Genomic DNA, 72,089 nt, shown 5'->3' with positions numbered 1-72,089 from the left:
GATATCTCCAATGTAAAGGAGAGGGTTCCAATCAACATCATTAGGAACAACATAGTTATGTACATAAAGTTCACATAGTAGATTTTTTATTGTTGTAGGAGATGTCTGATAAGCACTGTAGAATTCTTCTAGTGTTTGCAATGAGGGACTTAAATCTCTGACAATCCTCATCATTTGGAAAATGATGTGATGTTCTCTTAAATATAGAGAGTAAACCCTCAGTTGTGGTACCATGGCGGCTAGTGTTTCCACCATAGCTTTAAGCTGGGTTATTTCCTTGTCCTTTTTCTCAATTTCTTCTGCCAGTTAATTATTGTTTGCATTTTTACCTTTTCTAGTTCCCAATCCTCATAAAGAGCAAGTCCCACTGCATGACTAGTAAGGGAAGTAGGTGGCCTATGAATAGGTGCCCTAGGTTTCTTTTTTTCTACTTTGCTCCCTGCTTCAATAACCTACTCTACAACAGATGCTAAGTGGTCTAGTCTTTCAAAACCTACTTCTTTCTGAGGTTGCTCAATATCCTGGAGTTCCCCTTCTTCCTGAAGCTGTAATTCCTATTCTTCCTCAATATTTTGCAGTTCTTCCTCTTCTTCATGTTCTCTTTGAGGTTCATTTGGTGGAGAAGGAGGGATAACATTGTGAAGTGGACTGTGTTGTTCTTGTTCTAGGGAGTTAATCAGGATTGTAATATTTGGCTCTGTGGGTTGGTCTTGGCTTTTAAACTTTTTACGAAGCCTACCACTACTTCTTCAAGATTTTCCTTTTTCGGCTGTAGGACTACTTCCTATAGCCAAATCTTCAACCACTTCAACAGTTGCTGCAGGAACTGGTTTTACAATTTTTCTCTTCTTGGCTGCAGGAGGGGGTAAATTCTCATTTTTACTTTTCTCCTCCTTATGTCCTATGTCAACTTGTTTTTCTTTGCCCTTTTCCTTTCATGTGGCAGCCCTAGTTTTTATTAGACTTTGACAAGGAACCCCTATTGTAGCTTCTTCTAGTAAGGATTCCTCTGCTGTAGGAATATTTTGTTCTGATGATATCAAAGAGGATGAGGGTTCAAGAGGGGAACCAGCCTTTTCAAGGTTTTCTTGTTCCTAAGATAGAAGTGGCTCCTCTATAACCATGTTCTCTACCCTAAACATTCTAGTTTCAACAAATTCATTCCAAAGCATTGGAGAGACATCTCTCAAAGATTTTTCAACTAATAGCGTAATTAGGCAATGATGAGAAACAAAGTGAGGCCTACCTTTATGGGTGTCTATTGCACATATGAAAAGGAGGTTGTACAATAGGCTTGGAACATTCATCCTTCTTCTGTGGCGTAGATGACTTAGGAGATTGAAGTGATGGGAATGCAGACATGAAAACCTTCCTTCATAGGTTAAATACTTTAGAACATACAATGCTATTTCTTTCCATTCAGGTGGAAGGGATTCTTGCCTAGTTCCTTGTCTATCTACTACTAATGGGGGGTCTCCTGGATGTGTAAATTCTACTCTTGCATTGCGTGCATCCTTGGATTCTGAGTACTTATCCCCATCTGTTGGTAACCTAGTTACCTCTGCAATGCATTCCTATATAGCCACCACTCTCAAACCTTTTACCTAAGCTTCACCATTTGAAAGTGTGTGGGTAAATTCCCTCATAATTTCTTCATTAAACTCCGTCAGCTTTAAAAAATAATCCCAGCCATCCATTGTTAGGGAATATTGGTTCGCAATCTTGGTTCTGAAGAAGAACTTCATGGACTGTCGGCTCATGTCGAACAAGTGGACCACCCATTGTAGTGATAACACTTTCAAATCTATAATGGTGTAAATATGCTCAGTTTTTGCAATAACTCTAAGCAAATAGACAAGGAGAATACAAGATATCACCTCAAACTAGAAATAAAAAAAATAAAATGCAATCTGAGAGGACATCAAAATGATCTATTAAAGTAATTATCAGTGTACTTCCCCCACCAACCTAAGGGTTGATAGGTGTCCACACATGCAGAGGAGGACCGAGAAAGGATAGTATGCAAAATATCATAATTAGAGTTAATATGGTTTAATTATATTCTTGCAACAAAAATAAATACACACGAGCATACCTGACATCACGTGAGAATGATTGTAGCTTGAAGATATTAATCTGCCATGGATGGAAAATGATGCGGAAATGGATGGAGTGAAAGGAAAGAAATGACTGAATATGGAATGGAATATTTATTATGCAGAAAAGTACTCCTGCCAGATGTGGAAATATTTATTATGATCATGCAGCAAAGATATTAAGATGGAGTGGTGATGGAAAAGCTGTCAGTAGTGGTTGCATGAATCTTGACATGCTTGGCAATGGAAAATTGTCATAGAAATTCATCTTTGTTCAGAGGTTTATGGTATAGGCACAACCGATGACCATTGACTAACAATTTAAACTTAATAGGATCTATTGTTGATAATCTGACAGCAACATTAGAAATTGTTTCAATTATCTCATAAGGTCCTAACCACCATGTTTGTAATTTTCCCAAATTATCTTTATACCTGGAATCATAGAGAATATCCCAATCACCTGGCTTGAATGATTTATCTTTGATATAGTGATCATGTCACTTCATGCGCTGGTTTTGAACAGATTCAGTATGTTGCAGGGTGGACTTCCTTATCTCATCTAAAGCATTAAGTTGTAGGAGCCTTTCATCTTGTGTTGCAGAAAGAGTCATATCTAAGGAAACAACTGTTCTCAAAGTTTTATGTTCAAACTCTACAGACATCATTGCTTTTGTCTCATATATTATTTTAAATGGTGTAAACCCTGTTGTAGTTTTCTAGGTGGTTCTATAAACCCATACAACTTCAAATAATCTGCTAGACCAATCTTTTTTGTTGAGTGCTACTGTTTTTGTCAATATTGATTCAAGCTCCCTGTTAGTAATCTTTTCTTGGCCATTAGCCTCTGGATGATAAGGAGTGGATTTCCTATGCTATGATCAGAGTGGAAGTGAAATGTGCCCCTTGATCTGTCACTATTTCTCTAGGAACTCCATACCAAGTGAAGATTTTTTCATATAAAAATTCTACTACCTTATTATCTCTGGCATGCTTGAAGGCTTTGACCTCTACCCATTTAGTAAAATAGTCAGTACAAACAAGAATGTAGGAGCGACCATTTGATGGTGGATCGATTGGCCCAACAAAGTCTAGGCCCCATTTGTCAAATGGTGTAACAACCCCCTGAGGGTGTAGAGGCATTTCATCAAACTGAGTTGGTCTTCCCATTCTTTGACATCTGTCACATTTCTTGGTGTATCTAACTGCATCCTTGTGCAAGGTTGGCCAATAGTACCCTGTAGTTAATATCTTGAGAGTTGTTCTTTTCGTTGCAAAATGGCCTCCACAAGGTTCATCATGACAGGCATGAAGTATATCATATATCTCATCTTCCCTTACACAATGCCTCATAACTTGATCTGGCCCTATAATGGAGCTTTTGTTCATGAGGTACTTGATGGCTACATGATCATTATGTACAAAGATTTGATATCTAGTTATATAGTGTCTAAACTTATTGAGAGCATAGATGACAGCTAACATCTCCTTTTTAGTAACAGTATAATTTAGTTATGGTCCTTGCAAATTTTTACTGATGTAATAAATTGCATTTTCCAAAACTCCTTGCTTCTACCCCAGAACTGCTCCTATTGTAAAATTAGATTCATCTGTATGAATGTGAAAAGGAATTGACCAATCAGGTCCTTTAAGTATAGGGGCCTAGGTTAAGGCTTCTTTTAGTTGAGAAAATGATTTTTCACATGTAACTATCCATTCAAACTCAGCTCCCTTTGTCAATAAAGAATATAATGGCCTTGCTTTTTGACTAAAATCCTTAATAAATCTCCTATAGTACCCTGCATGGCCTAGAAAACTTCTTACATCCTTTTGCTTAACAAGGGCAGGAAGAGCAAGTATTACTTCAATTTTAGTTGGATCTACTTGAATACCTGATTGAGAAATTTTGTGCCCCAACACTATACCTTCTTGCATCATCATAAAACATTTTTCACTATTTAGGGATAAATTGTGGTCTTCACACCGTTGCAATACTTTGGTCAGATTTTGTAATGCCTCTTTAAATGTAGTTACATAAGTAGTAAAGTCATCCATATAAATTTCCATACAATCATGGGATATATCTGAAAATATACTGAGGACAACCCTTTGAAAGGTTGCAAGAGCATTACATAAACCAAAAGGAAGGACTGAATAGGCATATGTGCCCCAAGGGCAGGTAAAGGTGGTTTTTCCCTGGTCTTTGGGAGCTATTCTGATTTGATTATAATCACTAAACCCATCCAAAAATGAAAAGTATTGCTTACCTGCTAGAGAGTCTAACACTTGATCTATAAATGGAAGTGGGAAGTGATTCTTCTTAGTAGCAGTGTTGATCTCCCTATAGTCGACACAAACTCTCCATTTCCCTCCTTTCTTTGGAACTATAACCAGAGGAGAAACCCATTGACTATCTGAAATAGGGTAAATGAATCCTGCATGAAGCAACTTTTGTAATTCCTCTTTAACTATTTCCCTTAAAGAAGGATTAATCCTTCCCTGAGGCTGTCTAATTGGTTTACAATCTTCTTTGATATAAATTCTATGGGTACACAATGTAGGATTTAATCCTTTCATGTCCTAATAATCCCATGCAAAAGCTTGTTGTTGGGATTTGAGTAATTTTGTTAATGACAATCTTTGATCTGCTGCTAATTGACTATTGATGTTCAGATTTCTTCCTACAACAACTTCTATTTGAATTACTGACTCGGCATTAGATATTTCAGATGAACAAGAGGTTTGAATCTCCTGTGATAACAATGTGTGAAACATGTTTGTGGCTGGAGGAGAATTTAAAAAGCTTGCAGATGGAAGAAGGGTATGCAAAGGACTTACTGGTATACCCAATGACTGTTGAGCTACTCCATAATGATTTCTTATGATGTTAGAGAGTATTGTATCATCCTCTTGAAGTGTTATGAATGGTTCCCTTGATAACATCATTAGTTGAACAAAATTAATTTCCTCTGCTTCTTCTCCTATGTCTGGCCATACTACTCGTTCTTGATCAAGTTGTGGTTGTGTTGGAGAATAGAGTGCAAGTGTTTTGGTAGTAATACCATCTGAAATTGTCATATCTCATGATCTGCAACCTATATATGCATCAGTTGTTGTCAACCAAGGTCTTCCCAAAATAATTGGATATCCACCAAATGTTGCCTTAGGAGAGAGGGTTATGAAATCAGTAGGATATTCCCAAGAATCTAATGTGACAACAATATCTTCAACCATCCCTTCAGACCAAACAATAGAGCTATCAGCAAGATGCAGGACCATTAGAGTTGATCTAAGACTAGAAATGTTGAGTTGTTGTATGACATCCTTAATCATCACATTTATGGCTACTCCTAAGTCTATCAAGGCATTTTTTATTTGAGTTCCATTAATAACTACCTTGACAATAGGGCTACCTGGGTCAGAATATTTAGGAACAACAATTTTTCCTAACATAATATCATCCAATTGTCCTACTACATGCACTATTTTTGGATCTTTTTTCTTCCTCCTAGGTTTCTTCAGACATGCCTCTTTAATAGCTTTTCCATATATGGGAATGTCTTTGATAGCTTGAAATAGTGGGATTTTAACACATATATGTTTTAGTTGATCAATAAGGTCAAAAGCTATATCATCCCGCTGCCTAGACACTTCTACCTGCAATCTTTGTGGAAATGAGGGAGTTCTTATAGGTATATCTAAAGTTTCAGAATGTTGAACCTACTCAAGGTTCCCAAATTTATCAGGTATGGTTTCCTGAACAGACTCCTTTGTTAGTAACTCTATTATGACTGGAGGAGATGGAGTAGGCAATGTTGTCCCTGAACGCAAATGAATATCACTTATATTGAGAGAGTATGTAGGATAGTTATTAGGATCAGTTGAAAATACTTGTTGTTGCTATTGTGGTTTGTTATTTGGATTTGGAACATGTTGAGTTGGCAGTTGGGTTGGCTTGGATGGAGTGGTGTTAGGAGCTGGTGGCATTAAAGCTGGTTGTTGGGACTGTTGTTGTGGCTACAGGAAACCTGATGATTGGTTTGTCCATTGTTGTCCTCCCCTCCATTGTGGTGACTGTTGCCAGTTACCTTGAGGGGGAGACCAATTCCCTTGTGGCTATTGTCATTAAGATGAGGAATTCTGATAATTAGGCCAAGGGTTTTGAGAATTATTCCAATACTAAGGAGTATAATTTCCAAAATTTTGGGAATATAGAGGTTGCCACTGATTGTTTTGTGCATTGAAGTTCATATAAGGATTAGAAAATGACAATGGATCATGTGGCATACCTTGTCTTGGAGGCCAACGCCTTTGTTGTGCAACATAAAAGAGTTGTTCATCATCTCCATAGACAGCCTTGAAATCTGAGGAACTCTGCTGGCTATCAATTTTAGCTTACAGTTTGCATCGACAATCCTTCTTCTTTAGTCGACAGTGAGGACAAAATTCAACAAGCATAGCCTCTGCCTCCTCATGCTTCTTCTTTTCTTGTAGTGTATCCAATTGGGTAGCCATATTATTAATTATATCCTCTTTAAAATCCTTCAATAGATGAGTTATTTCCATTCTTGAGACTGTTGAAGATGACTTTGCAACTGAAGAACCAGGCCTATAGTGTCTTCCCCTTTTTGTTGCAGCTCTTAAGTACTTTTGACAAATTTGTCTGATATCATCCCATTGAACTTGAGTAATATCTGTTGGCATTATGTGAACTGGCATGAGCCTTATGTAAACTGGCATGAAGACATAATGATATTGTATGTTGTCATTGATGTCAATATGAGACATAGTGTGAACCAGCACATGAGATAAGTGAAGAAAGAGCTACCGGCATATGTGTGAACCGGTATATGCCAAAGTGAAGCGGCACATTTGTTCAAAGTGAACCGGCATGCAATTATGGGAACCGGCACATGGAAGCATTGTATGACTACTGGTTGGTAAGGCAGCTTCCACTTCGGGGTTTCCGGTTGGAGTATCTCAAGTTTGTGTGACTCAATCGATGATCTTTGTGTGATGAGTTAGCAGTATGATGGAGGACAGATCGTGTTGCCACGTAAACTTTGTGCGCGTGAAGGATCTTGCATGAAGAAGACTATTCCTATCTACCTTAGGAATGTGCGAAGTCTGTCAAATGGTGATAACACGTGATGGGTTATCAGCCGCCATGAAAATGGTGGATAATGGATGATGGAGAATGTCTTGAGATTGACTCAAGACTGGTGCATTTAATGCAGTATGTTTCAACAGTCAGGATCGAACCGTTTGAATTGCTCAAGCTAACAGGTTTGGGGTTTAAGGTTTTTGCTACCGACCTGTATGTTCCCTATAAGGTCGATGTTAGGTTTCTGTCTGAAGGTGTTGGCAAAAGTTGTGAGTGTGTATCCAACGAAAGTGATACAAGATTGTTGCCAGACCATAGGAGAGAAGAGATACCTACAAAGTGAATGTGCAGAAGGAAAAGAGGAGCCTAAACGGATTTGTATTAGTATTAAGTGCTATTAACAGATCATTGTAATACCTGTTGATCTCTAACCACTTCAACAGTTGTAAAATCCCCTAACAGGGTAGCCTTAACTGGCTTGATTCAAAATCCCTTAAATCGGGTGGTCTTAACCGACTTGCTGTAAATCCCTTAACCGAGTAACTCGAAGCTAATGAGTTCTGAGAAGCTAGAGAAGCTTAGGAGATCCTTTCAGCTATTGAGTTCTTAAAATCCTCTAACAAGGTGACCCTACCATGTTTAACCCTTAACCGAGTGATCCCTAACAGGATCGGTTCCTACCAGAACCTATTGTAATGTTCTTAACCAGACAAGGCTCCTAATAGAGCGGACTTCTAAAGAGTTCAAAAAGAAGCTTGTGGGTATTCATCCCCACCGTGGTTTTTCCCAGTTGGGTTTCCACATGAAAAATATGTGTGTCATGTGAAATGCTTTTGTCTTGTGATGCTTTGTTTTATCTGTTATGCACATGAAGGTTCTATGTTTTATGCCTGTCTATAAAACATATTGAACTCACTATTGTTAAGATTTGATGGTTAAGTCAACTAGTTCATGCATGTGAATATTATGATAATGTGGTATTGAGCTAAGAGAAAAGCTTAGTGAGTGACCGGTTCATGACTGACTGAGCTATACTGGATGTTACCGGTTTTTCTATTTTACCAGTATCTCTGTTTATCAGTCATTGTGAGTGTTTGATGTCAAACCAGTTTTGGATTGTATTTGTGTCTGCACTGATTCACCTCCCCCCCTCTCAGTACTGGTTTGGTACTAGTGGTTCATCATTGAGTTATCAATTAGTATCAGCGCACTCCAGGTCCTCTATGTTGTAAGCTTAACCGCTTGAGGAAAAGATCCTAGCCAAATGATGAAGAGGGAAGGTCCAAAGTTCAACAGGGAAAACTTTGGTATATGGAAAGACAGGATGAAGATATTCATCAAAAGCATGGGTGTTCAACACTGGAGTTATGTTGAAAATATATATGTTGTTCCTATCGGTACTCTCACCGATGACCAAAAGAGAGAGATACAAGAAAATGGGCAAGTCATGGAAGCCCTCATCAGTAGTCTATCTGACATTGAGTTTATTGATGTTCAGGACAAGGCAAATCCCAAAGAAGTATGGGATGCTCTTGAAAATATCTATGGTGGTGATGAGCATGTAAAATAGGCTAAGGAAGAGAGCTTGAGAGGAAAGTTTGAAGACATGAGAATGGTTGAAGGAGAGACCATTCAGAAGTATGGAATAAGAATCAAAACAGTTGTTGGAGAAATAAAGAGTGCAGGTGGCAAAATAGAAGATTCCACTGTGGTAAGTAAAGCCCTGAGATCCCTGTTGCCGATCTATGCAATAAGGGTTGCTGCTATTTAGGAGCTAAGATCAATAGACAAGTCTAAGGCATCCTTGGACTCAATCATAGCCAAGTTGACAGCCTATGAGCTAAATAGCTTTGATGGTAGTGTTCAAAAGTCAGAATCAGCTTTTAAAGCTTCTGTTGTACCATCCAGAAAAGGAAAAGAGGCTAGCACTAGTGGGGAACCTAGTCAAAATAGAGAAATGAAGGATGAAGAGTTTCTGATGGAATTTGAAGCTCTTCTAGCCAGGAGATTCCCAAAAGGAACTGGTAAATACAAAGGTAAGCTACCTTTGAAATGTTTCTCTTGCAACCAGATAGGACATATTGCTATGAACTGTCCTAATAGTAACAACAAGGACAAACTGGAAAGGTTCAAGAAATTCAAAGGAGGAAACCGGAGAAATTGTTTTGTGGCAGTTGATGAAGGTGTCACAAATGAGGAATTAGAAGATGAAGAGAATGAAGACATTGTGTTCATTGTTGTAAAGGAAGATGTGACAGACAAGAAGGCTCTTGTCTCCCGGTTTGATGATTCCAATGAGTGGATCATTGACAGTGGCTGCTCTCACCATATGACTAGTGACCGGAGCAAGTTTCTATTATTAGAAGAGTATGATGGTGGTGTGGTTCGCTTTGGCAATGATGCACCATGCATGGTCAAAGGTAGAGGGTCCATCTCCTTGAATGGAAAGAGTAGTGTTGACAATGTGTATTGGGTTGATGGTCTCAGACACAACCTTCTAAGTGTTGCCCAGTTAAATGACAGTGGACTCACTCTGCAATTCAAGAATGGAGTTTCCAGAATCAAAGGTAAAGATGGTAAATTGGTAGCCACCGGTATGCAGAATAAAGGTAACCTATTTCATCTAAATGCTAATATAAGTACATGTCTTATGGCTAAGCTTGATGATAGCTGGATATGGCATAGGAGATTCTGCCATGTGAACTTTGACAACATTGTGAAGGCTAGTAAGATCAAGGCAGATAGAGGGTTGTTGGTGCTGAGCAAACCAGATAATACCTTGTGTAGAGAATGTCAATTGGGGAAAATGTCTTCCTCAACTTTTAAAGGTAAATCTTTCACTGCTGACAACTTGCTTGACCTTGTGCATACTGATTTATGTGGTCCTATGAAAACTAGAAGTGTGCAGGGTGATAGGTAATTCATGATTCTCACTGATGACTGCTCAAGAATGATGTGGATCACATTCTTGAAAGACAAGTCTGAAGCTTTTGGGAAATTCAAAGCTTTCAGAGCATTAGTGGAAAAGGAAAGCGGTAAAAGGATCAAGTGTCTCAGAACTAATTAAAGAGGGGAATTCACTTCCAGTGAATTCAACAAGTACTGTGAAGAATTTGGCATCAAGAGACAACTGTCTGCTCCCCGGACTCCACAACAGAATGGCCTAGCAGAGAGGAATAACTGGACTGTGGTTGAAGAAGCTAGAACTATGTTGATCCAAGGAAAGGTTGCTCACACCTTTTGGAGAGAAGCGGTCAGCACTGCAGTTTACACTATGAACCGGGTACTCATCAAAAAGGGCAAGGACAAAACTCCTTATGAGTATTGGACCGGTAAGATCCCTATGGTAAACTATTTTAAGGTCTTTGGTAGCAAATGTTACATCAAGAGGAGTGAACATCAGGGCAAATTTGAAGCTAAATGTGATGAAGGAATATTTCTAGGATATTCTACCAAGAGTAAAGCTTTCAAGTGCTACAACAATAGGACTCAGAGAATTATGGAAAGCATCAATGTAAGAGTTGATGAATCCTCTGAGAAGACTGAGAAAACCGGCAGTGAGCAAGTTATAAATGAATCGGTTGCAACCTTCTGGGAACCGGTTATCAGTCAACCAAGCACCAGTAACAGTGTTCCTGAACCGATGAATGTTGATATTGATGAAGATAAGGATGAAGAAGAAAAGCAAGAAGAACCAATTAAGACCATTCCTCGGTATGTCAAGTTGAATCATGATCCCAAGCAAATCATAGGTGATAAGGATGCAGGAATCCTTACCAGAAGAAAGATCAGAGAAAACTTATGTATGATCTCTGAATTTGAGCCTAAATCATTCAAAGAGGCTCATAATGATGAAGACTAGATCAAGGCAATGGGAGAAGAACTTGACCAGATAGAGAAAAATGGTACATGGTCCTTGGTACCCAGACCAGAGCATAAAAATGTCATTGGCACCAAATAGGTGTTCAAAAATAAGTTGAATGAGGATGGCACAGTGATTAGGAATAAAGCCAGACTGGTATGCAAAGGATATGCTCAAGAAGAAGGTGAAGACTATGGGGAAACCTTTGCTCCTGTAGCCAGATTGGAAGGAGTTCATATGCTTCTTGCATATGCAGCTTTTAAGAGATTCAAGGTATATCAAATGGATGTAAAATCTGCATTCCTAAATGGTGTACTTGAAGAGGAGGTATATATTGAGCAACCAGATGGGTTTACCCTATCTGAAGACAGTGACATGGTATGTAGGCTACACAAAGCATTATATGGTCTAAAGAAAGCACCTAGGGCATGGTATGAGCGCCTACATTCCCATCTTGTGAAGATTGGATTTGAGAGAATAAGTGAAGATAGCAATATCTACTTGAAGTCTGAAGAAGATCAGATCCTGATCTGTGAAGTTTTTGTTGATGACATCATCTTTGGTGGAGATGACAAGATGAGTCATGAGTTTGCTGATGAGATGAAGAAAGAGTTTGAGATGTCACTCATAGGGGAGATTAAGTTCTTCATTGGACTACAGATCCAGCAGATGAAAGATGGAATCTTCATCACTCAGTCCAAATATGTCAAAGAGGTGTTGAAGACTTTTGGCATGGAAGATAGCAAACCGGTTGGTACACCGATGGTGACCGGTTGCAAATTGACAAAGGAGGATGATTCCGCACTAGTTGATGAGAAGGAATACCAATCAATGATTGGTAAGTTGCATTATGTAGTGCATAGCAGACCGGATATTGCACATGAAGTTGGCATCACTGCAAGGTTCCATAAGAGTCCAAGAGAATCTCACTGGAGTGCAATCAAGCGGATTCTTAGGTATCTGAAGGGAACAATGGACTATGGATTGTGGTACCCATACAACAATAATTTCAATCTGAAAGTATTCACAGATGTTGATTGGGCTCATAATGTGGATGACCGGAAGAGCACAACCAGTGGTGCATTCTTTCTCGGTGGTAGATTGGTCTCATGGATGAGTAAAAAGTAGAGTTGCATCTCTCAGTCTACAGTGGAAGTGGAGTATGTTGCAGCTTTCATGAACTGCACTCAGACAATCTGGATGAAGCATGTACTGGAAGGCTTCAAGATCCCTATATCTGAACCAGTAAGTATATTTTGTGATAACACAAGTGCTATCAATATATCAAAGAATCCAGTTTTACATTCTAGAACCAAGCATTTTGAGCTTAAGTATCATTTCTTGAGGGAAAAGGTTTAGAATAAAGAGATTGCACTGGAGCATGTGTCCAGTAAGGAGCAGTTAGTAGACATATTCACAAAGCCTCTCCCAAAGACAACATTTGTACATTTGAGAGGTGAATTAGGGGTATTGCCCCTTCAGGAGGTGAACTAAAAGTGGTTGTTCCACATCAGTCAGGTACTGGATAGACAAATCTTTGGTTGATTGGTGTGTTTAAGGATGCTACTCCTCAGGGGGAGCAGCATGAGGAAACAGTGATGATTGTACCTCCACTTTGGCATTGTTGTCAAAGGGGGAGAAGAAGTGAAGCAAAAAGATATCTGCAGTAAATGGGGAGAAGATGTGAAGCAGAGAAGATATCTTTTGTATATTGCCATCAATGCCAAAGGGGGAGATTGTTGGCATTATGTGAACTGGCATGAGCCTTATGTAAACTGGCATGAAGACATAATGATATTGTATGTTGTCATTGATGTCAATATGAGACATAGTGTGAACCGGCACATGAGATAAGTGAAGAAAGAGGTACCGGCATATGTGTGAACTGGTATATGCCAAAGTGAAGCAGCACATTTGTTCAAAGTGAACCGGCATGCAATTATGGGAACCGGCACATGGAAGCACTGTATGACTACTGGTTGGTAAGGCAGCTTCCACTTCGGGGTTTCCGGTTGGAGTATCTCAAGTCTGTGTGACTCAATCGGTGATCTTTGTGTGATGAGTTAGCAGTATGATGGAGGACAAATCGTGTTGCCACATAAGCTCTGTGCGTGTGAAGGATCTTGCATGAAGAAGACTATTCCTATCTACCTTGGGAATGTGTGAAGTCTATCAAATGCTGATAACACGTGATGGGTTATCAGCCGCCATGAAAATGGTGGATAATGGATGATGGAGAATGTCTTGAGATTGACTCAAGAATGGTGCATTTAATGCAGTATGTTTCAACGGTCAGGATCGAACCGTTTGAATTGCTCAAGCTAACAGGTTTGGGGTTTAAGGTTTTTGCTACCGACCTGTATGTTCCCTATAAGGTTGATGTTAGGTTTCTGTCTGAAGGTGTTGGCAAAAGTTGTGAGTGTGTATCCAATGAAAGTGATACAAGATTGTTGCCAGACCATAGGAGAGAAGAGATACCTGCAAAGTGAATGTGCAGAAGGAAAAGAGGAGCCTAAACGGATCTGTATTAGTATTAAGTGTTGTTAATAGATCATTGTAATACCTATTGATCTCTAACCACTTCAACAGTTGTAAAATCCCCTAACAGGGTAGCCTTAACTAGCTTGATTCAAAATCCCTTAAATCGGGTGGTCTTAACCAGCTTGTTGTAAATCCCTTAACCGGGTAACTCAAAGCTAATGAGTTCTGAGAAGCTAGAGAAGCTTAGGAGATCCTTTCAGCTATTGAGTTCTTAAAATCCTCTAACAAGGTGACCCTACTAGGTTTAACCCTTAACCGAGTATCCCTTAACTGGGTGATCCCTAACAGGATCGGTTCCTACCATAACCTATTGTAATGTTCTTAACCGGACAAGGCTCCTAACATAGCGGACTTCTAAAGAGTTCAAAAAGCAGCTTGTGGGTATTCATCCCCACCGTGGTTTTTCCCAGTTGGGTTTCCACATGAAAAATATGTGTGTCATGTGAAATGCTTTTGTCTTGTGATGCTTTGTTTTATCTGTTATGCACATGAAGGTTCTATGTTTTATGCCTGTCTATAAAACATATTGAACTCACTGTTGTGAAGATTTGATGGTTAAGTCAACTAGTTCATGCGAATATTATGATAATGTGGTATTGAGCTAAGAGAAAAGCTTAGTGAGTGACCGGTTCATGACTGACTGAGCTATACTAGATGTTACCAGTTGCACTCTGTTTTATCAGTATCTCTATTTATCAGTCATTGTGAGTGTTTGTTGTCAAACCGGTTTTGGACTGTATTTGTGTCTGTACTGATTCACCCCCCCCCCTCTCAGTACCGGTTTGGTACTATTGGTTCATCATTGAGTTATCAATATCTCCTCCTCCCATTAGATCTAAGGAGTCAACACAGTCATCATTGATGCCCCTTGGAAAAATCAACTTCATAGAGTCTTCACTTAGAGTACTATGATTGGATTTCATGACACTAAATAAGAACCTTTCCAAATAGTCTTCCGGGCTTTCATCTTCTTTTTGTGTCATCCTGAAGATATCATCACCACGTCGTTCCATTCCCCTGCAATAGTCTTTATATTTATCCAAGAAGTTTGTCTTCATCTCCTCCCAGGTAGTGATTACATCTCTTCCTAAACTCATAAACCATCTCAAGGTAGATTCTTTCAAAGTAGCAGGGAATAACTTAAGTTTATGAGCATCAGTGGTATAATCATAACTTTTGCAAAGGATATCAAATTCAAACAAAAAGGTGTTTGGATCTTCTGTTACCAATCCATGAAATTTTGGAAGTGAAGAGGCTGGTATGTTTTTCAAATTTGCATTATCATGCTGGTCAGGAATGGGAAACTCAAATGTTGGATTTACAAGTGGAGGTGGAGGATTTGCTACCATTGGTCCCTGATAAATGACTAGAGGTAAAAAAAATTGTTCAGGGGGTTCATTCAGGAAATCTAAGTCTCCTTCTGACAAATTAAAGACACCTTTATTTAGCACATAAGTTTCTGCAAACGGGTTTACTTTAGGTGCTTGATCTGATCTTATATCTTGAGTGGAATGCGAGGGAAGAAATCTTCCTAATGCATCTCTTCTCCTCCTATGCATGCAGATTAATGAAAAAAATTCAAAGAGATAATTAATAAAACTTAAAAACTAATGGTTTACAACAGGTCCTTAGTTTGGCACCATCCCTGGCAACGATGCCAAAAATGTTGGTCCTCACAACTGGAATGGCAACTAGGTAATAAAACACAATTCAGAGATTGAATATCCTTGAATAGCTAACTTTTCCCGTGGCAAAGGCTCATTTAGTTATCAACCAGGGACGTAAACTTGAAATGGGTCAGCACTGTATGTGCACCAAGTTCATATTGCAACCTTTCTATATTATTGCAGGAAAGGAAATTCTTCTTAAAGTAAACACACAAAATCTCAAATGAACTAATACTTAATCTTACAACTGGAAATTACTTTAAACAACTACTATTAAATGATAAAGTTCTAGCAGGCAGTAGGAACTACTCTGCTGATGTGACTGCAAGAACAGACACAAGAACTGTTTCCTATGGCTGCAGGAACAAACAACTACTACAAAAGTATAAAACTAACTGGAACATACAAAGGATTACTCACCAAGTGGGCCCCCTTGAGTGAGTATCTCCATAACTTCAGATTACATTTATCTAATCATTTTAAAATCACATTGATCTCTTTATTTCATCTTTACTGGAAAATACATAAACAATACCAGAAGACTGTGTATTATAAAATATTATAGTCATTATCTGCTATCCCCTAGAGGAGAGAGATCCCTTTATTTATAGAAAAACTTATAACAAACTTCTAACTAATCGACCACATTCCTATAGAATAGGCGAACAAGATTTATTAGCAAGAGAAGAAGAAGTCAATGCAGGACAACAGAACAACATTTGTCCTGCAGCTAAGAAAATATAGCATGACTAGCCTCCTAGATCTAAGCTCCACTAGGAACAGTTATAAATGTTTCATAAATCAATTTGCTGAAGAACCGGTCAAGTGGTTTCGATCATTACAGCATTTCTCTGACTGGGTCTGCATTGCGGTTATATGCTTGATGCTCTTTTGAATTGCCATTTGTCTTTACTTCACCTTTGTTGACCCTGCATCATGATATTAATGTGCACAATAAACATGTGTATATACTAATGCTAACATGATATAATGTAAACCATATTTATAATTTATTTTAGATATTTGCATAGATATATCATTTAAAATCATTATATGACAACCTTAGGTATATGTTAAACCAGTTTCAAAAACACTTAAAAGGTATCAACTTAGGAGAATATTATAATCCAAATGTCATCTAATCGTAAGACCTAGGAAAAAGTATTATATCAAAATAGAGCCATTATTTAGGCTCATCAGCCAGAACAACATCAGGGCCCACCACATCCTAGAAATCTTGGAAAATATCGGGGGGAAACCATCAAGACCCGGGGCTTTGAAGGAACCCATTGTTGGCAGTGGACCAGGGTCCCTCATGGGGATTCGTGACATGGTTTAACAACTTCCTGTGGATTCTATAAGTCTAGTGGTTGTATCGGGTATTGACAGGTCGATCTTTTGGTGCAATGGAAACCCTAGCTTGTAACAAGTGGTATCAGAGCTTGGTCACAGGTTCGAATCATGCAGGCCGTAGCAAGTGACGCTGGGAGGGGGATTGTTGGCAATGGACCGGCATCCCTCGCGAGGATTCATGACATGGTTTAATAGCCTCCTGTGGATTCTATAAGTCTAGTGGTTGTATCGGGTATTGACGGGTCAATCTTTTGGTGCAACGGAAACCCTAGCTTGTAACACCCATAGCAAAAACAACGGACTTGAATTCCTCCTCAAAAATAGGGGCTAAAATGAGGTTGTTATCTTCCACCGAGAGGGGTGGTAGGAGGCAATTGAGAATATCCTCCCCAACAAGGGTCCCCAAGTCACCATCTTTCCTAAACAAAGTGGCAAAATAGTTAGTAGTCAGTCTGCTCAAACTATCCTCATCATAGACCTCTTGATTGTTATCGTCCATGAGGGAGGAGATTTGGTTTCTACACCTGTGGATAATAGCAGATATGTGAAATAAAGTTGTATTCTTGTCACCCTCTTTGAGCCATTGAACCTTGGATTTCTGTTTCCAATAGAGTTCTTCTTTGTGGGAGTTTTCCTTCCATTTTCTACAGGGAGAAGCCTCCTCCATATGGGTAGCTTCAAGGGAGTCACCTTGATCAATGCACTCTTGGATAACAGTTAGTTTATTATTGAGCTCTTTTTTTTGCTTGAAGATATCCCCAAAGATGTATTTATTCCAACCCCAGACATTTCTTTTGACCAAGTCGAGCTTCTAGGTAATCTAGAACATAGGTGTGCCAAGTATGTAGGTGCTCTACAATCGTTTAATGCAATACTTGAACTCCAGATGAGAGTTTCACATAATTTCATATCGAAAAGGATGATGTTTCCTTGCAGCATTTGTGATATTCCAGAGGAGCAAGGGGTTGTAGTGAGAGACAGTTCTGGGGAGGGCAGTGAGCTTCAAGGAGGTACCAATTCCCCAATTGCCCAAGATGAGAAATTTGTCAAGTCTGACCTGAATAAGATCCTTTCCCTTCCTAAGATTGGACCAACTGAATTTTTGCCCCGTTAGTTCCACATCCATCAGCGCATTCCTGTCAATGAAGTCGACAAGATCAATCATGTTGTCAAAGTACTTTGGAAGGCCTCCCAACTTCTCAGAGGGGATCAAAGGCGAGTTGAAATCACCCGCAATCAACCAGTGGGCATTGGCATTATTTTGTATTAGAGTAGATATGTCCTTCCAGAGATTTAGTCTACCCGATCTGACATTGGGGGCGTAAACATTAACGAGAAGGCAGGAGTCCATTGGGGAAAAGAGTTTAGAGACTAAAATGTTGGTCGAGGAGGAGAGAAGATTGCCAGAAAAATGGGAGGGGTCCCACATGGCAACCAAGCCACTAGAGGCTCCAGTAGCATCACTGATTACAAACTTAGCACTAGGCCAATTTTTCCCAGCAACAAGGGAAAAGGAAGACATAGACATCTTAACTTCTTGGAGAAGAAGGACCATAATTTTATTTTTAAAAATACACTTCTTAAGAGCATATTGCTTTTGGGAGTTGTTGAGGCCCCTCATGTTCCATGAGAGGACCTTCATTTCTTACCTTTTATGGACGTCTCCAAGGTCTGATGCCTGCCATTGGCAATATCCCTTGTTGCTTCCTTTTGTCTTGATAGTCTCTATGATGGTCAGCCCGCTTTAAGGTTCGTCCCCACATCTGGCTTTGCATTCCTGGTCTTGTGTCTTTGAGTAATCCAACCCTCATCAACAGGAGTCATGCAACCACTAGGTGATGCACCAGGAGCACCAGGTGAGAGGATATCCTGGTTCGAAGTGGGAAACACCAACGGGGAGCGAACTGTCTCTGGGGTGAGAGTGGGGTCCCTCGCAATCTCGCCATCTTCCAGTTGGTCAACTAGTGAAACCGAGCTGGCCGTCGGGGAGATGCACTATTCCTTCAGGGCTGATTTAGAGGCTTCATCCACATGCTTTGCAGGAGATTTGAGTATATTGTTAATACTCTCAGCAAAGGGGTATTCTTCCATAACGGGGTCCTCGACTGCAGGGGGAGGCAGGTCCGAGCTAGGAGTAGGAGTCACAACAAGCCCCACAACCGGGTCTTGATGAATAATAGGAGCATTTGGCACAAGGTCTTCAACCAAGGTCGAGCCCTTGATCTTAAGAGGCAAGGGAGCCAAAGCTTTACATTGGGAACTAAAATGCCCATATTTGCGGTATTTTTGGCAGAAGAGGGTGGCATTTTCATAAAACAGGGCTTGAATCCAACTACCAAGCCTGGATTTGAGGGTTATAAAGTTGGGGAGATTCATGCTCACAATAGCTTGAACACATAAACAAGCATAGACCAGGCGCGATTTAGTTCTGGTGATATCATCAACACCAACAAAATGACCAAAGGAATTCCCAATCCACTTAAAGATGGACTCATCTCAGTATTCAAGGGGAAGCCCCAAGAGTCGAACCCACACCAGAGGAGTTTTATGTAAGTCAACCGCTGGGTCGAAGCCAGCCTTCCAATGATAGAGGGATAGGTTGTTTTGACCATAGGACCAGCATCCAGAGAGGACAAGAGTGACATCCTCCTCAGTAGTGAATTTGAAGAGGAAGAGGGCTTCAGGCATGGCACTAATAGAAACACTCCCTTTCAGTTTCCATTTGTCCTTGACCCATTTTCTGACCATCTCCACCATGGGGCGCAGGGAGAAGAATTTTCCCACCAGAGTATTAGCCATGTTTTGCAAAATGCGGTCCAAAACAATGTTAGGAAGCTCTAAAGGTGTTCCCTCAGTTTGCGAGTAGATGGGGACGATGCTGAGGTCCACAGTCTCAGTGTTTCCAACCAACACATTTTTCCAGCCTTTGAGATTCGTGTTAACAACAGGAGGTTCCGTGATATTTTGTTTATCATGAACAACCGACACGTCGGGAATAGGATTAGAAACCACGAGCGTGGCTAGAGAGTTCTCTGAAGAAGACCCATCAATTTGAAACGCAGTCGGACCGGAGGGAGGATCCACCGTGGGACCAGGAGAGGATGTGACAGACAATGTCAACATCGCAGAGTCCAAAACGAGGTCCATAGGCAGTGGGGGAAGATTCCCACCAACAGACTCCACCATGAATGACAGGGGTTTGAATTTTGAACTTGCAAAGTGAGAGAGCGGATCCAATAATAATGTTGCCACTACTAATGTTGTATCTATTTACATTAAAAATTTGTGAGATATGTTTTGTACCCTTTTTTATATCCTTAGTAAAAATTAGTCATGCACAATTCTAATTTTTTTAAAAATACATTATTCTTGTTCTCAAATTCACCTTGAACATTTTGAGATTAGTAGATCTTAGAATCATTTTTTTGATGATGCCATATTTTAGAACCTATTGCTAACCTAGAAATCTAACTATATAGTTATTTTCTTCACTTATGCGATTGTGGACCTAATCTTTGAAAGTGTAAACTTGAAATTGATGTGTGAATATGAATTGTGACTTGTGAGAATAATTTGCAAAAAATGTGAATTATTGGAATTCGTTCACTCTGATTTATGATATCTAAATCTTCATAAAGATCGACAATGTTTAGAAAAACCTCTAAGAAATCTACTAAAACATGAGGATCATGTTCTACCTAAATAGACCACTAATTGAACTAATTTGCTAGCTCTTGCAAATGTAATGCTCTATAAACACATAAATTACGCTACCTTCCATTATACGCATTAATTCATCTTAACTAATTTCTTTTTACATCAATGCATTGATTAATTTAATTAATTAATTAGTTATACTATGTCATCACATTTTATTAGTTAATTAATTATTATTAATTAGTTACTTAACATTTTCTTCATAATTGATTAATTAATTCTCATATTTATCTTCTAAGCTCACTTCACAATTAAATAATAACAACAATTAACCAATTTTCAAATATATGGACACATAATTGATTGATTGTTTTCACATACAATTCTTAAAAGTCAACTTTTAATCATGGAAATTTTTAAATATCCTTCTTGTGCATGCACATCTCTTAATGGAATAAATTAGATAAAATAAAAATCATGCAAATCATATGTATTGATCTCAATCATTCATCTTCTTATTTGAAAATCTATAAATTCACCTATTTTTCTTAATTCATATATGAAGAATTTACAAGTCCATGCTACATAAATCTTGCACAACATTGAGAACATCTACACTCCATCATAATATGAGCAAATCATTCTAATTACTTTTACTGAAGTTTGGAATAAGTAGATTTTGATCATTTTCACTTTTTAATTTTAATGTATTTTATTATAATTTATTGCAAGATTCTTTTTATATCTTTTTCAAATCAAATTCCAGACACTCAATAAATGCTTAGATTGTCTTTTCATCACTTGAAAAGAATAAAGTATTTCTAAATACAACAAAATAACATCAATACAAATACATATTAAATTGATTTACAATAAATAATAAAATGATTAACAAAATATAAATTCAATTTTAAACTTTGAGAAATTAAATATACAACTATAATAATATGAATCAAATCTGCACTCAGAATCAAAAATATAAAATCAAAATTTTATATAAAATATTTCTAAATACAACAAAATAACATCAATACAAATATATACTAAATTGATTTACAATAAATAATAAAATGATTAACAAAATATAAATTCAATTCTAAACTTTAAGAAATTAAATACACAACTATAATAATATGAATCAAATCTGCACTCACAATAAAAAATATAAAATTTAAACTTTATGAAAAAGTGATAATAGAATCGTAATATTATAATACCAAACCTACCTAAACCAAATTCACATTTAGTTATTATATTAAAAAACGGTCTGATCTGACATGGGAAAAGGCTAAGTACACAAAAACAAAGCATATGAATTAAGTCGTCCTTTTCATTACATTTATGAGTTTTGTCTTTAGTGTGAAATCAATAATTGGATTATGAATAAAAGTTGTCTTTTTGTGTTACCTTTCTCCTTCTGTGAGTTGGACGTCATGTGCGGTGCCCACCTGGAAACCCTAAAAATATATACAAAATTCAAATTGACAGGTGTACGTTAAAGGGTCCACACCACACCAACTTGCCCTTCTACCTGGCAAAGCTGCGAGTATTCATAAATTCTGGAGAATGAGGAAAGGAGGACAATGTGGGCCACAATATACAATCAGGTTTACACATGCTTACACTTGATTAAACTAACATTTTTTTATCTGATGCACTCTTCTCTTGGTTTTTGGGATTTTACGATTTTACGATTTGATTTGTTGTTGATCTTGTATTTTGTAAAATGATTGTTGTTTGAGTTCACGTACACAACTGTGGACTAGAGCTTTCACATGATTCTTTTCCTTATAGAATGTAGTTTGATGTAGGGGAAGAGCATCAGTAGTTGAGCACCCTAATTTTGTACTTCTTAAAATCTTACGTGGAAATTTCAAATCACTCCCAATTTTTTACAATAGCTTACTTGGCAAGTCCACTGCTTATAACTAAGCTTTCAACACCACATCATCAAGTATGGTGCCACATCAGTATGTTTTTTGACAAGGTATCCAAAACAACCCAAAAAAAAAGTGAGACCAATAGGCATGCAAAAGAGGCCCCAATAGTTGTGCAGCTGATGTGGCATCCCCTGATTGGTTACTTTTTACAATATTAGTGCATTTCCTAACAACTATTGGTACATTATTAACGATTATTGGTACATTTGTTAACAAAAATTGAGATTTTATGTTTCAAACAATAGGTTTTATTTGTTCAATTTTTGGAACAAAAGGTATCAACAACCCTCACAACAATTGATACATGCTCATCAACTACTGGTGCTCTTCCCCTAATTTGTTCTTGTTGATTTGATGTGTGAATATGTATGAGTTGACAATGATCTTTTGATCACATTTCTAATAGATCAATATTATAACTTTGACCAAACAATTGAGGGCAAAAACTAAATAGGTACCAATCTCAGAATGATGTGCTTAGATGTAAATGCTATGAAATTCATTTTGTTTTTCAACTCTAGATATACTTAATAAGAATGCTCTAGGTTGTCTTGAATGTTTTTCAAATGAGTAATGAATGCTCTTCAATATAACAAGCAAGCACATAAAACAACATAATATACACTAAGTCAGCTCGAAACAATTAGTGAAGTGATCAATAATGACTAAATGTGAATTTTAAATTTAAAAACTAAAGGATTCATATTCATGACTATAGAAGTGCTCAAGATCACATCCACACTTGCGAATTTGATCCAAGGTGGTGAAAATTTGGTTTAGGGGTCACAAATGTTAATGTAAAGATCAATGAAAAAGGGGATCGGGGTATTAGATGTCATGAGCTAATTGCATGCATAATTATGTTGCTTGTAAGTTGATCATGCATTTAGAACACTCTAATAAAAGAAAACCCAAAACATAAGAGAAAAAAGGTGTGGGCATATAATTTTCACCATTTCATTGCACTGCCACATTGATGTGCATGTAAATTACTAGGTAAATGCATGCCAATGTAAACAAGTAGTTATCATATAAACTAGTTATTTTTCAAAAAGTGAAAGGCTACTTATCCATAGAAAATAATGGAATGCATTCTTTGAATTCTTCTTTTCTTGAGCACTCCCTTGAATCTAGCAAAAAAAAGAAAAAATATGAAATGAGTGACATGTGTTATACATTTTGAAATAGGCACAAACTACAACTTGGTTTGAAAAAGGACTATCATTGAAAGTGGTGAAAGTACAAAGAGAAGTTATCCCACTATAAAAGCTCTAACTATGCATGTAAGAAACTTCTTATCTAACTTTACAAATAGCTCAATGAAAATTCTAGTTCATTTTATTTTCCTTGCATTTAATTTCACTTAATATGCACCTAGGATAGGTTGAGCTTGTTTAAGTAGGTATACACCAAGCTTCATAACATGTCCTTTACACATTAGTAGGTATCTCTTACATCATGTGGAATTATACTTTCCTTGTTTAGTGGAGATGTGCTACAAATGAGACTATGTCTCTTATTATCCCACATTAGTTGTCATTCATGTATCTCTTGGAGATGCATCTTATATGTACCCACCTCTTGCTCTCATATGAGCATCCCATCTCATCTAACTCATTATACTTCTCTTACACATTTGTAGTTGCATCCTTAGTCTAATGGAATAGTCATGTGAAGCATATTTAGTCTTCAATTGTCAAATGCAATTTATAAATTATGGCTCGATCTTACCATTACATTTCAAGTTATTTACCCCATCAACAAATCTAACATAGTATCAAATAAATTGGTAATTTTAGTCTAGCCCATCTCTATTGAGGATTTCAAATACTTGTCAGACCTTAGTATGCTCTTCTTTTGCACCCTTGGATGATTTGGAGAGTTAGAGAAGTTTGAAATAGAGATTAGAATCATGGGTTTATATTTGTGACATTATTTTGTAGGCACATATAGTAAACAATGGATTAGCTCATAGAGCACATCATTATGCCTAAAGGATATGAAATTATTATTCTTGCAAGAGTTTGAAGGGCTTTCTACTAGGCATCCACATATTTAGAGTAATCGAAGCTAAATTTAACCCTCCAATTACATTTGAAAGAGCCAAACCCTAAAATTGCTTATAAATTTATCAATTTTGAACAATTGTACCTAGAGGCCTTAGAAAATTATCCCTCTAACTAGATGAATCATACTATAGAATATTGTGCAAGCATCATAAAAAAATGTATTAAGAGTTAAAAAATAATATGCATTCCTTTTAAACTATTTTTTGCAAGATTAAAAAATTAAAGATATTGAAAAATGGGATTGGGTACTAGTCATACATTACACAACACTATTTAGTAGGCAATTAATTTACACAAAGGGTGCCATGTGGTATGGGCATTATACTCTAAACCCTACACAACACATCCAATGGGGGATTGTATCAATGATAGCATAGCCCAATTAAGGCCCATGAACTTATCACTTCATAGTTTGCAAGCCACTACTAGTGGTCCATCCCTATAAATGATTTCTTCACTAACCCTACATATAAAAACTACCCTTGTGCACAATTCCAATTTTCTGCTCCATGTGGGTGGTTTTCTATGCAAAGACATATTTTCTAGGTATACAAGTAATTTTATAAAATTATAATAGTTGTTCCAAACTATAAGAGTATATTCAATTAAGAGGAGCATGTTTTATCCATTAATACTAGGTGATGTCATGTCAACATAAACACCTTTACTACCCTTAACCCATTTATTAAAATGGGATATGCGTGGCCAACTTGTAGTTAAAATAGCAATTGAAATTTCTAAAGGTTTTGTTTTGGGACTAATCTGATGTATGCATAACCATCAACACTTAGAAAGACCAATTGATATAGAGTGCAATTAACCAGTCAATCTCTAGGATTAAAATGTTGACTCTATATTTATCCTAAGCTAAGTCTAACTAGTGCAAGTAAAATTGAGAGTGGTTATAGAAATAAAATAACACAAATGAAAGGCCCATACTAGATAGACAAGTTCTCACAATTAGAGAATATCTTAGTGGGTTATAATATAATATTGATATAGAAGATTAAACATACAATAGTCAACAAACAAGCATAACAAGAATCATGGTTTATAAAATTACTTCTTATATTCATGATCACAAGGCCACTTGACCATTACATACACCACTAAAAACATGCATAGAGGCTCTCTAGTATAATTCTGAGAAGGCTAATATTGAGATCAAGCATCAAGCTCAAAACCTTAGTTGCACATCATCTAACTTGAGACTTGCTTACACGTTAAGATCAAAAAATTAGCTATAGAAAACTAAACCTAAACTAATAATAGGAATGTAGGAAATTATTTATAGTAGGAATTCCTCAAATTCAAAATGGTGTTTCCTCCCAAAATAAGAGTTTGAATTTGCAAGTTGACTAAGAAGAGGGTTGTATTTGTAAATTTAGTGCATTTAAGTCTCTTATTAGCGATCTAAATACACTGTATAGGCCATATATATATTCTTGAATTTTGTTGTGTAGTACCACACTTTGGAGCTTCAAGTAGGTGAATTCCTAGCATACATCATGAAAGACAAAATTCCACTAGCTTTGAATGTTGGATTGGTTCTCCCAAATATTTTGAATTTAAAATGCGACAGATTATTATCTAAACTTCTTTGGAGATATGGAGAAGCCTAAGAATTTCATATATGAAATGAAGATACAAAACTATGTAGCTATGGAGCAACATTATGGAGATCTAGGAGGAAATGATTGTGCATCCTAGAGGCTATTGGATGTACTTATGATGACAAATCAAATAGTGTGTTTGGAGATATATTTTTACTTTTTTCAACAAGAATCCCTAGTACTACACCAAGTGGTGTTAGTTATAATATAATTGATAGGCCATAGCTTGTTGGGATGAGTGGGGCCTACCAACATAAAATATTGACTATGCTAATAAAAAGGACTAGATAATTGATGTGGATCAATCGTAAGGTTTTATAACAAAATCCTTATTTGTAACACCTAGAAGCCCAATGAATCATTATATTGTCATCTATTTTGGCTCATCTAATGTCATGCACATGTTAACACTTGAACTTCTTATCATGCCACATTGAACACATCAAAATTTTAAAATTATAGGGATGTGAACAATCTACCAATTCCATTTGGCATTACAATACAAACAAGGAAAATTGAATCTTCCACATATAGTAAAGAATTTTCTATATTTTTGGTGACCACTAGGGGTTCTTTTGCATGAAATAAGGATGCGAACCTAGATTATCCATTAAGCACATAGTGATTCAAAATAGTCAAAGTTTCACAAAATTGGATACTTGAGAGGATACCTACCTTACAAATGGCCAAGAGAGCCTATGGGAATTGCCTATTATTTTTTCTTGGGCAAGTTCATCATCTAAAGGAATTAATACCAATACTCCAACTTGATGATCTACTCATATAAAGCATATTACAATTGAGTAGACAACATTTGTACCAATGTCCCCAATTTAGCTAGAAACTTGAGGATTGTTATAATCGCTTCAATAGTATATGCATGGGATAGTTTTCATAGCTTAGGATCATATTATTATATCCTCCTTATCTTATCCTAAAAATTATTTGGTGGAAGTATCATGTCATTTTTTCAACAACTAGATTTGGGCCCAAATGTCCTAAATAGAGAATGCCACTACGTCAACTTGTGTTTTGTGCTCTTGGTTTATTTTATCCTTTTTCAAGGCATCATTTCACTTTTGGGTGTTGGTGGCTCTATTGGTAATGTCAGTTTTTGTCAACTTGGCTATATTGGTACTGTGAAGCTGTGAGGTAAACTGTATGCATCACCTATAATTGGATAAATTACAAGTTTTATGGCATCAACCTATTTCTTCACCGTGTAATGTATCACCTTAGTAAAAATAATTAAAATATTGAGGTGAAGAGTGATATAATTTATTTGATATGCTTCCAATAGGCCTCTCTTAAAGCATTGATGAGCTCAGATCCTAAGGACTTCAACTCCCCAACCTTAGATTATAATTTTTCTTGATATATTTATTTGATGCATATAGCTTGGATTCTAGGTCCTATCCTTCCCCATTATACCCTTGATTCTCTCTCTTGGTATACAACTTTGTTGATTGATGGTCTTGAGCACTCAACTTATAATTAATTGTTGCAACTCCATATTGAGGTGCTAGAATTGAATTTCTCTTGGATTAATTGATCCTTCAATTATTCAATCTACTTGAGTGCAACATGTTAGTGATTTCCTCATTTGTGACCATCTAACTCTTCACAATAGTTACCTCCATTTTTAGTTATGTTATTTGAGCCAAGTTATTTTCCAATTGTTTCTTGGATATCTTGTCATGAGTATCCTCAACATTAATAGCCTTCTCAAACCCTATAGATATATGGCCTTATAGTGCCTTGATCTTGATGTAAGAAACCATTTTTATATAATTTTTTGCATCAATCTTGGAGTATTTAGTCTTGAATTTCCTTTATAATTACTTTACAGAGGTCTTGATTGCCTAAATTTATTCTTATAGGAACTCTACCATATCTTAAACTTCACAACTTTTATGCTAATGTCGATTACCTCTATTTTATAAGAAATGTCCTACATTTGTCCTTTATTACATATCATCTTGATATATTATATTTTATCCTCCTTTTTGGTGATGGGAGTGGTATCTTTCTTTCTCTTTCTTTTAGCCCGCTTCTTTTATGTGACAACCTTAATTTGAATCATAAGCTATTGGTAAAAAATATAACCCATTATCATTATCACATTTTCAAGAAATTGAGTATCCTTTAGGTATATTAGTATTTTGGAGGTACCTACTATGCAAAAATGGAAAAAGTGATCACTTGGGAGTTGGAAAGCTATACGATTCTTTGGGAAAAGGTAGTTTAGAATCTAAGGATGTTAGACATATTGGGATAGGGACTTGGAAGGTACATATATGATAGCCTCTAGTTAACTTGGGAACTATGGGATGTGGCCATTTATGAGGGGTATTGGGGAAAGTAGTATTTCAATAAGTAATATATGTTGGAGTTATTTGTTCAACCCCACAAGCCCATGAATCACCTGCAAGAAAAACAAACTATCACATATGAAGAAAAAAGTCCATGATTACTGCTATGCAACATTGAGATAGATTGATACAAAGAGGAACTAGATAATTAGATTAGCATGTAATGAAATTGGATAGATTACAATGAATGTAGTGAATGCTTACAAAAGCATAAAGTTAAAACCCTAGATGTAAACCCTCAAGGAAGGAAGATTAAATTAGCTAGTGCCAAGTGTCACAATCATAATGAATGAGATTACTTAAGCTAGCATTAGCCTAATTACACCCTCCCATACGATGAACTTAAGGAGTGGCTAAAATTCTAATGATTAATGCAAGCATGAATTGGTCCTAGAAATAAAGCCTTGATTAGGTACCCATGTTTAAATCAATGCAACTCTCACAAATAGATAAAATGAGGAAAATTATTCTCCAAAAGAGAAAAAAAGAAATAAAAAAGAGTGTATGTGATTGTAATGGTGTAAAATAGGGTTTACAAGTTTATGCATGCAAACAAGGAATTAAACCTACTTTCCAAACATTAAATATTAACATTAAAGGGAGAGTAAATTTAATTGATCCAAACTCACTTTAAGTATGAAATGGATTGAATACATATCAAATTCACTTCCTTTTGTGGAATTGAATTGAATGTGTATTAAGGAGATTGAAAAACTGAATGCTAGATCTAGGGCCAAAGATGTAAAATTAAAATAAAATGACATGAACAATAAGTTTCGAATGAGGTATGTAGACACAAAGCTAGATATGAGGTAAGAGAATGGAGAGAACCCTATGTTTGGAAATTTGGCTCAAAAGTATAGGACAACATGGCTTCGGGTGACCCTATCCTCTAGTTGTTGGATGTGGATGAACATGGAACTTTTGACGTCAAAATGTCTTTCAAAATCCTCTTCTAGAAGTTTGTCAAAAATTTGTTGGACAAGGTGGTGTGTGGAAAACCTATCCTCTACAGTTTACTCCTACAAAAGTTAGGTATGATCGTCTCATATTTTTTACCAAAATCTTCGATTGTAGCTTTTGGATCTATTTCCTACACACAAAAAGAGGAGAAATGGTTTTGTTAATAGGGGTTCGCCTAGGTCAAACCTTAGGTTTGGAATTAACCCTTTAATTGAAATTGAAATTGAACTTGAAATAGAATTGAATTGGAATGGAAAGCTTGCCATTTGAGAGCAAGTCTTGATCTAAATTGAAATGATTGAATTGGAACTTGATACCTTGATGAATCTTGCTTTGAATTCTTCATTCCAAGGTTGATGAAGTTGTCATGTGGAATGTCTTCATAATGTCTTCATCATGGATACCGTCACATGAATGCTTGAAATTTGAACTTGACCTCTCCTTCATTGCCTTGAATATGATTGATTGCTTGATCACTTGAATTTTGGAATTGATCTTGTGAAATTGTAATTGAGAGATTTGATAAAATGAGGGGGCAAGGCTTGCGTTTATACATAACCACACTAAACGTGTTTGAAATTTTGAAGTGAGCCGACACGAAGAAATTTTTCCACCTCCAAAATGTGGTCGTTGAGGGGTCCAAATTTGGGCCCCTTTTGGTAGGACAAGTGTGCCTAAGGCATCTCGGTCCTACCTATCAGGCTTGAAATTTAGACAGAGTCCGAGAAAGTTGTTGATGAAATTGCCTAGGAATGCTCATGGCCAAAGACATTTCAAACTTTGTGTAATTATTTTTCTCATGACCAAAGACTTATGGCTAAATTGTTTACTAGAACTTTTATGGATAAAGATTTTCAATGGTATTATTCTTTGTCTCCTTATTCTATTACATCATTTCAACAATTGGCTAATTCTTTCATTCAATAATTTCAAAATAATATTGGTCCTAAAATTACTTTGACTAATTTGATTCATTGTAAGCAAGGAGTTAAAGAAAAAGTGACTAATTTCAATGGTATATATAAACATTTGCATTCTCAAATTGCTTATCAAGTGGTTGATTATGATGTTCAACGAATTTTATTGCTAATTTATAAAAAGACATTAGAGATAAACTTCTATTTTCCGAGTTTACTTCCTTTATGCAATTATGTGCAGTGCTTCATAATTTTTCTTTAAAAACAAAAGTGGCAAGCCATTGATATATATATTAATAAGAAAACTGATTCAAGAGCTCAATAGGGAAATAACCAGAAAGAAAAACCTATATCCTTTCTCAGATACAGTGAAGAAGAAGGAAGGAGGCTACGAGAAGAAGCCACCCGATCCGGAGAGATAAATAGGGACTGCCCATAGACTGAGTCTCTTAGGGGCCAAAAAGAGAGTAACCGGCCGGGACTAGACCAGAGGAAACCAAAAATAATTATCAGATTCAAGTGAGTCAATTTGAATAATATCCTTCAATGGTTTTGGTTGATAAGAATGAGGGTGGTCAACAATCGTTTGTGAAGTTTAAACTGAACAAAGGATACATCAAGATAAATGAAAACATCAACACTCAAGTGGTAACCATGACATCATGTGTGGTCGCTTTATCCAAATACTTTAGAAACAAATGTACTCCTCTTTCTAAGTCTTTGCATAGTATAATGTCAAGGTTGATAAATGCTAATGTGTTGAAACTTCCTCCCATCATGCCAATTGACACTTCTAAACCATTGCCATCCTATCATGATCCCAAAGCCTTTTGTCAATATCATGGTCAACTTGGCCATGATACTGAGAAATGATATACATTAAGGAGTAAGATTCAAGATTATATTGATACAATTACATATATGTAGTTTTAGTGAATGACAAGGGAAACAATTCCATAGCTCCTCCTAATCAAAACCTCCAAATCTTCACCAATCATTTGCCTTATCACTCTACTAATATGGTTAAGTCTGAGTCTCTTGCCTTTTCTCCCATGACCTTGGTATGGAGTCTAATAATGTTGTGAATCTTGTGGATAAAACTACACCTCCTAAATATCTATGCATTACTTTTGATCCTAGTGAGACTATTATTGTACCCGATGGCCCATTTTATATCATTGTGAAGATCACAGACAAACTCTTATGAGGAATGCTCATTGATCCAATGTGTATGGTGAATGTGATTAATAAATAATATCTTTATACTTTACAATTGCATCAAGTTACATATGATAAATTTGATGTTATGGTCAAAGTGTATGATGGTTTCTCTTGCCCTACTATTGGTTCTATTACTATCCTTGTTGGGGTTGGTACTAAGTGTTTAAATGTGACTTTTTCTATCATTCTCCTACATTGGATCAGTTTCATGTGAAGTTGGGACATCCTTGGCTCTCTTCTATGAAAACTATTCCTTATATAGTCCATAAATGTTTTGAAATTCCCTCATAATGGCACTATAATAACAATTAATCATAGCCTTTACCATCCCACAACGAAGCATTGCAATTTCACTCTTGATTACTATTGGCCTCAACAAATTGAAACTCTTAAGCCTCAAATTGACATCCTTTTCTTATCTTATCAAAAGTGGAAAAATGAGATGATTATGTCCTTGAATAATCCTAGAGATCTTATACCTATGGATATTCCTCCTCTTCGTAGTGGACTTGGTATTCTTTCAACTCCTTCTATTCCTCCCATATATGCCTCAGTCCCACCTTGTACATCTTACAAAGGAAAGATCTTGCATCTCCTATCTCTCAACCTAGTAGGGCTTCTCTCATTCCTCTTCCTTTAAAGGAAGATAAGAAGCCTATGTCCATTGATCCTCAACCTTCACAAGTCTTAGCTAAAACTAAAAGGAACCATTGTGTGAGAGAATGCTGACAAAGACATTGTGTTAAGGCTCATGAACTTGCTTCCCAAACCATTTCCTCCCCGAAGACACTGTTGTCACAAAAGTTTACACCCTTGTTGAAAACTCATGCTCAACACCTTGTGAAACATGGAAATAACCTCCAAGTGTGGGACCTTACACAGTGTGAGCTTGAATCTCTGGAGAAGGTCGACTTCCTTTCCAATCAGAGTGCAATGTTGGACTAATCCAACACTTGTAAAACCTATTCTAAACCTATTTTAACAATTTGCAGGGGGAAAGGGGAGAAGGAATGATTAAAGGGAAAAGAGGTGATGCACCTAGATTGAAAACTGATCTTCCTTTCCCATAACTACACAATATATCAATGAAAACTACCCAAGGATATGCACAACTTTATGTCCTAATAAACTCCTTAAGAATATGCAAAGGCTAGAATCCTAGAAGATGAAGGGAGGAATTAAACAAATTTGTAGACAACATCTATAGGGGTATTAACACAATCACATAAGCAAATAATTAGAAAAAAGATGCATTCAAATAAGAGATAATATGCATTACACAAAATATTTGAATTGAAAGAGAGGTAAAATAGACAATTTTATTGATATAAAGGTAAGGCAATTTACAGTCACAAAAAAGTATAATTCTGTAAGAGAAAAAAGGAGAAGGTCCTTCAAAGAAGGTTACAAAATTTCCTTTATAGGTCAGGCATAACTCAAATGGAACACCAGTTTTAGAAACCCTAACCAGGTAGGGTTAGGTTACAAAAAGGAGAGGAGAATCAGATCAAACAAATGATTTGATGGTTGCGTGCCTAAAGATATTCGCTTGGACTGAGAAGGAGCAACAATCTCTGAAATTAAGGAAGCTCCTGCATTGGGATGACATCTAAACGACCTTTATCAGACCCAAAAAGTCTTCATTCTGCAATAAATCAACATAGCAACCTGAAAAAAGCATCTGCAGGAGACAAAAAAAGTAATGACACTCGTGCCAAGGCCTCAGAGAGTTGTTGGAGCAGATTAGATTTGATTTGAGCAACCAACTAGGTCAAAAACTGATTTTCGACCCATCAAGTTGGCAACCACCCTGCACAGTTGTTTGAATTTCAATGCTCACTCCAAGTTTGAATTTGATTCATTGGATCCTCCTTATTGCACGTAGATGGATGACCAATATCGCATCATGAATCCTTCGAATGGGCCCAAAAAAGAGTTTAAAACAGGGCCATCGATCTCCCCATTAAGTGAAATCAAATGACCAAGATTGGCAATTAAACAAGCTAGCCCTACGAGCCTTATTGCTATTTCGTAGCCAAAGATAACTCTTTATTTCTGACTATTGCGAAACAACAAAAATCTTCTTCCTATTCTTGTTGCATCATTGTTTCGCGAGGTTAAGATACCTCTTTACATCAATTGTCACGAAATAGCAAAAATACTTTACTTGGCCAACATTTATCGCTATATCGTAGGCGTCAAGCGGCGGTTAGCCATAACCGTTGTGACCTCGCGATATCATTATCTGTGTTCTTTATATCGATGGCCATCTCTGTTTCGCCATCTTGAACGGGCGGTCAACCTTGACCGCCATGAAACCGCGATAACACTTTCCTTCATAATTTGCATCGCTGTTTCGCGAGGTGAACCCTGCCAACAACCTTAACTATTGTGAAACAATGATAATAATATTTAACATTACCGCCAATGACCCACATCACCATATCGTGAAGAGGGTCCCACTTTCTTTGAAAACAAGGATTATCTTAACATTATTGTCATGAGCCATATCGTTGTTTCACAAGCCAAACTGGATCATGAGCCCAGATCGTCACGAAATAGCGAAACAATAAGTCGTTATCACAATATCGTGATGGGGGGGGCAAAAGGTAAGTCTCAACCGTTGCGAAACAATGATAACAATATAAACCCCACCAACTGATAGCGGGTAAGAAGGGGTCAGACCCCTGGATGGAAAGAGGACCCTTCTACCGGTATATTTTAAGTGAAATGACTGCCTTGTCCGGTCAACGACTAAAAATAATAAGGACGAGAAAGGTTTTAAGGCAAAAGACTTATGGTTTAGGGTTTTAGGCCTTAGGGATTCACAGGGTTTTTTAGCTAGTAGATGATTTCTCAGATCAATTGTCTGCATGGCTAAGGTTGACATAAAAATGGTCAACAAACACCAAATGTTGACTTGACCCCATTTGTCCAACTTTCACCTAACCCTAGGGAGGAAGTTCAACCTAAATCACCAAGATAAAAAAATGCTTTAAAAAAATGATGGTTCAAGATCTTTTCATGTTAGAGATCCTATTTTTATTAATCTAGATGATGCTATGGATGATGATGATGTTCATGCCAACAATGTCGATTCTAATGATTTTGAAGATATGTATGAGATTATTGATGTTAATCATGATTTATCTTCACATTTTTCAAAAGCATTAACCCTAGCTCCTAGTGATAAACAAAGTGACTCATCATTAGAGCATGGTCCTTGTTTGGAACTTGCGGTAGCTCCATTTGTTGTCCTTGAAGTGGCTCTTAAACATCTTGTCCATCTTCCCTAAATGATGTTCAAGAAGATTGGGGGGTAGATAATTTTCTTGATTAGCTTCACTCGTGTCATAGATTCTCTCTTGTGTGTTTGCTTGTTTTTAATGTGTTTCCCTCGTGATGTGTTTTTTGTGTTATGTTAGGTTCTCTTTGGATCACCCTTGTTACTCTGTCGATGCAAGGTAATAAGGAGGTTGAATCTATTGTGACATTATTCTACTTTTATCTCAATTCTTTTATATGTTGTCCCTTGTGTTGTCTACTTGGGGACGATGTAGAGCACTGAGATCTATTTTGGTCTCTTCCATGTTGAATAAAAAAGACACACGTTCCCTTCTTCCATTGTGCTTGTAGTTCCACTACCTTTGGGGGATGAGGTCAATTCAATACAAATATATTTGATATATATATTATTTATCATAAGAGCATACTTACCCCAAAGTTAGTGGATCCCTTATGTGCTTTTTCATATATGTTTTGTGACCATTATCCTTTGATTTGTCCTTTCTGAGGGGAATCTCATTGTGGTAATGTGCCTGTCTTTTGGATGCATGCTACCTTAAAGCAATTGCTCCTGATAAGGCGTATGCAATCGCTTTAATGTGGGGGCATACACTTTGCTCAATGTTACACTTTATGTACACACTATGACATGTTTTCATACTCAAGTTACTTTGCGAATTGAGCCTTTGGCTTTGTAATTCATTATTTTTCTTTTTCATGACTTATAGTAAGCAAATCTTACTAGGCTATTGCAGTCATGTGTTCTATCTCCTCCTTTTTATGTTGTCCCTTTATCTCAATTTTAGAGTAGTGAGATCCTAAAGTCTCCGAGGGCTTAGTATGTCTCATCTCTTTGATATCTTGATAGAAGTTCTTCGATGCAACTTTGTAATTTATCGTTAGTATGCTTAGTCTCATACTCCCGCTAAAGTGGGGGCTAAATGTAGCGTCCTACATTGTACTCGCCTATAATTTTGTCCTCATCTAGGCCTCACTTTGGCATTCCATCTTTCAAGGCCCGATTGCAATGCTGATTCTACTCACACCACTTACCTATTCCACATTTTCATCAATTTTCCATCTCAACCCCCAATTTGTAGTCTTGATTTCTAGGATGCCCTAGTCCTAAATCAAGACTAGGGCGTCCCACACCTTGGACCTCTTAATTGGGCCCCAAATTGCACCCCCTTAATAGTCATCATGAATGAGCGAGAATGTGGATCCCATGTTGGCATGTTGTGAAAATTCAATTTGATTTTTGTCAGTCAAGTATAAAAGGAGGTCTACCCATCTCATTTTAAATGATAAACGATCAATTTACCATCCTACACTCTAGTGAATTCAAGCAAGCAAGCAATCAATCATTCATCAAGCATTGGAGCAGAAGTGAAGTCAAGTTTAAGCATTGAGGATGGCATTCATAATCCATGTTTTATAAAAATGTCCTACATAAAACCCTAATTGCTTTGTGTGAAGACGAACAAAACTTCACCAATGCAAACATTGTGGTTTTCAGCATTACATTTCAGATTCAATATTTCCCTCAAAAGGAAAGTACTTTACTTCAATCTTTCATTACATTTATCAATTCAATTTCATGGTTAATTCCCAAATTGGGGTTTGACCTAAGGAAAACCCCTATTCCAACATATTTCCCTTTCTTTCTATGTGCAAGAAACATGTGCGGATTTGTACTCGGGAAGTACGATAGAGTCGATAGTGATGAATATGTTCAACTTTTCACGACGAAAAATTTGGAGGACCAAGGCGAATCTGTGCTACCTGGTCCCGAAAAATTAGACCAAACTTCTAGGAATGGGTCCAGCACATCTTCTTTTGCCCAAATCCAAGTTTGTGTCTCAATGGGATATGCATAGCTTATTGTTTATGTTGGATTGCTTCAATATTTCATTGTTTTGATCTAATTTCACAACCAATCCAATTTAACTTGAGAAAGACTAGGTTAATCATGAGCCTAACCTAGTTAAATCCAATCAAAATCTCAATCTCTTTCGCATAAGGATTGAGACTAGATCTATTGAGTTCAACCCTCTTTCAATGTATGCATGTTAATTGGGCTATTTGGTGGTTTTGTTATCTTAAACCCTAATTATCAATTTTCACCATATTATACTACCACTACATGAATTTAGTGTTGTGGGGCTCCTTGCTTCTTCCCTACTGACCTCTAGGGACATATGTTCACATAATGCTCTACTTCACATACATAACATCCATCTTGAGATGCCTTGTGTCCATCAAATCTATCCTTTGTTTTGTTGATGTTGTTATTATAATTGACCCTCTTATTACTTCCACACCAATTCCCTTTGGCTCTACCCTAAGTATTATTTCCTCTCTTCATATTCTTTATTTGTCAATTAGTGTTATTATTTTTATGTTGATTATTAATATAATACTTCTTACGAGCATCATAGTTCTTGCAATAATTAGCCACATGTTGCAACTCCTACTCTTATTTGATTGTCTTTTCAAATACCCCATCCATGGTTAGTGGATAGTGGATATCCACTTTTGATCCAATTTGGGGCATCAAGCCCAAAATGAACTTATGGATCCTAAAATGCTCATCCAATTGATATTGTGGTACATACTTGAGCAAGTGAGATAACCTTTCCTAAGATTGAGTTACTATCATTCCTCCTTAAAGTAGGTTTTGAAACTCCATCATCTTCTTATCAAAGAAAAGGTAGGGAAACCATCTCTTCTCAAACAACTCAATGAATTGTTCCCATGTTTGATATGAGCAACTTCTGGATTCGATTGTGCGAATGTTTTTTCCATCAACGTTTCGAATCACACTCCGTTATTCATCATTAGGATGTAAGAGATCTCAAGGAGTTGTAAAATGATTGTGCTCTCATGTTGTTTCTCCTAGAAGTAGTTTTTTCTCGGCCTTCTCATTATTCCACCAGGTGGTTGCTTTGTTGGTTAGTTGATAGGCTCCCCAAATTGCCTTAGCCTCATTAGACAAGTTGCACAACTCAAAGTATTTTTCCATTTTGATTATCCATGTCTCTACCCCATCTCCTATAGTCTTCCCATCAAATTTTGAAGGAGTTACCTTCTTGAGGTCCTTTCCTAACTCCTCTACATTCTACCTCTATTGTTTTCAATGTCCTCATGTTTTTGTTCCTCATTTTGGTCTTGTCCTCTCCCGATTTCTTGTTCCAAATTATCCATCTTAGCTCCTTGTTAAGTTAGGAGGTGGAGGATCTAGTCAAACCTCTTGTTTTTCTCATTATTTTGGCTAGTGTTGGACCCACCATTCCTTGTGTTAACCATGGTTGACTAGGTTGACCTACACCATAGATCACACTTTAGCATAGTGGTCATAGGCCCTGGAGTTTAACCAAATGATCTGATACCAAAATATAAGGTCTCAACCCTTAATATCTCACATAACTAAATTTATTATGCATTTAACATATCATCACATATAAATTAAGATTAATTACTTCATAATTAAATAAATAATAATCAATTACAACTTTGAGTGCTAGTGCTTGTTCTAGGAAAGCACATATGTATAAGACATGATGATAATATTGGTGCATATACCATAAATGATACAATCCATCATGAGATATAATTTATAATAAGTACAAAATATACATAATAAAATCACCCTTTCTCACCACCAACCACAAAGTCATAGATACAAGCTGAGGACGAGAACATGGCCCAAGAGCTTTTTTGCCCAACCACGAAGCAATTATACTTCCCTAGAGTTGTTCTTGACACAAAGATCTGTCAACCCTACACGAAGAGCCTAGCTACATACAAACAATGGTACGATGGAAACCATGTGTTGCAACCTGATATATCTACATGCACATCTACTATATGATAATGCAATGTCATATTATTAGAATATGATAGAGAAACATATTAAGTAAATTTTCTAGGAAAAACATCTATTTCAATGAATTAGGCTTTGTCCAAAGTACTTTTTAAAATGCGATTTTTCCCAAAAAAAGGATCATCCTTCTCTGTTTATCTATATTTGACACCCCTTCTAGAAACATAGATTGACATATATAATACAAACACATGCCAATGAACCTATGTTTATGCATCCTTCCTATGATGAGATATTTTGCCATATTTCTATATGGTGTTTCACATGCATTATATAAATTGATTCTATAGTCTACATGGATGTTACATTCATCTAGATGGCTATTCTTATGCATTCATATTGACTCATTATTCTACATGGTTGTTTTGATGCAATGATGTTATATACATCTACATGGCTCTTCATATGCATTCATTTTCAAATTCACATAAATAAGACATAATGTAGACATCTCTTAGAAAACAAATACAATTTCAGTTTAATAAAGAAGTATAATAAATATGAAATCGTATTTTAAACAATAGATAGCAAAAAACAATAAGTTTTTAAACTGAAATATAAATATGAGAAGGTTTATCGCACATATGTATACAAGGTATACATATATGAAATATATTGTATATGTGTATACATTCTCGAATATGTTTGTTTCATTGTTATTTTTAGTTACAAAACTAATATGTTTTCAGTTGAATGAGAATCATTTTCTATTTTAATTATTTTCTTTATGTTCAGTCTCTTCCATTTGACTTGAAAAATTATAACCGATTTATCTATGTTCCAAGTTCCCACGAAAGAGATTTTATGAAAGCTTGATTAACTCCTAAATTTTCAATTTAAACAAGAAGATAAGAAGTTTGCTTGTTCCTACAATTCATTTTGTTTTCTATTTCATAATGCACTTTTAATCACTTTGTTTTAATTCCTAGTAATGAAAAAGAAGATTTATGTTCTAATTTTTATCTTGATACTACTAATATATATATATATAATAATGTTGTAAAATCCATCTATAATTATCTATCTATTCAAATAATAATGAAAGGAATTATTAAACCTACTTGGTCTGGTAAAGTGGTATCTAATGATGAAGGCTACCTCTTACCTCTTATTACTTCTAGCTCAATTCCACTGACTTTTTAATTAATTTCCTTGTTATGATCAAATCAATCCAGCACTGATCAACCCTCGAAGGCAAGATAAGATTAACAAATCTGAATCTGTGAGTACCCAAATGATATGCACTCTTTGTATCAAATGCAAGCTTTGATATGATAATGTAAAATCTTTGTGATGCAATAAAATGATAATGCAATACAATAGAATGATAATACAACTCCCTGGTATGCAAGAAATGATAATGCAACTCTTCATTTTGCAAGACAAGAAAATGTTAAATGTCAATGCTCTATGGTGTTATTTTCTGAGAATGATATGCTCTGATTTTGGGTCCTTTTTTTGCTATATCGCCCCTTCCCATGTTTGCAGAAAGCAAGAATAATGGTCGGCAAATCCATCATGGACTCCTCCCAACTCCCCTCTACATGCACATTTTTATTGGCAACATTAAAATAAAGAAAAGATTCCATTCTGTACAAAAATACCTATTGATGTTATATGTGGATTATTATTCTAATTTTCCTTACTGTGACGATTGCCTACAACCAAGATACAATAGGGTAGTGATTGAAATATAGATGGTGCATCCTTACTTAAGATTGGATGTTACACTTGCAGTGATAAAGACTACTTGGATGTTACACTTGCATTGCTTGTTTTTAAGTGTATCAGCTTACTAGCTGTGGGCAAGACAATCAACTTGGCATAGTGCTTATTTAGCATACACAATCAACTTGGCATAGTGCTTATTTAGCATACTTGGTCATGGCATTAGAGATTTACAAATAACATTTGATATGAATTCACATACGTTGCAATAACATTGAGCCTTCATTAAAAACAAATCAACTTCTTGGTGAAATTGATGTTTCGATATAATATACATTGTACAACTCTTATAATAATATATATAAATGTGCCTACACCCTCATATATGTTTGTAGTGCATGTCTATATGCGTACATACAAATCTATGGTATATACACATATGTCCCTACATTACATATGTATATGACGATATAGTCATATTTGTATCTTTTCATTGTAAGCGTTTTATTCATTTTTCTATCACGTGTGTATGAACCATGAAAATAATAATAATATTGATAGCAAGGTGGTCACCACATCCCTTTCATCAAAATAATGATATACTCAATCACATAGAAGATAAGCTAATGAAATTTTATTTCTCATTTGAACATAAAAATGATTATAAGTAAAAATCGTCAATCACATATAAAACACTCATCATTTTGTTTAAATGCAATTGCTATATATTCTGTGTGGTGCGTGCAATGGTTTCAATCCTATCCGCTCTTTAACAAATGGCTAGATTCCTCTCCTCAACCATGTTTTTGTTTTCAACTAATCTTGCATCTACTTAAACTCATTTGCACATCAATATGCCAACCTTCAAATTCAAATCAATACATGTACATAGTAGAGATAACATAATTAATATAATACTTTTTTATTTAAAATCTAAATACATAATTATTCTATTACTAAATCTATCACTTTAATAATTTAAAATTGATTATATCATTATTCTTTTATTTTAATCATTTAAATTTTTCAAAAAATTAACTAATTTAATATCCAAAATAAGTTCATTTCATTATTTTAATCAAGCAAAAGATGGGACATGACAAAATTTTGGGCACTCAACTTAAGAGGTTTGAATAGGGAGTCATTTGGAAATGTACATGTGTCATTTGCATGCTTTTAGGTGGTTGTAATCTTGTACCAAGTGTTTTGCATGACCCCATCTTCTTGCTTCATCTAGAAGCTTCTTTCTTTGTTATATTTCTCAATATAATGTAGTCTTGGAGAGTATTAGTCATGTTATGTTTTGCAAGTGAAGTGTTATGCTCCCGAAATCAATTCAGAGTATTGTTAGATTGATTATTGAAGACTATAATTGAAGAAGTAGTGTAATACTTTTTGTATTGTAATCGTTGTTTTGGTAATACAAAGTATTGCACTTTTGGAGGGGGGGTTTTTCTCCCAAAAGAGTTTTCCCTTAATATATTTTATGCGTATTGCGTTTATCTGTGTGCATGTTGTATATCTCCCTCTGTACACTTTTCTTACTCTATTAAAATTTAAGACCTGTAAGAAAATTTGCATTATGTCGTCCACTAGATTAGTGTTAGGAAGTGTTTTTGACACCTTAGCTTCCTTTCAGAGGTGTTGATAAGGCTTAGTAGTTTGTGGCAACAATTGTTCTTTTTGGGAGAGACAATGAAGCAAAGGTTTAAGGTGGTCTTTTTGGCCCCCAAGAGTCTAATGATGGTAGTTATTAGCAAGGTTCTGCGTGAAAATATTTAACTTAATCCAAAACCGTTGTCAACTATAACATGATTCTAGGTGAATATTTTAATTATAATAAGAATAATAATTTAAAAAATATATATTTAAAAAAAATATTTTTTATAAATAAGAAAGTTAAAAATATTAACTTTATAAAATTAATGTTTTTTTTAAAATTAAATAAATAAAATCTTTTTATTGATAGAAACCCAATTTATTAATAACTAGTTAGGGTTTCATTGAATGCAATAGTATTACCTAATGTCAAGTATTAATAAGTGCTAAATAATGCTATTGAATGATGGCTTAAAAAAAAATCAAATATAAATGAAATGCTGGCTATTTTTACAAACTAATAGAAACTTTATTTTTATTTTTGAAAATATTTAACCATTTTTAAAGTTTTTTTCTTTTCTTTTAGAATAAAAATAGAATATACTAAAATCATTTCAAGAGTGAATAGAATGTTTTCTAAATGAAAAGTTTTTTCTAAAAATATTTAATTATTTTTATATTTTTTTTTTTTCAAAATATTCATGAAAAAAATATATACTAAAATCATTTCAAAAATAAATTGAATGTTGCCATCTTTAAAAACCAAATAAAAACAAAATGTTTATTTTAATTTTTTAAAATATTAAAATTAATTTGATGTTTTTTTCTTTTAAAAGAGGACGGCATATTTATCTACGCCCAACAAGAAAAACGCAGAATTTTTTTTAACATGAAAAACTGATCCAATTTTTTTGAAATTTCTTTTCGCACATGAAAAATACCAAAAAATTTCTTTCCCACATGAAAAATACTAGGTACCCACATTAATCCTCCTGTCCATACAAAACTACACATTAATCCTCCTGTCCATACAAAACTAAATAAAAACCAGCATATTTCACCACATTACAAGATATGAGAACTTGGACGGTCTGTCCAAAGTTTCCCCCTTCACGTGTTACGCGAATTTTGAATGGATTTTACCATAGGTAACATACACCCCCCAAAAATTAGTGCCATTAAATTCAACCCATCTTATCACCATAACGGAACCCGTGTTGGAATCCTTAGGCGAGCTTCAGGCGATGTTTAATGGCGCAGTCAACGGTACTTATTATAGCCTGATAATTGCCCCATAATTATCTGGGTGATGAAAATTTCCTCGATATAACTGACAAGTGATTGCAGCGCCTCTGCTCACTCAGAGCGGTGTACTCGGGAGTGATAAGTAGTAACAGAAACGCCCGATTCCTTCGTAAATTGCCTCTTAAATGTCATTTTGATCTTCGCCCCTGCTCTTCAATTCTCGACTTGTTTTAATCTTCAAGTACATAATTCTGGATTTGGATGTACTCAAGGTAAGACTACTGTCTGTCACTTAATTTCATCTTTGGTTTAATTAAAACGCTTTTTTTCTCTTTCCTGTTGGAAGCAGAGGATCCGTGTTTCTTGCCATATTCTCAATTTAATGGTAACTACCAGACAGTACGGAATGTGTCTGCATGTTTGAAATATTGATATTATGTGATATGGGTTTTTGAATATTGAGTCTGAACTGTTCAGTTGGATCCCGAGAAATCATCGAATCGTTGATATACGGCGAGAACTGCACCTATTTGAAAATAATAATATGGAAATTGCTCTGAAATTCTGAACTGGAAAAGCAAACCAGGCTTTAGTTACCATGGTTACTGCTTCTTGCACCTGCCCTAAAACTTGTGGAATTTGAAAGGCTAACGGTTTCATTATACCTTTATGTTCTGGCTGGAAAATGAAAGGACAAAAGTCATCTTTGCACTGTATTCCGGTCTGTTGAGTCTGCACTGCACTTGGGATTTGAGATTACTATAACTTTTAGGGGAAAGAAGCTTTAAAATATTCATAGATGTGCTTAATACGGCATAGAAATTTGCCAGTCGAAGTCCATTTTTTTTAAACCTAAATTTTAAAATAGCTGTAGCAAAGGATTAATAAAAACTCAGGAAATTTGCCCTGTCATGCACATCGGAGCTTATGTAGGAATTTTCCTAAGAATATGGAGCACCATTTCTGTGTAAAAGATGAGGGCAATCTTGGGCTGACGTGTAGTTCATTGTAAAACATTGCGCGATGAGCAATCTTGGAATGCTTGTGCTTGAAATTAGCTCTACTTGCAATTAAATAAGGTGAGGAATATTAGAATGTTTTGCATTTCTCAGTAGTTGGGTAGTTTTTACCAGTAACTAAATCTGCTTTACAGACAAAATCATTTGGCATTGGTGCCTTTCACAGATGTCTTGGCTTTATTTCTGCTGTCGAAGAAAAATAGTGCCATAAGACATGGGATTCTGGTTTAATTTTTACTGGTCTAAGCTAACGAAACTAAATGACATGCTTCGGTTGCAAATGAGGTTCAGGTCCCTTCGCCAATGGAGTTACGGCCTTAGTGGGGGTCATCACATGCAACGGCAATGTAAAATTTGGAATCATAAATGCTACAATTGTATGAATAGCATCTCAGAAAACATTAGGGGAAACGTGTACAAATATTTGAAATTGAAAAAACGTATCAGTTCTGCGGTGCCTTTGTCGGCTTTCCCTTTAGGATCTAGATGGAAGACTGTACGCTACAATATATCGTCCTAGTCTCTTATTTCACACTGTTAAATAATTATTTGATTTTTTAATACGCCATCTGCAATTTAATTGAAATTCTATTTATTTATATTGATTAGGGGAACAATCACACAAACCAACAAGGCAGGGTACCATGGTTGTATAAGTCTTTTTTTTCTCTCTCTAACCTTCCGTTGACGATTTTCTATGAAGTTTGATAGCGCTCTGGTTAATCTGAAAACCTGGTTCCTATCTGAATATTCTTAGTTCTCTTTGGAATCAAATGCCTTTCAATATTACACTCCATGCAAGCTGTTCTACATGGTCTTGTCGATACTTTTCCTAAAACATTAAAAGCCTTGTTCCACTGATTTGGGTTTTCAATAGACATCATAGGATTAATAATTTATTGATATTCTTAAATCTTCCTTAAACTTGAAAGCTTAGTTTGACTTGGGTTTTCAGTGGGCATTATAGTAATAGATAATCCGATATCGCTTGCACCCAGCTGAGGTCTTTGTGTTTACTTGAGACATTTTTAACAACCATAGGTTCTTATATGCTTATAGCAAATATCCATGTGAATGGTAAGCTTTATGGGAATCGAGTTCTAATAGAATTCAGGAATTTTAAGGGGATTACAAGCTGTATCTTCAGTTGGAGGGACTTCCTTTGTTCCGTGACTTTGAGACTGCCCTGGCTGTATCAAGGATTATATACTTTCTTGCTCTTAATCTCAACTTTGAAAGCTTGCTTTCAATAATTTTAACTCCGTAACTTGCTAATGTTTCTTGAGCTGGAGGGGAGTCCTCTTGTCTTGTGATGTATCTCCCATTAAAGCCTTTCTATTATCAAGGGTATTAGTTTCTTTCTGTCCTTTAATTATATGTAATGTTGAGCATGTATGATGTTATATATATATTTATATATATTTTGCAGTGGATAGTTTTAAGTTCTAGAATTTTTTCCTCTTTTTATCATGCATTCTATTCGGCACTGATCAGGGTTTGCATTTCTTTTGGAACTACTTGTCAGCAGTTGTTGACATTTTGATCTTAGAGAGACGATTTAAAATTGCAGACTAGATTTTTTTGTCTTTCATAGTCAAATTTCAATTGCACGATGACAATGACATATGTTCTAGTTTTTTTCTGGTGGCTTGAACCTGGTCTTTCACACTTTTCTTTTTTAAAATATTTACGTTGAGTTAATTATCAAACAGATTTCATGATCCTTATTGCTTGTTTGTCAAGTAGTTATTCTCATTGTTAAGCTGTTTACTGAATTTGTTGACTGTCATTTAGGAACTATTCCCTTCGAAGTGCATATCTGCTGCTGAATTTGTGTTTAAGACACTGATTAAGAGAAACTTCTTATTCCTGACAAAAGACGAATTTGATCTGTACATTTTTTTAAATTATTGCATCAAGACGTTCTAGCTTGAGCAAAATATGAAATAGAGTATTACTTCTAACTGTTGTGAATGACAGGTTGTATTGAGGGAAGCCTGTCTTGCTGAGAGTGTACCTGCTCATCAAATTTGACGATTGCTAGAATTTGTAAAGTAGGCAAGTTTGACTAAAAACCAGGCAGATGAAGAAGGGTGGAGATAAACAATCCCATTCTTGGTGGTGGCATAGTCATATCAGTCCAAAAGGTTCTAAATGGCTCGAAGAAAATTTAGAAGGTATGTTATGGTATTTGGTCTTCCACAGAGGTGGCTGATGTATCCTATCATTTATCTGCATGCTGTTTCTCGTTTTTATTCATTTGTTAATGGCATTTTTGTCAGCATTTTCAGTTTTTATTTGTTTAGTTCCAAATTACTTTAATTGAGAAAGAATGGCTTTTCCTTTTAAAGGGATGGATGCCAATGTGAAGACAATGTTGAAACTGATTGAAGAAGATGGGGATTCCTTTGCTAAGAAGGCAGAGATGTATTACAAGAAAAGGCCTGAACTCATCAGCCTCGTTGAAGAGTTTTATACAATGTATCGCTCATTAGCAGAGCGCTATGACCACGTAACAGGTGAGCTCAAGAAAAATGTCCCATCTTCTGTCAAAAAGGAGTATGGTTTAAATGATGATTCGCCACCAAGTTCTCAAGATGGAAAGAAGACTAAAAAGAAACACAGAGCAGCAAAGTTTGATTTCTTACTTGGGTCAAGCAGCACAGATCACTCTCAGAAAAATGAGAACAGCGGTGATGACTCTTCAAGCAGCAGCAGATCAGATACAGAATCCAAGAAATCGCTAGGGCCTCATCTTGAACTGCAGAGGTTGACAGAGGAGAATGAACGACACAGATCTGAGTTGGAGAAAGGCCTAGAGGAGAATGAGGTTCTTCAGCAAAAGACCAACTACTTGGAGGAATGCATCCTCCGGTTTAAAGAAGAGAATGAGATTCTAAAGAATAAGGAAGCAGGTCACTTGGGCCAGATGTCTAGTTTAGATAAGCAGATTGCCATATTGCAAACTCAGAATGATGACCTACAATCTCAAATTAAGTCTATGGTTGCACGAGTTGAGGAATCTGCAGGACAAAACAGAATCTTACAGAAAGAAGATGAACGATTGACAGAAGAATTGCAAGCACAGACCAAAGTAGTCCAAGTGCTTGAAATGGAGATTCAGGATCTGCAAAGAAAACTGTATACCTCGCAGGAAGAGAATGCCACTTTAAAACTTGAATTAGAGGGATATCAACAGAATTATGAAATGGCTGAAAGTAGGCATAGAGATGTTGAAAATGATTTCTCTACTCAGAAGAGTCAATTTGATGCGCTACAAGCTGAGATTGAGGATAGTAAACACAAACTATCAACAGCGGACGAAGAGAACAATGCATTGAGGGTGCAAAATGACACTCATATTCAGAATCTAAGTCATGCAGAGGCAGAGATCAAGCATTTGGAAGAGGAAGTCTCAAATCTCCAGGGTGAAAAAGATAAATTGACTGTGGAGGCTTTAGTTATCAATGCACGTGAACAAGGTTTGGAAGAAAAGGTTTCCATGTTGCAGGAAGAGAACAACAGGCTCAGGCAACAATTGTCAATTATGCAGCAAAGCATGAAAGATAGCCAGCAGGAAATATCTCGTTTGTCATTGGAAAAAGAGGATATTAAAAATGAAGCTTCTTTGCAGCTGGAACTACTGGAAAGCCAGACTAAACAGTTGCAACAGGAATTACAGTCTAAAAATGATGCAGTTGAGGTCAGCAAGAAACATGTTGAGGAACTTAAGCTAGAACTCCTCAACTCTCAGTCAGAGATGGCCACTTTAATGAGGGAGCATGATGTTGTTAATGGAAGGTCAAAAGATTTAGGTAAAGAACTTCTAGACATGCAAGAAGAAATTCAGAAACAGAAACAAGAAAATTCCATAAAAACCCAAAATCTCAATGACCTTGAACTTTTACATTCTAGCTTGACAAATGAGAAAGAACGGCTTGAAGCAGATTTGTTACTGAAAGCTGACATTTTGGGAGATATGAAGAGAAAATTGAATGATTTGATAGAGCAGAACCAGATGCTGTCTAGAACACTGGATGCTTCAGTCCAGGAGCAGAAGGATCAAATTCAATCTCTTGAAATGAAGATGCAGGATCTGCAGAGAAAACTGCATACCTCACAGGAAGAGAATGGCACTTTAAAACTGGAATTAGAAGGATGTCAACAGAATTATGGAACGGCTGAAAGTAGGCTTAGAAAAATTGAAAGTGCATCCTCTACTCAGAAGAGTCAAATGGATGTTCTACAAGTTGAGATTGAGGATATTAAACACAAACTATCAACAGCAGATGAGGAGAACAATGCATTGAGGGTCCGAAATGACATTGGTATTCAGAAGCTAAATCATGCAGAGGCAGAGATTAAGCATTTGGAAGAGGAAGTCTTAAAACTCCAGGGTGAAAAAGATAATTTGACTGTGGAGGCTCTAGATATCAATGCACATAAGCAAGGTTTGGAAGAAAAGGTTTCTATATTGCAGGAAGAGAACAACAGGCTCAGGCAACAACTGTCAATAATGCAGCAAAGCTTGAAAGATAGCCAGCAGGTTATATCTTGTTTGTCGACAGAGAAAGACGATATTAAGAATGAAACTTCTTTGCAGCTGGAACTACTGGAAAGCCAGACTAAACAGTTGCAACAGGAATTACAGTCTAAAAATGATGCAGTTGAGGTCAGCAAGAAACATGCCGAGGAACTTCAGCTAGAACTCCTCAACTCTCAGACAGAGATGACCACATTAATGAGGGAGCATGATGTTGTTAATGGAAGGTCAAAAGATTTAGGTAAAGAACTTCTAGACATGCAAGAAGAAATTCAGAAACGGAAACAAGAAAATTCTATAAAAACTCTAAATCTTAATGAACTTGAAGTTTTACATTATAGCTTGACAAATGAGAAAGAAAGGCTTGAAGCTGAGTTGCTACTGAAAGCTGACATTTTGGAAGATAGGGAGAGAAAATTGAATGATTTGATAGAGCACAACCAGATGCTGTCTATAAAATTGGATGCTTCAGCCCAGGAGCAGAAAGATCAAATTCACTCTCTGCAAGAAACAATTTCGGCCCAGCTGGATCAGAACAGAAAAATGTCAGAACAGTTGCTACAGACTACGGAGAAGTATAGCATGCTTGAAATGAGATCGAGAGATCTGAATGAAGAGAATGGACAGTTATATAGCAAACTGGCAAGTGCGAAAGAAGTCATCCAAAATTGTGAACAAGAGGTACAAATTCTTAGAACTGAAAAGACAGCACTTGAAAGTGAGCTTATTTCAGGCAGGGAACAAGTCCATGTTCTAAAATTAAAATGCAAATTTGACAATGAAAATGAAGAGGGAATCACTGTTCAACTAGAAGATGGAGCAGAACAGCAGAAGACTTTAGCTGAGGAATTTGTCCACCTTCAGCAGCTTATCCTTAGTATGAAAGAGGAGAATATGCGTATCACAGCTGAACTCCATCAAGGAGTTGAAGACTGTCAGAAACACAAAGCAGAGCTAGAGGAGATGCAAAATGAGCTTATCTCTATAAGTTCTGAAAATAATTCTCTCAAACTTGAGATAGCAAACAAAGAAAAACTTGTTGAGAAGCTTGAGAGAGACATTGCTTACTTGCAGGCGGAAAGTTCAACATTTAAAAATGAAATGTCTGATGCAATTGAACAAGTCCAAGTATTGGAAAATGAATGCAGAGAGCTTAGAAACAATATACAGGAAGTTTCAGATAAGAATCTTATGCTACAGACTTCTGTCCAGAATTTGCAACAGGACAATAGAAACTTGAAACAAGAACTTCAAATTGCATGCAACAAAGGTGAAGATTTACAGGTTAGTATTTCTCTTATCAATAAAGACCTCTTACAGCTACAGGATAAAAACACCAGTTTAGAAAAAGATGTATCCTCGAGTGATGAGATTATCAAGAGCCTGATGGATAGAGCTGAGATGTTACATAGCAAAAATGACAACCTTGAGGCTGAGGTGAAACTTCTTAGTAATCAAAAAGAGAAGCTTGAGGAAGATCTTTCTTCTTTTAGGGAGCTGAAAGCTGAACTTGAAGGGCAGGTTACATCTTGGAGTGCAAGAGCAATGTCATTAGAATCTGATGTTGTTGAGCTGCAAGAAAATAAATCGAGACTTGAAAATTTATCTGAGAAGCAGGAGATGAATATGGAAAATCTTAGAAAAGAGATTGAGAATGCAAAAAGTCAAAAGGCTGAAGTATTATCAAATCATCAAAGAGATATGGAGGAACTTGAATTCAACATGACTAGAATACATCAATTGCAGGAAAAGCTCTCGGAACTTGAAGTTGAAAACAATCAACTTAAAGACCTAGTCTCAGTTAAGGTTGACATTATCAAAAAGCTTGAGATACGGGTGTCTTCTTTAGAACAGGAAAATCTAACTCTCAACTCTGATGTTGGATCGCTGACGGAACAAATACAAAACCTGCAACTAGTGGTCAATGAATTGAAAGATTTTAAAGAGAAGACATCACAAGCTATTGTAATTGATCATGAGCATTCACAGAGGTTGGAACTCATGATTCAGGATCTTGAAGACTTAAATAAAAATCTGAAACTTGAGAAAGCAACATTAGAAGCTGATCATCATGTCGTATGTGAAGAGCTCAGAACTTGTCAAAGTATGCTGGAAAAGCTTAAGGAAGAACACTCTCAGTTGTTAGAAGAGAAAACTAGCCTTGTTTCAAATATTGCAAGTAAACTGACATGCATATCTAATCTTGAAGAAGATATCAATTCATGGTCTAATTTTGGGGCAAAACTCCAGGAAAAGCTGGAATATGTACAAGACGAGAAGAGAAATGTTGAAAGTGAATTAATGAAAAAGATTGGTAGGCTTGATGCTGATGTCCAGATGCTAGAAGAAACAATCAGTACCCTACAAGAGGAAAACATAGAATTAAGGGCAGAATATCAAATTGTGGGGGAAGAATGTCAGTCTCTACAAAGGCGATTGAAAGATCTAGAAGATGTAAACATGGCCCTTGAACAAGAAACTGCCACCCTCAAGTTGGACATTCGGAGACTTCAGAAGGAGAAGGATCATCTGCAGCAGGAGGCACTTGAAAGGACACAAGACATGAAAAAATTGGAGGCTATGGTGAACAGTGTAGAGGAAAACAACAAAATGCTACAAGCAGAGGTGAAATCGGGCACGGAAAACTTTATGGGTTTAAAAAAACACTTAGAGGACATGCATCTGGAACATGTCTCACTTATCAGTGCTTCCAAGGATGACGGCAGGCAAATGGAAGAATTGCAAAAAGAGACGAAGGCACTCAAGGATGAAATTGAGAGGCAAAACATCATAATTTTTGACCGAGCCGAGGAGAAAAGGGAAGCTATTCGTCAACTTTGCTTTGCAGTTGACCATTTTAAACACAACTACAAAGATCTTCAACGGATCCTTTCCACCCTTGTTCAGAATCAAAACCGAACTGCTGTCCCTCAATCAGTTCGTTCATCTGTGTAGTTCATATATAGATTAGGTATTTGCACTGATGCAATATTTGATATTTTGAAATTCATTTTGGACAAGCTGGGACCATTGAAATTCATAATAGCAGCTCTGCATGGGGAATTCTTTTTGAAAAAACAGAGACATGTTTTGCATCTGCACATAGGTAGGATTCTTTTATATCAGTGAACTCCCAGTATACCATTTTATTTTAGTAAAATTGGAAGGTTTTGGCTCTGGCTGCCAATAATGTCTTGAATGTTGCAAGGATAAACAATTCCTTAGCACTCTTGTACTAATAGTTTGTGTTGGAACTTGGCAATGGATGCCTAGGCACCCTGCAATGAACTCTGATTATGATTCTATAGTTGGGCCATAATCTAATATGAAAGTTTAGTGTCTACATAAAAAACACCATTGGTTGAACATTGTTAGATCTTTGATCTGGTCAGGTGTTTTAGTGGACTCAAAACACCTAACACATCTTATTCTCATACTAAATTTTAGTTGAGGTTTTTTTGGTTGATGATTGGATCTAAATTTTGTTAATAAAATTTAATATTATGATGACCATTTTATTTATTTAGGGTAAATTAAATTAAGTTTTTAAATCTCTGTGTAATGAATAAAGCTTGCATATTCATGCTAATTTGTATTTAGCTTTGGGCCCATTTTGATGGAATGTCTTAATATGAAAGAAGATTGACATACGATAAACTTTTGTTTTATGTTTGGTTCTTCTCCTACTTCTTAATTATCCTCATGAACTTTCATTTCATACACTTTTTACATTTGACCTTACATTTTACATTTGGCTCATCTATAGCTCCCCATTTCCATATATTCATTATTGATCCCAAGATCTAGCATTCTCCATAGTGGATCAATAAGACATTGTGAAAGAATGATCTTGCATGATGTAGAACCCAAAACTCAATTTTAAAATTTAGGTTACTAAATACTGTGCTCTTTGTCTTGTCATTAGAAGTTGACTTGGTACACATTTGAGTGACAATTCATTATGTCGTGGTATTTAAAGACATTCCTTTGAACATTAATTTACATCTTAAATCATTTGACTATTCTAAGTAATTACAAGGAGCATTTCTAGGAACATTTGGATATGGGGTATTCAAAATAATTGACACGTATTAGAATTGATATCGAGGCCATTGTAGACTCACTTGATATTTTCAAACACTTGCCCAAGGCTATAAAGTTGATCTTTCAAGGGATTTGATTGAAGAAAACTTGACCCTCACAACTTTCCCAATATAATCTCAATTACACCAATTCTTATACATTATCAAACATCAAATTTTGGTTGTAATAGTTTCCAACAATCAACAATCAGCCAATCAGATATGAACATTACAAATCCTACCCATATTAAAGGTCAATCTGCAATACCCAAAATCGAACTCTTGGCATATGTGATATATAATTCCAATTCCAAGAGCAACCTAGTTCATATTTTGTCATTCTACTTCTATCACAAATGATAAGTTGCAATTATGAGTTACAATCAAAACAATAGACAATTATCAACCACCAAAATTAACTAAATGCTTTCATTTATGTTATTTCTACATTTCAAAGTTTTGTTACATAATAATATCCAAACTATAAGTTAGGCATATTCATTCAAACATAATTTTGGTAAAAGAATCCATTTCTTTCTTTACAATGTAAGAGGGAAACAAAATCTTTTTCATAAATCTAGCGTAAAAAAATAAATAAAATTAAAAACTCAAAATCCATTCTTGATATAAGAATTGGAAATGATAAATGCCCAAAGATAAAACAAAACTCTTAAAAGTTAAATAAAACAATAAAAGTTAGAGTTGAAAAAATGTAACAAATGTTAGACGTTAATTGATAAATAATGTTTTGATGTTAATTAAGATTAGAAGAATGTCTTGAGATCAACATATGTTCTTTTGTCACTTTAGATTACTTACATGACTAAATTCAAACCCAAAACTACAGATCTAATATTTGTTTACACATCCAATCAATGCTAATTTTTAGATTGTCACTTTTAGCTCACCTTAAGGCTCTTAGATTGTTCTCACATAAAAATTGGTTCTTGTGATTTTTGGTTCACATAGTGGTAGGAAACTTACTTCCTTATGTTAAGCAATTTAATTTTGACTATTTTTTTACTACAAACATACATCTAATAATAGAAGAAAAAGGATAACAAGTGTCACCACCACAAATGAATACCACCTATAATTGATCAATGTGAAGAAGATATGTTGTACACACAACCAAGGGGGATGCATTGTGTAGGTAAATGAGTAGTGTGGTAATGAGGAGAGTTGAAATAGTAACTAGTCTCAAACATGGAAGTAGTGAGGAACAATTTTAAAATAGTCTTTGGATAATAGTTTATAGCTATGGGACAAGGTTATACACCACATTTGACCTATGGTTGAATAGAGATTCACCTAGATTTCTTGGGACACCTTGTATCTCTTGGATTTGGAAGTACTTGAAAATGGATAGGCATACATGATAGTTTGACAATGTCCTAATACGTGGTATGAAAATGAAAAAACAAACTCTCCTTTTAGTTGATTTTTTCTTGGTGGAAGTGTCTAGTAAACTTCTTAGAAACTCCTTGTATTTCTTTAGTTATCCTAATTTGTTTACAAAGTATTTGTAGTCTTTTGTTGCCTTAAAACCTTTATTTGTATTTTTGCCTTAGTGAATAGCTCATATGCCTCAACAAACAAGCATTCACACAAACAAATTATTTGTTATCAAATGGGATGAATTTATGATATAAATTTGGTGTCTATAGTCCTTTGCATGCATTTAAATTTTCTCAATTCATGTCAATTTTATATGGTTCTACAATAGAGTTTAGTCTAAATTTTGTTACTCCTTCCAAATCAAATCTATTTCTTATTTATAAGTTTTTCTAGGCCATTTTGAGAATAAAATTTCTTGAGAATTTTATCCAAACTCTTATGTAAAATCACATGAAAATTTTGTCTAGAAACTTCAAATCTTTTTACTCATTTTTTACTTCATTGTTCTAGTCACTTAAAACTTCTAGGCTTTGGCAATTAGTCAACCATCCAATTCTCACATAAAGGAACTCCAATTTTTTTATGAACAACTCTACACATAGCTACAACCATCTTTTTCCTTTGTGTGTCAATCCATTTGTTGTATCTTCCTTTTTCTTCTACCAATGGAGAACATACCCACAAGTGAAGGAGAGGAGGACATTAAACCAACTAGGTTCCTAAGGATTATTGTCTATCTCTACATTGCTCTAAGCCTTGAATATTTCCTATAATATTTGTTTGATTTTAATTAAATTCAATTTAATTAGAGTAGTTTTATCTTCACATATTAGTTTTAAGTGTTAGATTTAAACTAATTGTAGGTTTCCATTCTACTCTAGATCTTGGGTAACTCTTATATTAGGTGGAAGTTTGGATTAAACTAGTTTTATATTGGGATAAAATAGATTTATGTGATGTTTTATCAAGATATAATTACATATAATTAAGTAAATTTCATTGATCCATATTTAATGAATAGTGTTATAGAGGTGAAATCAAATATAATAAAAATGAGAAGAAAACATCACAATCAAACTCTTACCTTCTAATTGAGTACACCAACAATTTGCATCAAGACAAAGTGAACAAAATGACAAATCAAAAACTTGTGCAAATCATCATTGTCAATGGAGTGGATGTGCTCTTAACAATTTGTGATGTTTGTTACTTAGCATTGTACTTGCACGATTTAGGATAGTGAAAAATGAAGAATTGAGCTCAAATTTATAGAAACTTTTAAAGGGAATGACACAGATTCAATCTTGGATCATGAGTTGGATACACAATTGGTGGGTATGATGGGGAAAGGTAGAAATCAATTTCAAAATGGGTGGAGAAGACTAGGTAGTCAACTTATTTTATTAGTAAGTTGATAATTACTTAATTTGTAAATAATTTGGGATCTTGAATTAGCCAAATTGATTGACTTGTCAATGGTAATTGATTATTTAGTTAACTATTTTTTATTGGATAGTTAATTCTTAAGGTTTAATATAGGATTTAAATTTATTTAATTATGGATAATATGAGAAATTATTCATTTTAAATTATTTGAACAACAATTATTATTTAATTAGTTTAATTTTGATAAAGTAATGAACTTGGAGTAATATTAATTTTTTTAATAAATTAAGAGGTGGTAATTGAATTAAATGTTAACATGATATGGTATCATAGAAATTAGTGTAGACATGATTTTGGTGTCTACATTTTGCCTCTCTTTGAAATGGCATTGGAACAAGAATCTAAGCAATGTTGTTTCAAAGAAAGTAGATATGGACACATGGTGTATCAAAATTGATGAGAGATAATGACCCAATCACAAAGGTTAAGGGTTGATGGTTAGAGTGATTGAATTGATCAGATTGATTGATTGATTAGATGATTGGACTTGAAGGATGATTTGATGCTTGGATAGATTTTTAATTAAAAATATGATTTGATTTTTAGGATTGAATTAGATAATAAGATGATTATTCCTCCTCAACAAGATAGTCCTTTCAAAAGAACATGGGTGTGCTCTTGAAATAGATAGAACAATATTTAGCAAAGATATAAGGCATGAATGGGGATTAATAGATGAGATGGGAAATGACTGAATAAATGGTTGAAGAGGGTGGGTAAATATATAATGAAGGTTGGAAGGAGATTAAGAGTAGGATGATGTAGAGATGGAGACTAAGAGGAGAATAGTAAAAATGATGAAAACAAATTAGAATGGTAGATATGGGGATAGATTAAGAATAGTGTGGGATGAAATATGAGGATATAATGAGTGGTATATGATGGATGGATTTGAGCTTTGAATGATGAAGATGGTTGTGGATGATTATGATATCTTCTATAAGTATTTGAGATTAGGTATACACGGAGAATCTATGAGGAGATTCTTATGTGTTTCGATAGTAATTTTTATTTTGTATAGGTATTGTGCATCATGATATAAGGGATCATAATGACAACGTGTCATATGTGTTAGGGAATAACTTGAAACAATAAATCAAAGATAAAAGAAAACAAAACAATAATAAAACAAAGATAAAATATAAGACCCAAATGCCCTAGTGGAAATAACCCAAAGAGACAATCATAGTATAAGGAACTTTGATGTCCTTGTGGAAGTATGTTGTGGGAACTAAACCAAACATGATAAAATATAAATAGCCAAGGTGTTACTTATTCTCAAGTTTCCATGACATTAATATAAATAGTTGGTTCATCTAAACCAAAGTTATATAGTGGGACCAATGTGAAGTGTTGTTTTTAAATTTAATACAAGGAGTGGAAGATGTTAAGGCTCATTATCAGAAAAGAGGCAATGATATCTACAAATTTAAAGGAACAAAAGAATTGGTATCAAAAGGTATATATTATAGTGCTATAACAAAGATAGGTATTTTTTTAAAGATTTTTTTGAAGCACTAATGAAGGTATGGTCATGTATGTTGTACACGGGTTCATTTATAAGGATATGGTAAGTAGATGGATGGATAGAATTGATGCCTCTAAGTGTACATAATAATTATTGATAAGAGGGATATGAAAAATCATACATGGTTCCTATAAATAATTTTTCATCATGTTGCTTGTCCAAGGCGCCATAAAAATGGTTTTCTCTAGAGGATAATTTTTTCTCTTTAATTTTTTTTTTTGTAATTTTCTCTATTATTTTTATTGTTGTTAGACATGATGACCATGAATAGATTTTCATCATGATGATTTCCCTAAGGCACCACATAAATGATGCTCACTAGAGGGATTTTCTTTTCTCTTTACTTTTTTTTTCACTTTTTCTGCTATTTAATTTTTTTGCTATTGTTTTGCTTTGATATTTTTGGTATTTTGTGATGGAAGCTCAAGCATGGAATCACTTAAGATGAATGGTGATAATGAGTCCATCTTGCTACTAGCCATGTGGTGTAGATAATTTATAGGCGCATGAGCCATATTTTCTATCATGGTGTAAGGTCCTAGCCAATTGGGCTTAAATTTACCTTTCTTTTCTTTATCTATCTTGGTGGTCCATTGATTTTCCTTAAGAGTCAATTCATCAATTTCTCACTCTCTACAATAGAGGCAATTATTATGGCTATGTTAGAGATGGTTTTGATAAACATTGAAATGATCTAGATTTGTGAGTTTATGTTTATCTAGGAGTTCTAATTCATGCAAGTGTGAAGTCTAATAGTCATTCTCATTAATGAGTGTTGATATTATGGATGTGTTGCATTGGTTTTGTCATTGATGTCAACACTTGAGAACACTTGGAGATCTTCGGTTATGTTCACCGGCATGTTCAGTGACTTATGCATAGTCACTGGTATCTAGTACACCGATAGGTTATATTGTTCACTGACACTTAGGGTGATCTGTTATCATCTGGAGATTACTTGGTTATGGACCGACAAGCATTATCTATTCCAGATCAACACGACACATTATGGAGATGATTTGTTATTGTTGTAAATGCATTGAGCCGACATCATGCATCACATATTGATTCATTTGTAATTGATTTAATTGTAATATCTTAGTGAGCCGACCTACACAATTGGTCTTAGGTTTTGGTATATATGTAAGATCTCATTTATGAGATTATGTAGTAGTGGAGTATGAAGGATTGTAATAAGGTATATGCGAATATAAGCAGAGCTATACATGTAGACATCATTCAAGATTCAAGGAGGATTTTGTAGAAGGCAAATCCTAGCTTAACCGGTATTGAATCCAGCATATGAAGATGCTATTTTGAGCAGTACATTATCATTGGATTTAACCATCCAATTGTAGTCAATGTGACTCCCATTTTGTGATTGAGCAGTGACCTCTAGGCAGTTGGCCTTTCTGAATGTGCAGACCCCATTTGTACACACATATTATCTACAGTAGTATCATTTGATTGTGGGTAAGGTTTCCAACCATGGTTTTTCCCCTTACAGGCTTTCCACGTACAAATAACTGTGTTATGTGTTGTGTATGTTATTTGTCTTTCTGTTTCATGCATTAAACTTTACCGGTATTACAATTAACTGTTAAAATATCTACCGACATTAAAGTTTGGTTTACCAGTATTATGCACTAAGTTTGGTTAAGTTATGTTTGGATTGAAATTAATAGACAACTGATTCACCCCCCCCTCTCAGTTGCCTCCAGGTCCTAACAATGAGATGTTTTATTGATATGTGCTCAGAGGGAATATTGATCGCAATAGATAATAAGGACACAATACTGAAGAATAATGAATATGGAGTATCTCTTGTGGACCTATAGATACTAGTATGACATGCCCAAAGGGTAGGGTGGAGTTGCAAGTTCCAATCACAAACAACAACATTGATGATTTTCTTGAGAATTTAAAGTGTTTTATTTTATGCCTCATCTTGAACATTTCCTTGAGGGTAGTAAGGAGTGGACCATTTATGTTGGATATAACATTTATTATAGAAGGCTTGTTCTTCATGGTTATTATAGGAGTATCCATTATCGTTAATGAAAGTACTTAGAACACCATATAGAAAAATGATTAAAGATTATTTTTGATTTTTTTTTTAATGGTCACATAAGTGAGGGGAATGACTTCTAACCTCTTATTGAAGTATTCGGTGGTAGTTTTAATATTCTTATGATATTAAAGGAGGGATTTATCTCGTTGATGAGGTCAAGTCCCCATCTAGAGAAGGGCTACAAAGTAGTTATGGGTTTTAAATATTGTGAATATGCATAAAATTAGATCCCCATGCTTCTAACAAGTGAGGAATTTCTTGACATATTTGTAAGCATCATGCTCCATGGTTGGCCAATAGTAACCATTTCTAAGTAATTTATTTGCATGGGTGATACCATTAGTATGAGGCCCATAAATACCATCATGGAATTTTGAAAGTGCCAAATTAGATTCATCCAAGCTAAGGCATCATAATAATGTATCATGATAACTATTATGATAGATGGTATTACCAATGGGGGTGAAAGAGGTAGGACATTAGATGAATGTGTATTATTGGTAATGAGATAAATTAGGTGGGAGAGTTTGGGTAGAGAGGTAAGTACTGGATATCATGATACCATGGGGCAGTAGGACCAACCATGTCACATAACATATCTATGTCAAGAAATTTGCATGTAAGTATCAACAAGTACTTGATAAAAAATCATGCTTCTCATTCATTGAAACACATGTGAAAATTGATAGTAACCATGGCATTAGTGAACTTATTGTTTATATGAAGGACATGGTCAAACTAGATATGGGTAAATACTACCTAATGTTATACACCATATGCTTCTAAGGAAGTACCTTCTCATCCTTGGTAAGATAGTTAGCCATGACTTGCTTAAGGACTAACTATGACCCCCTAAGATTGAAATATGTTGAATATCCCATTGAATAGTTAATATCACACTTTCAAATAAGGCCTCATATTTTGTTATGTTGTTGGTGAATGTAAAATTGATTCTAAAATATCAAGGGATAAGATCCTCCCTAAGGTGTAACCAATAGGATCCCTAATCCCAAGTCATGGTTGGTCTAAAATCCATCAAATTATAATTTCCATACTTTTAGTTCATCAATATGGGGAAGAAACTCATTTGGAAATTATGAGTAGGGGCTATGTAGCCCCAAAGGTATTGCTACTAATTGACTAGAAATGGCTTGCCATTTGATTACTTTCTGGTCACCATCTTCAATTTCATATTTTATACGGAGTATAACCCATTTTTCTAAGAAACCTATTAAGGCCATTTTAAAGAGAAGGTATTTCAAAGGATCAATAATTTTAATGAGATTTGTAGTATGTGAGAGCATGTAGTGTCTACTTTTTTGTGAAATAAATATAACATCTAGGCAATCCCATTTGATGGGTGTATACATATTTTAATGGTTAACTAAATTTTATTTGAGATATTATATGGCTCATTTCTTATGATGTTCATCATGCTATGCAAAAAGTCTCCTCGAGGCATGTTCAATGGGAGAGATATATATAGGTGGTATGTTTCTTGAGAAATGAGAAAATGGATGACACTTGTTTACAAGCCAATAGATGAATTATCTAATAGAGTAAAATTAACCCCAAAGACTATGGATTTGTGTGAGGTTTCATGGGGAACAAATGACCAACATAATTTTGAATTTTTCAAGATTGACTTCAATCTCATGTTGAGAAATGATGTAACCCAAAAGTTTCCATTAGTGACACTAAAGATACACGTTTTAATATTAAAGTTAACTTTATATTTGTTGGGTGAAAATTTTGTAAACTTGGGGAGGCTTACAAAATGTGGATTTTCACCAGTGTGTGAGACAATACCTCTCAAAAGGGAAGATATGGTCTCTCCTATTTATAAGGGAAGGCTCCCCCTTTCTACTGCAATTTGTATCTACTCTTAATATACCTGCTAACTTTACACTAATTTAAGATGATATAATAACTTAGTTCTCTTTTTTTAGAACAAGTGTTTATCCAATTCTCTATTTAGAACATATTTCTTCTTTTCACAACAAAACAATTCTAACTTGTAGTGACTTAATAAATATATGCTAATTGGAAGAAAAGTTTCTATGAAAGTACAAAGTCTTCTGTTACTTCCTTTTTTGAAAATGACTTAAGGGACGTGTCTTTTGTATATAAAGAGCTCAAAGTCTCCTTCAAATACTCAAGTCCTATCAACCATTGTAACCCAAATAATAACTATTGTCAATGCTGAAATAAGGTTTGCAATGCACAGTCTTTCAACTATATTGCAAACTTTCTACTCTAACAAGATAACTCAACAAAGCACAAAGTCTCCGCCTTATTATTCACTTAATACAAATTTTTGATAAAATATCATAACAAAAAGTCTACAATATTTTACTTAATCTCTTTTAACTCAAATACTTTTCACAAAGCAAGATTTAATCTAAAAGAAAGTAGAAAAGAATGACATAAGAACATTCCTCACACAATAAAGCACTCCCAAGACAAATTGGATGCAAATTTTTTTCTCCTTTAATTAAACTTATTTAATACACTACAAGCTCAAAGTCTTAGATAACTTTTCAATTTGGCAAAGTTTTGACGTATTAGCCAAAATATATCAATTACAAAAAGATCCCTCATAAATATAGAAGAGAAATTATGCACAAAAATAGGAAAAAGTTACAACAAATTGTGACTAAGTCAAAAGTAGAAACCTATTTGACTTAGGATACATGCAGTCCTATATGTGTATTAATGCATACATAGAATGACACCCGAGGTGTCAATAGATTATTATAAAATGATACTAATAAAACATAAAATAATCTAAGTATCTTCATCTTCACATTGATCTCGTTTTTGGAATTCTTCAAACTTCTGTAGAGAAATTTTAATTTGGGCTTCATCTGGTCTGTAAGTATGAATGGTGATGATCTTGACTGGTGTAATGGAATCTCCCTAATCAATGCAACATTTCTTATGTTTCTTCAAGAGAAAATAAAAAAAATCCAGAATGAATTGAAGATCTACTAATTTGTCAATAGAGGACAAAGAGAAGTCCTCTTTCTTAATTTCAGTGGTTAGAAACAAACTAAACTCTTTGATGACCATATCCACATCTAGAGCTTTTTGATTTTCATCTAAAAAAGTGCAAGGAATTTTTGATACTTTATCAGCAATTTATTTCCTTTTGTTTATGCACTCCTTTTGAGCCTTTCTCATGTCTTTGATAAGATGCTCCAGAGTATTAATTTGATTCTCTAATGCTTCCCGTTGTTCAACATACATATTTTGAGAAGGAATAACTCCATTATCAACAAGAACATTTGAGTCAAAATCTTCAAGTTTTAACCATGTATCAAAATCCTTCTCTTGTGTTTCTAACTCTTGGGAGAAGAGTTCTATAGTATTATTCACCTCAATTTTCACAACTTCAATATTTGTGACTATGGTGATAGCTAAATTCAGCATTTGTGTTCCTTGACTGAGCATTCTATCCATCCATTCACCCACTACCCTTCTTAGTGAATCTGCTTGCTCGGCTCGCTTCATGACCTGTTCATCAAGTGATGAAGTCATTGGTTCAATTGCTTTTGAGGACTTAGTCACCTTAATTAGAATAATAGTAAATTATTCTACTTTTTCCTTAAGCTTATCTTTCTTGATTTTGTCCTCATCATATCTAGAAATGAGAGCATCTAAAGTTGTTTGAACATATCCTTTGACAAAGTAATGAGTTTGTTTGCCCAAATCAATTCTACTAATAGTATAATTTGTTTCTTGAATTTGATCAATGTCCTTACCAATAGGAGGAATGACAATCTCTGCATATTCATTCTTATCTTTGTCTACCTTTATCCTTGATAAGGTCTTGGATTTCTTGGTAGTCTTGGGCTTAGTGGAAATAAGATGATTGAAATCAAAGTCGTCTTGAGAGATGAATTGTTTCTTCCTCTTAGGATAATTGGAGAAAAACCATGGTGGTAAGGAAGAATCATCATCAACACCTGCGACTAAGGCTTGAGATGGATTTACTTGTTCTTTAGTAGTAGTAGCCACAATAGGTGAAGTTGAGTGATAATGATAATAATATTCTCAAGAGATGACTTATTAGATCTAGGACCAATTTCTATCATAAATTTATCAAAGTTATCTAACATAGTGGCTGATACTTCAAACAAATTTGGAAAGGTAGAGAAAACATTCTCTATGTTATCATGAGGGGTGTCTAAGGTGGACTCACTAGTGCCAGTGGAAAAAACATGAACAAATATACTAGGAGTGATACAAGTGACAGTAGATTCAAAAGGTTTTGACTCAACTGTAGAAACATGAACATGAACCATGGTTGAAGAAGAATGAGATACCTGTGAAAGGGACTCATGGGACTTATCTAACTGAGAAGTCTTGGAAGATTTTGGCAATCCCTCTTCATCATTCTCATCATCATGTTCCTCATGATATTTATCTTCACCTTCAAGTTGATCCACATCAATAGGATCTAGATCAAGAGGTTCATCATCCAAATGTTCACCTTGTACCTCAATCTCTTTTGCCTCCCGAGCATTTCAAATAGATGACTCTCCCTGGACTTTTTCTTTCTTAACCCCAACTGTGAATTTCAACTTTGGATCTTTTTGGGGAGTAGCAAGATCTTGTTTATTTTTTGTTCTAATCTCTGACCTCTTACCAATAGGTCCAACAATATCATCTTCAAAACCAGTGGACAAGGGCTTCAAATAGATCCCTTTTCTACTAGGCCAAACATTAGTATTCACAAAAATACTTTGGAATCTATCCCTAATGAAAGTTGCTTCTTTTTGTGACGACTAAATATGTGGTAAGGGTGTTCCTGAAAATTTCCTTTCTACATAGACAAGATCTAAAACATTTCCATCATCTTCAAGATCATCTAGAATATTTCCAAGATCAAGCTCTCTAATTTTCTCTACTACGAGTCGACAATAATCCAACTACCTAATATCATGCTCTGTCCTACAATCAACCTAGATGTATTCAATGTGATGGACATGGACATATGCCTTCTTCAATTTATTCCTCATTCCTTTATAATCAAATTCTCTCCTTGACTTGAAGAATCTCATAGTTACTCTTCTCATTTCTTCTTCCATTGCCCTAACTTTGAAAATTGAATTGATGGAGTACCTACCAATGGTCAATGAGAACTTAGAACCTTCCTTATGTGAACCAGATTGTGCCTCATGCACTGCCACCATTTGACAAGCCAATTCCATCAAGACAATTTTATCTAATGGATACCTTGGGAGCATAAAAGGTTCACCATTAAAACATCCCACCCTTAGGTAAGTAAAAGTAGGGAATTGGAGGGACATACATCCATACTGGTTCACTACTTCCCATGCATTATCAAACACTCTTTTTTTTTATAAATCTTTGTTTAGCATGCACATATGATAGCCAAAGAACTATAACCCTTCGAAAATGATGAAAACTATTCTTCAACACCAACTGGGAATAGTATTCATAGACAACAACTTTCCTTTTGTCTCTTGATGTAGCCAAACTTGGGAAATGTTGCATAGAAGATGTTGCATATACCAAATAGGATGTCATATATAACTTGAGGGTAGTTAGTACTTTAGTGAGTTGTTCGCATAAAGCATCACTCATTTTTTTACCCCAAAATATTCTCTCTTTTTTTTGCCTAATGACATGGATGTACTGATACATCCATTCATAATAACAATCTGAAGTAGGAAGTCCCTTCAATCTGCTCAGAAGAGTGACCAAGTCATTGAACTCCTCAATAAGATCACTTTTTGTGGAAGGTTTTTAGCCATCTGGAAATTGTAGGTATTGAGGTCTTCAACTAGTTATCATTCATATTTCTTCTGCATTTGTCATAATTCCTATCATAATAACTCTGAGATGATTGCATGGTGATAATACTTTTCAATATTTGGACACTTGAAGATAGTGTCAAAAAAGTCCTCATCAAGCCTGATTAGCTTTTTGCTGCTAGTATCTTTCACACTCTTGCTAACAAGGTCAAAATGATTGGTAGCTGCAAGAACACATTCAATGTCCTAAGTTGACATTAGAAATGTTGAGACCAAATGAATATTGCTATTTATGGTAGGCTCCATCTTATAACATGAAGGTGACTTTTAGATCCTTTTGAGAAATTCTGCTAGGTCCACATGACCTATTTCAGTATCCCTTATATTATCAATATTTGAGGATATTGATGAAGGCAGGAAAACTGGATGTAGATCTTGCTTCTTGAACTTCATTATCTTCTTTCTAGGAGATGGTTCCATCATTTGTACAAGAATGACACTGTAGAATAGAGAAATCATCAATACTTGAGAAGAACATTCATCAACCATCTTGATCATTTGAATTGAACATGATCATGTATGTGTTGAATTTGGTTCCATTAGGGTTTCAAAAACCCTTATTGTATCATAATAGATCAAGTGTAAATTATTGGGATCCGAGAACACTGAGAGGGGGGGGGAGTGAATCAGTGTTCTACTGATATGAACAATTTTTATCCTTTTATACCATGTATATATAAACCGATAAACAAATAAACATATAACAAGAAGCAAATAAACCATCCACATAAATGAACACCATAACACACAAAATTTATACGTGGAAAACCTCAATGAGGAAAAACCACAGTGGGATTTGTGACCCACAATATTAGTTCACTGGCCATATGAAAACATATTACATATAATAGGGGTCTGTACATGCAAGAAGGCACATTGCCTAGAGCATACTGCTCATCCCTAAAGAGCCTCACTGACTACAAGCTTTCTGCTAAAGTAAATTACTGAAAATAAACTCAAGAATGCATCTGCTATGCCAAATAGAGTTTCGGTTCTGGCTTTTCTCTATACTGATTCATAAACCCTGAACTGCTACCGGTATCACTTCTCCTCCAAGAATGCTTTCCAATCTATCTACAAATCATTGCATGATATAACACTCGCATACAAAATGATCTTCATACATATATTTTGCATCATACAATTTTGCTATATTCTCCTGTATCCACACTACATATCATCTATCATTTCATATAAAAAATAACCTAGCAGACTGACCTATATACCTATTACAAATGATATGCCTTATGTCGGCTTATAATACATTTACAAACATATTCAATGTCAGCCTTGACAATATTTATAAAATGATTTATTAAGTAAATCCTCCTTGATGTCGGCTTCCAATGAAGTATTGATGCCGGTGTTGGTGCCGGTGTAGCCCTGAAAGCTCCAAAGCTGGTATCTACCGATATATGCTTCCTAGTGCCAGTTTATGACTTCCATCAGATCTTTTTGCCATAAATGAAGGCAAAATGAATCCAATGAGTGTTAATTGCCAACAATCCCCCCCTTTGGCATTGATGGCAACACTCATGTGAAAAATGGATTCCCTGCCGATATGCTCCCTCTAAGCAATACACTCTATCTGATATCCTTCCCATGTGTTTCTCTGATATTTTTCACATATATTCATACCCCCCTTTGACATTAATGCCAAAGACCGGTGAAAGAATTGAAAGAATAAAAAAATACTGTTAGTTTCACTGGAGCTTAGTCATCTTCAATATTTTCGGGTATGCCTTTTGCAATAGCTGAAGATATGTATCCCAGCCGGATTTGAAAGTATTAAAAATAGACGCAAGTCCACTTAGTAAGTGGGTAAGTGTTTCCTTCTCTTGGATATCTGCTAGTGTGGGTTTAGCTATCATGTCCATGCACTCTCTCTTATGAACACCCAATGAATCTAGTCTAGGACTTACCAATCCTCTTAGATTTCTTTCTCTTCACATGATTTTATCTCTCCTTCTCAAAAGCAAAAAAATGGCTCTCCAAGAACAAAATTTGTCCATCAATAGATGTGGTCAGTGCAGTCAATCCATCAAAAAAATTAGCTATTTTAGCCATCTTATCATATAACTCCTTCAATCTGCTATCTGCATTAGCTGTAAGACTTTCTATGTTACAACACACTCTGTAGATATTTGTACATTGTTTTAAACAAACCTCAATAGGAATAAGTTTGTCCTCAATTTTATTCTTCTCTATTTCTATAATCTGATCAAAAGTTGTTCTTTTTGCTGCTGTGAATTTATCCAAAGCCTGTCGGTCTGCAATCTACCTCAAAGATTGAAAATTGTTAGAGATATGCTCTGTTAGAGTCTTGAGCTTGTCGGAAGGGCTCGATCCATCTTCAATCTAACAGTAAGGTATTAGTCTGTGTAATACTGATACCGATTGATCAATTATTCCTTTATCTGTAGTACCTTCCTTCAGTAACTTCTGAGTAGCCATCATCATCAATTCAGTTGGAGTCAACTCAGAGGCTGATTTCTTCTCAACCTAAGAAGTGTCAATTGCCAAAACATTAGCCGGGGAAGTAGTTTTACCTGCCGGTATGGACTAAGTTGCTTTTACCTTGTCCATCTCAACCTCTTTTGCACCGGTGGCTTCGCCACTTGGTGCAGTGTTGGTTACTGTCGGTGGAGTATTATCCATAGTATTTCCAGTGTCCAGTACATTGTCTTGCTAAAAAATGGTCTATGTCGGTACAGACTGTACACTCTCCTTAGCTATCGGTTGTGTTTGAATATCTAAAGTTACTACCGGTTGTGTCAAAATTGGAGTTGAACTGCCCAAAATACCTTTCCCTTTTGATTTGTCAGGAATGGTGGAAGTTGTTGCCCTTGCAAATTCTTCTTGAGATGTGAGAAAGTTTGGGATATTATGAAAGAATTTGGGCCATCCCTTACTAGTCTCATTTACCACCTCATTTACTCTCCCCATCATAAGGCTTATCTGCCGGAATTTACTACCAAAAACTATCCTATTTGCAGTATCTATACATCTTTTCATTTCTTCATTATTTACAACACCACACAATTCCAAAAGTGCTACTTCTTTGATCTCCTTATCTCTCTTAACAACATCAAGTCTCCTAGCCTCAAGTTTATTATACAAGGATAAAGGTATCTCCTTCAAAATTTCAACTAAGTCTTTCTTATAAATGTCTATATACAACAAAATAGCCTCTTCTAATTCATTTTTCTCATTCTCTTCTAAATCTTCATATTGTATATGGTGAAAATGGATAACAATAAAACAATAATATTGAAAGACTAAAATGGATTCAACCACTAAACCCTAGCCTAACAACAACAAAGATCCACCATAACATATGAAGATTACCTAAGACAATGCAAATAACTCAAAATCACAAAGATTATACCATCACATGTCCACTAGGGTTTTGATCTCCATTATTCCTATCTCCATTGATCTTGCTTGATATACTTGCTCTCAGATTTTTGTATGCACAAGAGCTCAACAAAGAACGAAATGTGGTTGCAAGTAGAATTGTAGTCTAGTCAATTGATCAAGTAGTTAGGCATGTCTCATTAGGGATTAGGGTTTGACAATGAAGAAAGCATCTTCTTAAATAGAAGACACAATATGAAATGGAGAGTTAAGATTGAGAGGTGTAAAAAGAGAGGTCGGCTAGGATTAGAGGGTAGGTATAAGAAATACCAAAATAATGAAAGAGGTAGGTAGTGTAGGAAATAAGAGATGAATGACATGTGTCATGTGTAGAAAAAGATAATGAATTAATTAAATAAATAAAGATTTATTTAATTAATTGAAGAAGTAGGATAATTAAATAAATAAGATATTTATTTAATTTAGGAAAGGGATAATTTAAATAAATAAATGTATTTATTTAAATGAGAAATAAGGCTAGAAGAGGATAAATGAATTAATTAAATAAATAAAGATTTATTTAATTAATAGAAGAATTAGGCTTAGATAATTAAATAAATAAAATATTTATTTAATTAGACATGACAATTTTAGGTGTCTACATTTTGCCCCTCTTTGAGACAATGCGGCTTGTCGCGTTGTTTCAAAGAAGATAAGATGAACTGATACAGAGTTGCCCCAGAATAAGGAATTATATGCCCCCTCGAGAGATTGGATGAAAAAGTCTGGAAAGAGTGCAGACAATCTCTCGATAAGAAAGACGAGATAGAATGGATTGATTGGATAAAGTGACAAAGTCACAGGATGAAGAATACTGACTCGGGAAATGAAGGCCAGGGCTAGGGTAGGCTATAAGATAGACCACGGGCAAAAGACATCCTCATTGTCATCCACACCCTTAGAAGATCACAGTGCAGAGCGAGAAAAGAGCAGCAGCAGTCAGCAACGATGGCATTCATTCATAGATTCGACCGTGTCCGCCGATTCCAGCGACCAGCCGATGCAGGAAAGCCGGTAAGTACCCGAAAACCTCCTCGTACTTTCACGCATTTCGAGTTTTGTCATAAATGCATGTTTAGGAGCAATAAATGCGCTAGGAATAGGATATTTAAAAAGTGCAAAAACGCGCAACCGCGTCTGTGTCAGCGCCAGGCGCGTCTGTGTCGGGTCCAGGCGCGTCTGTGCCTGGAACCGCGTTTGTGTTGAATGCGGACGCGTTTGTGAAATGTAGCAGCGTCTGTGCTTTATAGGAGCGTTTATGTCATGTAGGGACGTCTGTGTTCCCTGGTCACGTTTGTGTCTGGCATAGGCACGTTTGTGTTCATAAAACGCGTCTGTGTTTCAGAAGCGCGTTTGTGCAGTCTATAAGCGCGTTTATGAGTTAAAAGCGCGTGTGTGTTGTAAAAGTGCGTTTGTGTGTTTAAATGCATGGTTTTAGTCTTTTAGGTCAAATCGGCAGTTCTGTGATGAACATACGCTGTCGATTGGATAAGCTGCTGAGAGGATACACTCAAGCAGGTCCTCTAGAAAGATTAGGATAGATCCAGGCACTTTGTGATGAACAGGGAGCACCAAGATAGGCAGCACTTTGTGATGAACAGGGAGTGCGAATGTGAGTGACACTTTGTGATGAACAGGGAATGTCATACACGTAGTACTTTGTGATGAACAGGGAGCACTACTAGGATAAATAGCAACACTTTGTGATGAACAGTGAGTGTCACTAGGATAGATAACCAGATGCATTTAGGTAGCAAGTAGCATTTTGTGATAAACAGTGAATGCCACGATAACTGACATGATTGAGTTGCTTGACTGCAGGAGTATTTGCCGATGTTAGAGTCACGGGAGAGATTCCCATCGACTCAGAGACTGCGACCAGAGTTGTCGATCCAGGACATGATTTCGATTGAGGAGATGGGTCTCACACATATGCTCTATGTGCCCGAGTTTCGGGCAAACATGGGGTTGCTGACTGCGTTGGCCGAGAGATGGCACTCAGAGACATGCACGTTTCACCTGCCGATGGGTGAGATGACAGTGACATTAGAGGATGTATACAGGATTTTGCATGTTCCTATTGATGGAGAGTTGATTCCCTGCGACCGTGACGGTGACAGGGAGGCATTGAGACGGGTTTTTCAGGATCCCGATTTGGAGATGCGAGCAGGTCATGTAGCCTGGGATACCATGACTGCCATAGGTTTAGCATTGCCAGCAGTTGTTGGGGGAGTCATCAGTGGGTATTTGTGTCCAGACAGGGCCACATGAGGATTGGCAGTGGGCTGGGGAGGGGCATTGGAGACGCTGATGGCAGAGCACACTAGGTATGCATGGGGGCCATGTGTCCTGGCACATTTGTATTATGAGCTGCATCAGTTTGTGTACCACGGATCAGTGGGTTTGTGCTGCAGCGTGACTCTCTTGCAGGTGTGGGCCTATGAGCACCTTCCCATCACACGACCCATTCATTTCAGAGGCAGAGGACAGGGACAGAGTTTTGTGCACCTGTATGACATGATCACATCCCAGCCTCGGATTGGGAGATTGGAGCATTGGAGGCGAGTCATTGATGATATTGACATGGTGATCTGGAGGCCGTACCTGGGGTGCGAGGAGTGGGAGGACGATGCCTTGGAGCTACCATATGTGTTTAGGAGCAGGTATCTGATGGGGCGGACGCCCTATATTCTGGAGAGGCAGCTTATTGATAGGGTGTGCAGGCAGTTTGGGCGGATTCAGCGGATGCCACGAGGCTCGGGCATGTATGCCCGGACGGTCAGAGATCAGGTGCAGTTTGGCCCACTACTATCATATGATCAGGCGGTGACGCAGCTAGCGGAGATGATGCCGATGCCATGGGACATGTGGCCAGAGGTAGATGATGCAGGGATGGACGCAGAGTACTCTGCGTATTGGGCAGAGCATCCATTTCCCAGATTGACAGATCCGGCAGAGCCACTGGATGGAGAGGGTGGAGGAGATGATGATGATGGAGGAGGGGATGGAGGTAGGGGCCGACGGAGGCGGAGGGGAGTGGTGGGAGAGAGGCGGGTGGCACCTCGGAGGGAGGGAGGACAGGAGAGAGCAGCTCCAGTGGTGAGAGGATGGGGTGGACTGCCCCTACAGGTGCCAGCAGCACAGGGTCCTAGACAGGGACCGAGACAGGTGCAGGCAGAGGGACAGAGACAGGTACAGCCACAGGTACCTATACAGGCACAGGGACAGGTGCAGGCAGAGGTTGAGGGACAGGCACCTGTAGGGGAGGAGCCACAGGCGGAGGCGGAGAGCGGAGACTCTGAGGAGGATGAGGTGGTGAGGCTGCGGGAGATCTGCCAGGGCCAGGCAGATGAGATTGAGGATTTGGTGCGGGAGAGGAACCACCTCAGGATCAGGGTCTGAGACACAGAGCGGGAGAGGGATCAGGCCATCCAGAGATACACAGAGGCCGAGACAGCTCTGAGGGCAGGTAGGCGAGCAGCAGAGGATGCAGGGGCAGGCTACGCATATGTTTTGCGAGCCGGAGAGGAGATCGCCTACTGGAGGGATCTATACTATGCAGCCGTGCCAGCAGATCAGCGGGCGAGGAGCTTCCATAGATCGTCGCGCATAGCGATGGCTACGGGAGGGAGCTGCAGTAGACAGGCATCCAACGGTGGGGTCATGGGGCCTCCACCACCACCAGAG

At 36.1% G+C, this 72,089-nt stretch overlaps 1 protein-coding gene across 1 annotated transcript; it reads left to right on the top strand.

Moving 5' to 3' along the window:
* Positions 1–42,885: 42,885 nt before the first annotated feature.
* LOC131060175 (COP1-interactive protein 1) lies at positions 42,886–51,983 on the top strand. The gene is made up of 3 exons (XM_057993314.2): positions 42,886–43,327; positions 46,055–46,251; positions 46,426–51,983. The coding sequence occupies exons 2-3, from the start codon at positions 46,158–46,160 to the stop codon at positions 51,570–51,572; spliced, it is 5,241 nt and encodes a 1,746-aa protein (XP_057849297.2). The 5' UTR covers positions 42,886–43,327; positions 46,055–46,157; the 3' UTR covers positions 51,573–51,983.
* The last annotated feature ends 20,106 nt before the right edge of the window (positions 51,984–72,089 follow it).

The sequence above is a fragment of the Cryptomeria japonica genome, chromosome 7 (genome assembly GCF_030272615.1).
Source record: "Cryptomeria japonica chromosome 7, Sugi_1.0, whole genome shotgun sequence".
In the NCBI taxonomy this organism is placed as follows: Eukaryota; Viridiplantae; Streptophyta; class Pinopsida; order Cupressales; family Cupressaceae; genus Cryptomeria; species Cryptomeria japonica.
Note: the sequence above shows the minus strand (reverse complement) of the source record. Positions and strands in the feature narration are given on the sequence as shown.

Excerpts from the sequence above, each read along its gene's own strand:
- LOC131060175 (XM_057993314.2), top strand. The coding sequence starts at position 46,158 with ATGAAGAAGGGTGGAGATAAACAATCCCATTCTTGGTGGTGGCATAGT. Across the intron at positions 46,252-46,425 it reads GCTCGAAGAAAATTTAGAAG|GGATGGATGCCAATGTGAAG; the intron begins GTATGTTATGGT and ends TTCCTTTTAAAG.